Source organism: Eublepharis macularius, chromosome 1, assembly GCF_028583425.1.
Source record: "Eublepharis macularius isolate TG4126 chromosome 1, MPM_Emac_v1.0, whole genome shotgun sequence".
Taxonomy (NCBI): Eukaryota; Metazoa; Chordata; class Lepidosauria; order Squamata; family Eublepharidae; genus Eublepharis; species Eublepharis macularius.
The window spans coordinates 175,053,115-175,125,203 of record NC_072790.1 but is presented as its reverse complement, the minus strand read 5'-3'; positions in this window follow the sequence as shown (position 1 = coordinate 175,125,203).

Genomic DNA, 72,089 nt, shown 5'->3' with positions numbered 1-72,089 from the left:
AGAGTGCAAGATAATAACCATGGCACAAATGGCTCTCATGCCGGCTGAAAGGCTGGGAGCCGATAACTATTTTACGTGGGCAGTATGGATGGAACATTATCTAAAAAGGGAAGGGCTGTGGACTGCTGTAAGCAACCCTCCCGCTGCTCCCACGCCTGCAGATCAGACTAACATTGAAAAAGCCCTGGCCACCATCGTTTTGAGTGTGGATAAGACTCAGCTTGTCCATGTGATGGGAGCTGCTTCTGCCAAAGCTGCATGGGACTCTTTGAAAAGGCTACATGTGAGGCAAGGAGCAGGCTCACTCATTACTCTGACAAGAAGGCTTTACCGGTGCTATCTACAGCCGGGGGAGTCGATGTCTTTTCACTTGACTCGGATGGAGGGCTTTTTCCAACAGCTGGCTCAGAGAGGAAAAATCCTGCCTGAACAGGACAAAGTCTTCGCCCTGCTCAGCTCTCTGGATGCCAGGTTTGATAGCCTCATTACAGCCTTGGAGGCAAGAGACGTGGACAGTTTAACGATGGGCCTCGTCTCTGGGTTGCTGCTTGAGGAGGAATCAAGGCAGCAAGAAGCGAAAACTGCTACGACCTTCAAGAGCTCTGCAATCAACAAACAATGCGGAGGAGTGTCCCAGCACCTGCCGGAGAAAGCTTCCAGCGAGGAAACTGCACTGCGTGTCCGTCATTGCTTTGCCTGCGGTTCTACACAGCATCTAAAGAATGCCTGCCCATCCAGCCGGAGGAAGAAAAAGCAGCAGAAGTCAGCAGGAGTTGCAAGCAGTGGTGTGACCCAGCATACTCAAACAGCACTGGTGTCTGCTGGACCCTCTGTGTCTGGTGGGAGTATCTGGCTAGTCGATTCCGGCGCTACACAATCTTTTTGTTGTGAGCGTGACTTGTTGGTCACTGAAACAGAGCCCAGGCTCAGCCATGTCTCCCTTGCAGACGGCAAAGCTGCTTCAACGGTCTGTCAAGGGGAGATTTGTTTTCCTGCATTGAAGCACTCCCTGGAGGGGGTGCTTTGTGTCCCATCCCTGCAAAATAACTTACTCTCTGTGGCTGACCTTGACAAAGCAGGCTTTGCTGTTTGCTTTGCTAACGGAGAGTGTACAATTTCCAGGGACGGAGTGGAGCTGCTGTCTGGACCACGAACTAACAATGTTTACATGGTTAAGAACTCTCCTACCATTAGCCATGTGAGTAACCGCCCTTACCACGATGGGTGTATACACTTTCTCCATCGCAGGTTTGGGCATGCTTCTTTTGGGGCTTTGGAGAAAACTTTGGGACTGCTAGGGGTAAAGGTAAAGCCTTGCAATGCTTTCCTAGACTGCAATATCTGCAAGGAAGTAAAAAGCAAGGCAGCCCCAGTAGCCAAACACAGCCAGAGGCAGTCAGCCAAGCCTCTTCAGCTGGTTCATATGGATGTGGCTGGCCCCTTTCCTCAAAGTGTGTCTAAGAACCAATATGTGCTTGTAATAGTGGATGACTGTACAAGGTTTTGTTGGGTGTATCCCATGAAACATAAGTCAGAGGTTTTTAGTACACTCAAGTACTGGATGAGTTCAGAGACAGCTGGACACTGCTGTGGTATCAGTCCAGTCGGATAGGGGGGGTGAGTTCTGTTCAAACCAATTAAAAGCATGGTTGCAGAAGCAAGGGGTTGAACAGAGGCTTGCCAACACTATGTCTCCTCAGGAGAATGGTGTGGCTGAGAGGTGGATACAAACTCTCAAAACTAAAATGGAAGCCCTTTTGGCTGATAGCGGTCTGAAGAAACACTTCTGGGCTGAAGCCATAAAGGTTGCCAGCTATTTGGCCAACAGGACTTGGACTTCTTCCATACAGGACATTCCATACCATGCCCTGTATAAGAAGTACCCCAACATAAATCACCTCAGGGTCTTTGGGAGTAAAGCCTTTGTAAACGTCCCTTTGGGTAAGAGACGGACCCTGTCCAAAAAAGCCAGGGAGCTGGTTTTTCTTGGCTATCAGTCAGGTTCAAAAGCCTACAGGTTCCTGGGTGATAGAAATGAGATGATCTTCAGCCGGTCCGCAGGGTTTAAGGAAAATTCTCGCTGGGAGAGGCTAGGTGATAGCAACCACTCACAATTGCTATTGCCTCTGGCCCCTCCACAGCAGGAGGAGAACGTTATCACTCCAAAAACTCCCAGCCCGAAGAAACGGCATGCTTCTGTGAAGCAAGAGGAGGGTGAGTCGGCTGTCAGCCCATCTCCCCCTCCTGCAGAAACAAACAGTTCCTCTCCCTCCTCCAGCCCTGCTCAAATGCAGGCTGCGCCGAGGAGGTCACAGAGGGAAAACAAAGGCATGCCGCCAGACCGGCTGGGCTATTCACAGGCTGTAAATAATGTTTACACCTCTGAGCCGGAGGATTTTTGGCAGGTTCAACAACTGCCACCAAAAGAGCAAAAGGGCTGGAAGGCTGCCATGCATGAAGAATACCAGTCCCTCATTACCCATAAGGTTGTGTCACCAATGTGGCTACCCAAGGGTGAAAAGGTAATTGGGTGCCGGTGGATTTTCAAAAAGAAACCACTGGAGGATGGTTCTATAAAATACAAAGCAAGACTGGTCGCTAGGGGATTCTCACAGGTAAATCAGATACACTATGACCAAGTCTTTTCCCCAACAGTAAAAACCGAGACTTTCAGAACTGCATTGGCTGTAGCAGGTTTCAAAGGGTGGAAAGCTTTCCACTTTGATGTAAAAACTGCCTACCTCAATGCAGATCTTGAACAAAGTCTATACCTGGATCAAATTCCAGGTTTCCCCATGGGAGAAAAAGGTATGCATTTAAAACTGCACAAGGCTTTGTATGGGCTGAAACAGAGTGCCCGGCAATGGAACCAATGCCTGGATCAGGCACTAAAAGCTCTGGGTTTCAAGCAGAGCAACGCTGACTCATGTCTGTATACCTTACAAAGGGCAGGTAAATGGGTGCATTTACTGGTTTATGTAGATGATCTATGTCTCATAACAGAGCATGAGGAGCACCTAACATGGTTCCAGGGCAAGCTGCAGGAAAGGTTCCAACTAAAGTACCTGGGCCCCTTAAGACACTACCTAGGGGTGGAAGTGACCAGGCACTCAAATGGAACCTATGTTTTGTCCCAAGAGGGAAAAATCCTGCAGCTCCTGGACAAATTTGGCATGGCAGAAGCCAAGCCAGTTAACACTCCCATAATTACAAATAGCTGTGATGAAGAAGGTGAGCTTTTTCCTCACACAACATTATATCAATCACTGGTGGGATCTCTCCTATATCTGTCCTCCTGGGTTCGGCCTGATATCACGTACGCTGTAGACCGTCTTTGTCAGAAGAATGCCAGTCCTAGGCAATCTGACTGGGTGGCAGCCAAGCGAGTCTTGAGGTTTCTCAAGGGCACTAGCAACAGGAAACTAACTCTGGCAGCCAGCCATACAAACCTGTTCGCTTTTTCAGACTCCAGTTGGGGGGACAGGGAGCAAAGGAAATCCACCACTGGTATAGCCATTTATTTGGGTGGTGCCCTGGTTCAGTGGAAGGCAGTAAAACAAACGTTTATATCCCTAAGTTCCGCAGAAGCAGAATTTGGTGCTTTAAGTTCCTGTGTCACAGAAGTGGAGTGGTTTACTTCGCTATATCATGATTTTGGTATAGCCCAAAACAAGGTCATTATACACTGTGACAACACGGCTGCTATTCAGTTAGCTAGGGAGCAGAACTTTAAAAGTCGCTCCAAGCACATAGGGATCAGGTATCAAAACGTAAAAGCAGCTGTTGAAAAAGGGTTGGTGGACCTGCAATACAGCAACACTGAACAAAACATAGCTGACATGTTTACCAAAGGGTTGGATGTGATAAAACATAACATATTCACTGAACGGTTGTTTGATGGAGTAAATATGTAAGGTCAGCTGTGTATAATATATATAAATGATATGTGACATGTGGCAAGGAGTTTAGCAGGAGTGTCAGAATATAAACTCACTTGCACATGTGTAAAGGCTGTTGTGCCCTTTAACATAGAGCATAGGGTGAGTCAGCAATTTCTCTGACAGTTCACACCTGATCAATTAAGCTGGGATTGCGGCAAGATTGCATCAGCCGTGTGCTGGTTGGCTGACTCCAACTCACCCTATAGGCTAGTGGACACTTAAAAGTCCAGCCAAAGGTTTGTGCATTGCTGATCTGCTCAGCTTGGTGCCTGGTGCAAACCTTTGTCGCTCAGAACAATCTTGGATAACTCTGGTAACTGACCTAAGGACTGGACTCTGGTTTTTGCTCTCTCTGTATGTATGCTGAGCACTTTTGCACCTGTAATATATGGACTTGTATAATACACCATCTGCACTTTATCACAACGTCTTGGCTCCAGTGTTTTTGTTGTTGGGCAAGGTGGGTCACTTGGCAGCACTAATTACAGGCGGTTATTCCGTCAGCAAAGCCCCCCCCCCCAGCTTAAGCTGCAGAGTGGCAGCAGTGAGTGCCGCATTTGTACTCCTTTGTGCACTGTGCACTGTGCAGATGGCTTTTAAGAGTGCCTGTATAAGCAAAATATATGTCGTGATTTGGTTGTTATAGCAATTTGTTATCTGTTTCATGTTTAAGTACTTTCTATTGTTTATTGTTGTACTTTAAATTCTAAATTACAATAAAAATTAACTTTTTTTTTAAAAAAAGAGTGCCTGTAGAGGAATGTACAGATATTCTAGATTTCTGTTCCTTGAAGCTTCCACAATTTTTCTGTGTTCTACATCTAATTCCTCCTTCATTTCTGTCTAATGAAGAAAATTTCTAAAATGAATCCCACAACTAGCCTCAGCTCTCATTTCATTATCAATGTGCATTGTGCATGCACATGGTGAAGAAAGCATGATTGTATTCTTTTTGTGTGGTGTTTTACTGGTGTACACATATACTCCTGAGCAGGAACACTGGTAAAATTCTACATAAAAAGAGTTTTGACTGAATTCTGTTGTTTGGTTAACATTCCTGTCAGTTACATGCATTCTTGTATTATTTACTGCATCCAAGCCGCTCGGAGCAGGCATCCCTACACGACATGCTGGTAGCTGAAGTAGACTGCTTGTTATCACCAACCTGCACAAATTCAGGGGTGCTTAACTGATATAGCTCACCCCTTAATAAACAAGTTAACCTGCCCACATACTGGTGTCTCTTGTCTTTAATTTGTGGGTATCGCTACAAGTGAGGATTCCTTTTCTAACTTGGATCACAGTCCAAGTAAGATTCCAAAAAACAAAAGTTGTTCAACACCTATAATTAGGACCAACCAAAATATCACAAAACTGAATACATCTCTCAGAATGTGCAAGCTATCAGTTTCTCTAGAAGTCTTTGTCAGGCTGGATATTCAGTACAAAAAATATAAAAGGGGAAGAAATGAAAGTTGTCTTGGGCATTGTAACAAAGAATGGATTCTCTTGTTGTAGTCTTAAAATGGAATACTGGATGTGCTGTGCCAATATGGAATAGTGGCTAGAGTGTTGGACTAGGAATGGGTTCAGATCCTCACATCATGAAATTTTCTGAGTGACCTTTCACCAGCCACCTTCTTTCACGGTGGAACTAGACATGACAAGTAATGAGTAGAGATGGGCATGAACAGCAATACAAAAAAAAAAAGCCACGAACAGCCCAATCTGCTCTTTGCGAACAAGCTGTTCATAAAGCCCCATTCTAAATGAACAGGTGGTCGTTGCAAGCCTCGTTCATTGCTGTTTGTCAAGACAGACAGTCTGGCACCTGCAATCAATTCCCTTGGCAGCTTAGGCAGGGATTGTCTGAACTCTGTCTGAACTCCTGCTGAGGATTCCTTTTCTAACTTGGATCACAGTCTAAGTAAGATTCCAAAAAAACAAAAGTTGTTCAACACCTATAATTAGGATCAAACAAAATATCACAAAACTGAGTACATCTCTCAGAATGTGCAAGCTGAGAAACCCCAATCTAAGCCCAATTTAGCTTGATAGGCAGGTCTTCCTTTCAAGTGTCATGCTCCAAATTTGTTATAAGGGAACAAAGAGCAGGGGGGAGGGGGCTCCCAGCTCTGACTTAGTTTGCAGACAGTGGAGAGGGAGAGAGTTGCTGTTGGTATCTTGATAGAGAGAGTGCATTGGAGCTTGAATTTTCTGTGTGTGTGGTGGGATAGGGATCTACCCCTTCAAGTTCCAGGGCTGCTGCCAGGCTCTGAGGCCAAGCTATTATTAGCTATTATTATTATTATTGGTACCTTTCCTAGTGCCTGCTCAGGTCAGGTTTCTGGGAGTGGTGCAGTAGAGATCTTGACTTGGATGATGGCTGGAGGAAAGCCTGCTGGCCCCCATGAAGAGCCAACCACGATCATGTTCGTGAACAGGGCCATGTTCATAGTTGTTCGTGAGTCCCTGTTCATGGATGGCAACGAACAATGAACATCATGTTCGGTTTTTTTTCTGTTTGTGCCCATCTCTAGTAATGAGACTTCATCCGAGTGTATCTACTTATACATGTTTTCCCATTTGTTGTCTGTGTGCTCGCTCATGTAATCACACACCTCTCGATCCTGTGGATGGAATGGCATGAGTTTTATCCCAGTTTCTAGGAGGCTGGGGAATGGCATCTCTTGTTGCAGCTCATCTTTGCACACATGCATGGGAAGTGGAGAGCAGCTTTTTTGCCAGCCACTGCCACCTAGGCTCACTCCTCAAAGCACAGCCATGCAGGGTCCGTTTTGTGGGAGGGCAGCATGGTGGGTAGACCAGCCAAGCACCAGGGCTTACAGGTCCCCAACTGCTCACTCACTTATTAGTTTCCCCACTAACACAACCGTCAGTTGATGACATTTGAACTGCTAAAGTTGTTATTTCAAGCAGAGGCAATACAAACTTCACTGGCATAATTAGCAGGGAGGGCACGGAATTGCTTATTTAATTAATTTTTTTATTTATTTACTTCAAACTTGTTTATTCCACCCTCCCCACAAGCTTGATTTTTTTCTCTCTTGTGAAGATATGTGAAGAGAAAAGGCATATCTTCCCCTTGAAAGAGGCTAGAGATTTAATTTAAAAAAAATGGAAGTGGGAGATTAAGAAAACCTGGCATGCCTATTGTATAACTAATTTACATTGCTGATTTTTTTAAAAAATTGCAAACGCCCCAGTGAACACTGAGAGGGAACTGGGCAGGGATACTGCAGGGAATCTTGGCATGTGGAAGCCCCATTTCTGCTGTGCTTTATCTGCAACCATCCAGCATCAGAGAAACCACAGTGATGTCTGAATTTCGGGGAGGGGTGTCCCGGTCCCCCCCTTGGCAGCCCTCAGTTCTTTTGCTTCTGAGACCACTCACTAAGGCCCGTGGGGAGTGAACAAGGAATAACCGTAGCCTCCCCAGGCTTTCCCTCCGTCCAGTTGCTTGAATGATCACCCCTACACAGAGAGGTTCTTAACTATTCCAAGGTTTATTTCGACTGGCAAAATTGTACAATAAAGTATGGCTTTAACAGTTACAGTATAGTGGCACTAGGTCAAACTGCCTTTAAAGATTACAAACTTCGGGCAAGACAGGCAATGGTTACAGATATACAGTTACAGAATCTTAACCTATAAACCTTATGATAGACAGAGAGAGAACTAACTTAACAGAATACTGCACTTTAATAATACAAACCCTTACACAAAACTTACTACAACAGAAAACCTAAGTTCTTAATTCTTAACTTACACTTATATTTCACACTAAGACCTTAACACTTAAAGCCTAACACATTACCCTTATAGCTAGCTCAGAAATCCCCTAAAGGTACCTTAACTTACTTTCTGGAAAGTCCCCTGAACCAACATCGGTCTCTTGTGGGCTTTCCAGTGACCACCAGTTGGCAGACACAAATGCATGTGTCTTCCCAAGGAGTGGCAAGGACTAGCTGCTTGGTTAGACTTTTTATAGATTAGTCCTCAGTTTTCTGATTGGTTGGTGGCTCGGTCAATTGTCTACAGCCAAGCCTTACATTACAATTGTATCTGCTCCAATGCTCTTGATCAGGATTCCCACTTAAGAGATTTACAACAAGCATTTTTGGGACTACAGTACCCACCAAATGAAGTGAGGAAACAAATCGACAGGGCCAGACTAGTACCCAGAAACAGCCTGCTCCAGGACAAACCTAAAGGAACTAACAACAGAACACCACTGGTTGTCACCTATAGTTCCCAGCTCAAACCCATCCAACGTATCATCAGTGAGCTACAACCCATCCTGGAAAATGATACCTCTCTCTCAGAAGTCCTGGGTGGAAGACCTCTCCTTGCCTACAGACAGCCCCCCAACCTTAAGCGACTTCTCACAATCATGAATCGGCCAGCAGAGTCACCAGCACAGGTACCAGGCCCTGCAACAGACCCAGATGCCAGCTCTGCCCCTATATCTACCCAGGGAATACAATTACAGGACCCAATGGCATCAACTACACTGTCTCTGGCTCTTACAGCTGCTCATCCTCCAATCTGATATATGCCCTCATGTGCCAACAATGTCCTTCTGCTCTGTACATTGGACAAACCAGCCAACCTCTACGCAAAAGAATAAATGGACACAAATCTGACATTAGAAATGCAACATCCAGAAACCAGTGGGAGAACACTTCAATCTACCAGGACATTCCATCAAAAAAGGTCACTGTAGTTCAACAGAAACCTTTCAAAAACAAAATCCAACGGGAAGCTGCTGAATTGGAATTCATATGTAAATTTGACTCAGTTAGGCTGGGACTGAATAGGGACTATGAATGGTTATCTCATTATCAGAAGTAACTGATTTCTTTAACAGAAGCAAACTGATCTCCATATCAGAAGTAGCTGTTTGCATCTACTCCTCCCTCCCCTCTCCTCCTCTATATCTGACCAGTTTCTTCTTGCCCTCCATGCATCTGACGAAGAGAACTGTGATTCTCAGAAGCTTATGCTAAAATAAAGTTGGTTAGTCTTATAGGTGCTACTGGACTCTTTTTGATTTTGCTACTACAGACTAACATGGCTAACTCCTCTGCATCAAAGGCTGATTGGTTGATGGCACCTTAACATGGGTGTCACCATAGTTCTGCTGGTTCCTAATTGGTCAGTGCCTCTTCTGACCAGGTGACCCTTGTTAGCCAATAGGGTTGGTTCCAAGGCTCTTCAGGTGTGCATTGTCCTTGGGGCTTAAAATAGCCCTTGCTTGGAATCATTCCCGGTACTTAGTGGAATGCATTACTCAGCATTCTTTATGAAGCCTAAAAGTGACTGTCTTTCTCTGCTCGACTAGAAAGGGAGGGGGAAGAGTGAACTTTTACCCAGATACCATAGCTCAGGTCTTTTTCTATCAGTCTTATATGCCAGAACTGAATACCTTTCTCCAATTTAATACTCTTTTATAGATTATATCTAATTTATGCCAAAGGGCAGTCGCAGACTTCTGCCAGCTCTGACATAGTTTTAGTGCACAGAAACCCAAAGTAAGAGCTTTTGGAAGTTGCTTTTTAATCCATAGTTAGTTCTGTTATAGGTTTGGGTTCAGAACAATCCAAACTCTAAAATTCTGTCCACACACAGCACCCCATGCAGAAACCACCTTAGATTCATTTTCATTTGTCTTGTTGGCCTCAACACTTCTTGCTAACAGCCTGGCAATTGATCATAGGTTTTCTATGATTAATAATCATAGTGTGGACATTGCTGCCATGACTCATGGTTCCCATCCTATATTTTATTTTATTTTATTTATTTATTTATTCAATTTATATACCACCCATCCCCAGGGGCTCTGGGGATTCATCAGAGGGGATTGTATGTGGATATATCCATTTTCAAATTATATGGAAAAAAGAAGAAATCAACAGAGGCTAATGAAAGCAGCTGAAGTGTTTAAGAACAATTGAATAGTATTTATATCTTTCCTCCAAATTATTGGAGAAGCGACAGCCTGCTAAGAGTCTAGTTACTGTAAATACTGCTGAAAAAGTAGTTTAGTCCCCTTGTACTCTAGGGGGAGCTGTGGAACATTCCCTAGTATTTAGGGTTTATTAAAAGTTTTCTCTTTCACTCTCTGCTGTGTATGTTTGTGCTTGTGCTCTGAAGGCCTCTCTGTTGCATTAATGGCCTACAGCCATTATTGAAGGATCTGGTAAAATATTGGGAGAACAGAACCTATCCTAAACAAATACTAGCAAATACTAAATCAAACACATAGCATAGTTCCTTATCCTAAGTAAATACTAGAGGTGTATATGCGGAGAAAATGGGGAACAGAACAGAGGAGGAGTGTCTATTCTTCCTGGATATGAGGTCTTAGCAGAAAGAGGCAAAATGCCAGGTCTCTGTGTGGTGTGGTGTAGGTTGGAAAATAGGGGAGATAGATGAAGATGGAAGCAAAATATAGATCTTTTGTATTCCACATTGAAATCAGGAGAAAGGAAGAGAGATTCAGTGCATTGGGGGCCTGCTGCAGTCCACGTGAAAGCCCAGAGCAGAGTGCAGACTCAGTGATTTCAGCAAGAATTGACCAACTGTGAGGTTGGGGTAGCAGGAAGTCTCCAGAAACCCGCTACCAAAGTCAGAGGGCTGAGAGGTGGCTTTACCTTTAGTTGCATTGAGAAATTTCTCTGATGCCTTGGAATTGAATCCAGGATAGAAACTCTGAATCTTATTGGAAAGTTTGGATTTTAGGGGACTGGAAGGTAGAAAGAACTCCAAGTAGAGACATGCTTTAAAAGTATGGGGAAAGTATGGAAAAGTCATCCTGGAGTGATCAATTTATCTGACAGCTGGCCAGTTCAGACTTGTTGGACAAAGGCTGGGTTGGGGCTGGTCTTCCCTGGATCTGTGATTGAATTACCTCAGTGGTATACCTGATTGAAAAATTCTAGCAGTTGGCCAATGTCAAGGCAGATTCCTAGATGGTCCTAGAAGGTCAATTATTGCACAGCAAACCTTGATCTTTAAAGATGCTTGAATTTGTGATGCACCCTTAGGAAACCAACAAGTAGAACTTTTGTCAAGGAAGTGCCCGTGTCTTCTAGGGAAATCTGGCCACTTCCCTGTGAGTCAGCTTTTTTGTTGCCTGATCTCAGTGTCTCAGTTTTAATATCAAACATGGATTCCTTGAAGCAATTCCAGGCAGCATATGACCTTAGAAGTCATGAAGGTGACCAAAAACATGGCTCCCAATGCAGGGCTGCTTTCAGGGTACAACTGAGAACTACACACACTTGTTGCAGTCAGGAGCTACTACCTTCAAGTTAATCAGGATTGCTTAGTTCTGGGGCCTCTGAGAGTCATAGATAGTAAGGGCTGATTTCAGAGTACATTTTGGGATAACATTAACATAACAGAGTACATTTTGGGCAGTTTAAAGGGCCCTGCCACCTGCAGGTCCCTTTAAACTATCAGCTGGCAGGCGGGGGGGATCCCCCCTGCTGTCTGCCAGCTGATAGTTTAAAGGGACCTGCCACTTGCAAGGCAGGAGAGGGCCCTTTAAACTGTTAAATGCCCCTTCCCTGTAGGAGAACAGAATTATTTGGAGGTCAGTGAACAGGAATATGGAATAAGAACGTGAGAGGGGCGGTGATTATTCTTTCTTTGCATTGAGTACCAATTTTCATTGAAAATGACCAGGTTCAGTGACTGCTCTGTTTCTGAATTTCTGATTCTGCACTTTCAGCCACTCACTTACCCACTGATATGCATAGTTCCTTTAGCCAAGTCTTGAATCATGCCATAATATATGCCAGTGCTGTCCGGTGCTGCCTTAAAAATTAGTATGTAAAAGTTAAACATTCAAATAGTTTGTGCTTTGAGTGCCAGCTGCATATTTAATGGGTTTTCTGTAATTCAGAAGCTTCTTTAGCATTATAAATCCAGGAGGGTTAAATCTATTCTGAAGTCTAAGTGCTATGCCAATTGATTGATTTGTCTCTAGTTTAATCTCTCGATATGTCACTGCCTTTACAGTAACAGCTTATCCTCCAACACACTGGTGATATTCAGTGAATTCATCCCATTTCATGCAAAAAAAAATTAAAAACTGATGCTATTCCAAATTTTTCTCTCAACTGCCTTTGATTGGATACTTCATACATAGGAGATCATTACACACTATAACATGATCCCTTTGTCATCTAGGATCTGAACTGCTTTCTCAAGTTCAAAGCAGAAATGGGATGATGGGATGACTAGGTTTAAGGTACAATAATTGACTAGACAAGAGTTTCACCCAGGACAGGAGTATTAGAGAATAGGATCAGGCTAAGATTAGAAACCTGAATCTATAGAAGGTAATTAATATACATTAATTTATCATTGTGTTTTCCATTTATCCAAGTGCTTTGCAACTATCCTGCAATTTGTTGGCTGTCACCACTTGCAAGCAAATGGAAGACAACAATAATTAAATAAAACCACTTTGTGTGTAATAGTGGTCACCTATCATAGAGTTTGAGAGCGTTTTCTCCTGTTCTTTTGTTTACATCCTTAAGACTGGATGATACAGAAGAGCAATCTTGGTCCAGATGTCTCTGATGTGGAACATGTTGCAATGGATGATTCAACATGCCTTGGACATTCATTGGGAGGTGCTGCAGGCCTCTCTGTGTGCATGCGTTACTCTCTTGATATGTAAGCTGCTTCTCCTTGTCTAAGGTGGGAACGCCTCCTGACTCTTCTTCTCTCTGTGTTTCCTCTTCTTGACTCATGGTCTTCCAAAGGGGAGGGATATATTTTTCAGAGCTCTTGCCATGAAAGCTTCATCCAGCCTCAATGCAGCACAAGGTGGCCATGGTCCAGGGAAGTGATTCTTTAGACGAGAACTTTTTCTTTCTACTCAAGGACATTGCTGTGAATGGACTCTGTCTCAACAAACTGTCAGTTTTATCTTTTCAACAATTTGATTGTTGTTTGAGGATAAATGTTGAAGGAAAAGAAAGGCAAGTAGGAATATTATTACCTGTAAGCATTCTGTACCAGATATCTCTTTGAATGTAGGGAAATTCAAGGATTGTTAATCCTCTGGGGAGATGTAGAATTTACTAAAGCACAACCACTCCACTGCCCACCCAGCAGACATCCTGGCTGAAGTGTGATGAGATTCAGTCAATTGTTTGTGTTGAGAGGTTTTCTTGGCTTGCATTGCTCAGAGTGGATGTATCGTTTAGCTGTTTGCTTCATTCTGTGGTATCTGAATGCCTGGTTATGCTAGAACACTTCACCAGCCTTTGGAGTGTTGGGGCTAGGTTGGTAGTTTCATACACAGACATTTTCCTATTTCCTGTCAAGAGATAATAAGATGGGGGGACACTGATGATTCTCTAAGCTCTTCTGAAAAGCAGCAAGGTACAAATATGTTTGACAAATAAAAAGGTATCATATTTTTCTACTAAAGGATGACAAAGGCAATGAACAGGTGGGCTGTGGAGTGCAAAATGACATGGCTGGATCTTCCTGCATGATTCAGCATCAATGGCCAAGGCTTAATGATAGCAATCTCCATCTGAACACATAATGTGGCATTGTAATTGTAGCTAGAAAATCCAGTTTGCTATAATTTCCAGGATAACAAATGAGCAGCTTTAAGGGGAAAACAGATGCACTATGGTCTATCATATTCTTTGGAAACACTGTTTTTTTTAAAAAACCACTCAGCCTTAAAATAATGCATTAGGTCTGACATGAAAAGGGCAGAACGATGTAGAAGGTGTAATTTTTGTGGTGAGCAACAATGGCACAAACCAGACTGTCCTAAAATACCACAATAGAATTTTATCGGAAATGCATAGGACAAGATGGTGAAATGTCGTTTTGTGTTGATGCTGAAGCAAATCAAAGTTCCTAGATCTCTCTTTTCTTTTTACTACAAGAACAAGATAGGAAAAGTAGTCTTCAGTAAGAGCCAAGTTAGATGTGGGATATTGATAAATATCCCTTTACTGCTCTCAAATTTAAAAATGCAAAGCAGCCTTGGAAGGGTGTATGTAATCTTGAATAAAGAGTGGTGACAGGGAAATGTTAACCCTTTCCTTGCCACTCATGTTTTTAATTGAAATTACCCTCAACCTTGCAGTTTTTTCTCAGATGAGGAAAATATAATTACGGTGTTTTGAGTAGGAAAAAATGGTGGCATCCCCACCCCCATGCCACCACTCCTTGCTCAAAACTGACGTTTTCCTGACTGGGATTGCAATTTTTTTAAAGCTGGGAGAAAGTTACATACAGATCAGTTTAGGACGCTACTAAAATCTCATTGACATTAAGCCATGATCGTCATGTGCTAAGGTTCAGTTTGTTTTCAGTGCCACAACCCAACCCAAAAGTGTGTTGCAACGTGTCAAAAGTGGAAAGCACATGGCTTGTTGGAGCCCACCTACAATTAGAGATGGGCACGAACCGAAATACAAATCAAAGTTCATGATGAACTGGGCCGGTTCATGGTTCGCAAACTCGCAGTTCATCAGAGCCCATTTCTGACGAACCTCCACAAACTTTAGGCTGGTTCATTTTTTGGTTCGTCACTGCAGACAGCCTGGCACTGATCAATCAGTTTCCTAGGTAACAGGGGATGGACTTCCTGCAGACCTTCTGCTGACCTGGAAGTGGCCTTCTGCTGGCCCGGAAGTGACCTTCTGCTACCCAGAAGTGACGATTTGCTGACCTGGATGTGACGTTTTCATGAACCAAATGAACTGGTTTGAGAACTGGGGCAGGTTCATGAAAGTTTGTGGTTCGTGGTTCCTGAAATGTGACAAACCATGAACCGCACGGTTCGGTTTTTTTCCGGTTCATGCTTATCTCAACCTACAATTTCTGTTAATGGCAGCGAGCTACAGAACTTTCCTCCTGGTTCCATAGCTGAAGATTTAGAGAGCCTGGTGGCTGCTCTTTCCCCTAGTAGTCAGGCTTCCCTTGCCAGTTGTTTGAATTTTGCCTTTTGACATCAGCAGGTGACTGGCAGCCCCTCTGGGGACCCAGGCAGGCTTGCTGGAAGCTGCTACAGGCTCATGTTCCAGTTTAAAAATCCATTTCTTTCCCACACATACTGCAAGTGATAACAATATTTGGCTCTGTGAAACTTCACTTTTATTATCAATTTATATTTACTGTGGTATTCCATTCCAAAAAGTTCAAGTTGCCATGTTGCCTGAGAGTCTGGGAAGCAGCTACCAGTCAGAGTACATAGCATTAAACTCAGGGTGACTCAGGTAAGGCAGCTTTGTATGCTTTTGTGCTGATCAGCTCTATATTGGCAGGTTACATCCATTTCAGTAGCTCCAATCTTTCTTATGCCTTGCATCAGCTTTCTCCTGAAACCCAGTGACTCACTCTTTTTTTTTTTGGTTTAAGTCCTTCCATTTTATACTGTAATACACTGCTTGATTTAATGCTTCTCTGAACCAAATCCTGTGTAAACCACATAAAAGCTACCTTTATTATGAGTAATATGAGGGGAAGGTCACAAAGCTACATAAAGTGGGGAGAATGACATAAGATATTGACTATAACTGCCTCAAATTAATGACTGTTTGTTGATAGTGGGTCATAAATGGGGAACTGCAGACACTGTTCAGGGAGCTAGTCGGGGGGGCACAATTTTCACAATTTTCATCAGAAATCCCTCCAGCTATACCTAAACAATGAAATTTGCCTACGAGAATACAGTTTGGATGTGAAGAGCTGGAATAAGATTTATCTGTCAGGTTTTGCTGAACACAGTGAAAAGTTCAGGGCATAATGCACAACTCAGTTGTTGTTAACAAAATAGTAATAACTGGGGATTGGAAAACATCCCTTTGCCTGCCTCTACAAATATCTCACCTGCAGGTAAAGATACTCCCATGACACAACATATGTGTGTATGTATGGGACTTGGCACAAAGGAAGCGTTTGCTCCTTCATTGCCTTGCTGATTGGAATCTGTTAAATTTGTCATGTAATTCTCATGACTTGAATCATTTCTATGGCAAGACAAAAACACTGGAATCTCAAAAAATGAGTGATATGCACAGTTCATAGCATGAGTCATTAATCTCTGTGTGATAAATGAAGCTGAGCTGGTAAGCATTCAGGGTTGCAAGAGAACGGAGCTGTTTTTCACATTGGGTATTATTGTATGAGAGTGCTTATTTAATCTATCAGTCTATTACATATTTATCCCCCACTTCCTCCAAGAGGCTCAGAGTAGCTAGTACTTGTACATATTTTATCACCTTACCTCCACTTTATCCCAACAACAATCCTGTTATACAGAGAGAGACTGACTGCTCAAGATTAACCAGTGGCTGAGCAGACATTTGTACCCAGATCTTGTCAATTTGACACTATAAGCACTTTAAGCTACACTGGCTGTTCCAGTTTAGAAACAACCCATGCAAAGATACTCCCCATCTAGAAACAATATACATTGGAAGGTGTCATATAGAGTTTCTGAACTGACCACATGTGGCCACTAGAGTTAGGATAAGAAGAATCCCCCTATTCCTTTCCCTTATTGTTATGCATGTTCGCTCTCCACTGCATTCCATTAATCCTGAATCAGTTTAATGAAGAGAATTTCTAAAATGAACTCTGGAATTGGAACGTGCACAATTTGCTGCAGTTTTCAATTTCTGTGGTTCATTTGTATCTCTGCTTCACCCTGCTCTTGTGCATTTATAGAATAAAGCAGAAAAGCTTTGGATTTGGGAAGCGTTACAACTGAAAATGGTGCAGGGTATAGAGATGAAGCCCTTCCATGTTTTTATTTCTAACGTTTCCATTGGAAAAATAACAAAAAACCCATTCCCAAAGGCCTTCATTATATTTCCAATGGAAACATTAGAAATGTGGGCATTTTTAAGGGGGGGGGGGAAATGTTATATAGCACATTTTCTGTTAGAATGATTGATTAGTCAAGTGGTTTTTAAGGCAAGATTTTAAAATTGTCTTTATGCTGTCCTTTATGCTCTCAAAATGGTTTCTGATCACCATATAATATCTAGCTAATGCTTACATTACATTACTACTACATGTCTTGTACACTGCAGGAATGTACAATTCTCACGTCCTCTTACCTGTTTCACGTTCTTCCGTCTATTACAGAATATGAAATAAGATGATCTTTCATGGGGAATATGCATACCAAATCAAGTAGCACCTAACATGCTAACAACTTGTTGCAATTTGTGCAAAGCTTCAGTTCTCTGGAGTCCATAGAAAAGAAAAAGAAAGTTCAGAAGCTACTTGTAGTTCAGAATGCTGATTAAAGAGAGAAAATTGATGGTATTGTTTTAAAGTATTTTCCTATATTGAGTCGCCAAGGGCTGGCCCATGTGTGCTTAGATAAATCAACACAATGAGGCCAGACACAGCTATGGTTTAGTGTTCTCCAAATGCAAGGGAACTACAAGGGTTGCAGGACAATCTGTTTTTTTTAAAAAACAAACTAGTGGTAAGTCTCCCCCAATTAATAGCAACATCTGTGCATGGATAAGCATAAAAACTTTGCTGGAGCTCAAATAATGTTTTGAGTAACAACCCCAAAACACAAGGCAGTGGCAGGCATTAAAAGGAGTAGGTGAGAAGTAGGAGAGGAGAACTGGAACCAATGGAGACAAACTGGCAGAGAAGGAAGGTAAGCTGGTGCATATGGTGAGATGGAATGACCCATTGGTAGGCAGAGGTGAGCCAGCAGGGGAAAGAGGTGAGATGATATTGAACCTTATGAGAAGAGAAATTCAGCCAAGGAAATGGAATTGCCTTTCCTCCATAAATCCTTGCATGCCCCCTCATATAATATTTGTTGTTTAAACTTTATGTGGGTTTCATTTGGCTAATGTTGTGTACACTCACTATGGCTTGTATTTGGATTAATGTTTCTGTGGACACAAGGTCTTTCAGCCACAGAGCATGTTTTTCTTCTCTTCCCACTCCTGCACCAACTGAAAATTGTCCCCAATCCTCCTAGGAGAGAGAGTGGAGAGGGGGAAAGTAGAAGAATGTATACCAATCTATGTTGGGTATCTGCAGATGTCCATTATATTGCTGGAGAGTAGCGTCTGGCAGGAAAAGGGTGAGGAAGTCAAATTGGGCAATAAGGATCACACATAGAGTAAACAAGGGTTTGGGGAGGGGGCATTGATGACATACAGGGATGGATACATTTCCCATGTGTTACCAGAGGTTCTTTGCTGCATTTTTATATGGGCGATGAGGTTATGGGGATCCAAGGAGTCCATAACTGCTTTGTCCTCCCTGTCCACCTCCAAGGTTCCAGCCAAGACCCCAGGGCTGGCAAAGACCTTAGATGCAGAGAGGGGATGGGTTAACTGCACTCTGTTCCTTCTCCTCTCTTCCCAAGTCTCTTCTTCACAACCTGGAGCCTCCTCCCTGGCCTGATGTTTAGCCCCTTATATGAGCCAGGTTGTGGGCATGCCCAACAGCCCTCCCCCTGAACATCCTGAACCTGTTCCCCATTTGTCTGATAGTCTGGCTGGCTTTGCCCAGCCACTTCTGGCTGCTTCTTAAAGCAGGAATTATGTATCACTTGGCCAGATAGTGTCCAGACCTGGTGCAGTGGGAATAGCCATAAGAGGGGTTGGCAGCCCAGAGGTTGGGGCCAGGGCCACAGTCACCTGCTGTAGCCTTGATATGTCTGGGAGAAGGTCTAGTCTCAGCCTGGCTGTTTGCAGCAAAGCTTGCATAACCTTATTGTTGCAGTGAAGGTGTTCAGCTAAGTTATCCCTCTCTTGTGGCAGAAACTGTACATGTTTGGGTAGAGGTATAAAAATAGGAAAGAATCTTGTAGCATTATATACTGAAGGGAATTGCACACACTCATCACCCAAGGAAGACTTGAAAAATACTTCCTAGTGGCAAAACAGTATCAGTTCAACACTAATGATGGCAGAGATGTGATGTCTGGCCTCTCTTGGCGTATTTGGTGTGCAGGAAATGACAAACAGGACACAGAAATGTGGCACAGCTGAGGGCTAAGTGAGGGTGGAGGATTCCTATTGAATGGTAGCTATAGGCTCCCCATTAGGGTAACCTCCACTGAACTGGCAATAAAGCCAGTATGTTAATAAACTGTCCCCCCCTTTTCAATCTTTTGCAATTTAGAATTAGTTTTTTGTTCCTGATTGCATGTCCAAAAGATGGTGATTTTTTTTTTTTTACAAAAATGACTGAAGTGTTGGGTTTCTATGAAACTCCATGTCAGAAATAGTTATAAACTGGCAATGAGACTGAATCAGTCACCATTTGATTTTGCTGGTTACACCTTTAGGGAATTTGAGAGGGAAGTACAGATAAGACATGTCCAAAAGAATATCGAAATAACTGGAGAGCCACACAATAGCTGCTTTATGCCAGTGTTTGTCTTTCTATACTGATTTTCTTTATCATAGAAAAGGCTGAAATACCAACCTTTTCAGCACATACCAGTGTGGTGGAATTTTTGTGTGAGAGAGGGAGAGGGGAGCTGCTTCCAGGGAACCCCAAGTGTCAGCCTCCAGAGCCCCCCTTCTTGGTCAGGTCCTCCCCTCCCTTTGCCAGGCCAGCCGGTTAGCTATGGTGCTTTGTTCGTTCCGTGGATTTTCCTAGTTAGTCGACCACTTTGAGGGGAAGCCTCTGTCTCCTTCCCTTAAGGGTACTTAACACTTACACCATATGATGCTAAAAGAAATAGACTTTATTGCAGCAATTAAGAACACAAAGCAGGTTTTGGGACTTCCAGTTTGGGATTAATGGAGATCTGAAGTAGCCTAGGGAGCTGGGCTATCCAAGATACTGTTTTTGGGAAGCGAGGCACTCAAACGCCTGCTACCGTCCCCCCTTCAGGGAGAAGGGGGTCTTGAATGCTATGTGGCCCTGAGAGTGTGTGATGGGGGGGTTGGTGATGGGGGGTTCTGAATCAAGGATTCTCCCCACCACCTTGAGGTCCCCTCAGAGAAGGGTGAGCTACTAACTCTGCAGTACCTCTAGAGTCATTGAATTGGCATAAGATCATCAGAAACCAAGCCTCAGTACCAGATTTGACCAACTAGAAATGGAGGAAACAGCACAGACAACGCAAGAAAGCAGCATAAGGTAAAGATTGCTATTGGACTTTTGAACAGAAAAAGCAGAAAAAAGACCAGATATTAAAGTAATAAAAAGACTTAATTAAATAGAGGAAACAATAAGGAACAATATTTGAGTAAGAAATCCCTAATTCAGCAAGCTTTTAAGGACAAAAAGAGTGATACAAAGGATTGTTTACGCATACTTGCAGTTTGAAGAGAGATAACTGGCATGAGAGAGAAGGAGGGAGCTGGGAAATAGTGTTGAAACATCGCAAGAGGAGATGAGATTGGGAGAGGAGGAGACAACGTGTGCCTAGAGAGGACAAGAATAAGCCGGAAGCAGGCAGAACAGCGAGAAGAAAGAAGACCCGGAAGCAAAATAAAGTAAGCATCACGAGAAATTGGGACTAAAGGAACAGGAAATACACCATTGTAGCTGAGGGAAGAAGCGATTCCAGTTACCATAGAGAAATTGTGCCTGACATTTTGTATCCAAATTGAAAAATTTTTCTTCTTTTATCGAGACCAGCAAAGTGAGTAATATTAAGGGGAAAACAATAAAAAAGCAAAATGGATTTAAGAAAGAGAGCAGACACATGGGAGGGCACTAAGCCAAGTCCAAGTATGACAAAAAAATTAGATAAAGAGTGGCAAGCCTCAGTAGACGCAGTGATGGAAGGACTGGAGAACAAAGTTACAGAAGGTTATAAAGAACTGAACCAATCAATACAAAAGATGCATGAAACATTGGTAAAAGATTTGAAAGATGTAATTAAAACGGAGGTGGCAGAATTGGCTAAGAATATGGGGGGAATTAGAAATGAACTACAAGCAACAAACAATAAGGTGCAAGAAGTGGAACAGAAGACTAATGATTTATGTATTGTCAAAGGCTTTCACGGCCGGAGAACGATGGTTGTTGTGGGTTTTCCGGGCTGTATTGCCGTGGTCTTGGCATGCCAAGACCACAGCAATACAGCCCGGAAAACCCACAACAACTAATGATTTAGCTACAAATGTGAAGATGGAAAATCAAGTGATGCAGGAGAGGATGGCAGCGATGGAATGTAAGGCAACGGAAAGACAACTAAGATTTAGGGGCGTTCCAGAATCGATGGCGCAAAATGTACAAGACCAAATGACGGATATCTTAGTAGAATTTCTGAATAAAAAACCAGAAGAAATTACTGCAAATTTGGATCTAGTATACAGGGTCAACTCTGCATATGCACAACAAAAGAACCTACCAAGAGACATTATTGTGCAGTTAATAACAAAAAGAATGAGAGAAGAGATTATCCAAAGACATTTTGTGAATCCCCTATCACTGGAGGGAAGTAGGATCAAGATAATGAAAGAGGTACCTAGAAGAATTCTCCAAGAGAGTAAAAAATATAGAGAATTGACCCAGAAGTTGAGAGAGAAAGACATTAGATACAGATGGGAAATACCAGAAGGGTTGAGCTTCTACTTTAATGGTTTGAGAGTCATAATTAAATCAAGACAGGAAATGGAGGAGTTTCTCTCTGAGAATGTAAATGACTTTTCTAGATCGGTAAGAAAATAGAATGATGGAGTATAAATTAATATCATGGAATGTAAATGGACTAAATTCACCACAGAAGAGAAGAACTATTTTTCATTGGCTAAAAAAAAATATTGTAGTATAATTTGTCTACAAGAAACACATAATTAAAGATCAAGATGTCAAGTTCTTAAAAAATAGACAACTAGGAAGAGAATTTATTGCATTGGCAAAACAAAAGAAAAGAGGAGTAGTGATGTATATTAAAGGAGATTTGAATTCAAAAGTAGTATTTCGAGATCAAAATGGAAGATATCTTGCTGTGGAAATTAATGTGTGTGATAAGAAGACTTTAATAATAGGTATATATGCACCCAATGGAGCTAAAGACTAATTCTATAGGGAATTAATAGACAAATTAGATCAAGATGTATATGAACGGATTGTAATGATGGGAGACTTCAATGGGGCTGTAGATTTGCAATTGGATAGAAAAATAAGAAGAGGAAAACAGAAATCGGGGAAGCTACCAAAATCATTTTTTGAACTAGTAGAACAAGAAAAACTGGAGGGTATTTGGAGAAAAGAAAATCCTAAAGGCAAAGATTATACATACTACTCGGCGAGACATCAATCATTTTCAAGAATTGATATGATTTGGACAACCAAAGAATTGACATTATGGACAAAAAAGTGGAAATAATGCCAAGAGCGAGCTCGGACCACAATCCATTGCTTTGGAAAGCTGCAATGGGACAGAAGAAATTAAGATGGAGAATAAATAAAGACCTACTGCATAATCAAGAAAATATGGAATATTTACAGAAAGAAAAAAAATATTTTTTTCAAATTAACAAAAATAATGAAGTCTCAACCCGGATGGTATGGGATACATACAAAGCAGTAATAAGGGGAATATTAATTACTTTAAACAACAGAGATAAAAAAGGAAGCAGGAGAAAGCTCAAGAAATTCAAGAGAAATTACATAAAAAAGAGCAAGAATTAAAAAAGAAACCAGGGAAAAAATCAATAGTACAAGAAATTAAACTATTGCAAGAGCAAGTAAGAGCAATGGAAAATAAAGAATTAGAATGGAAATTGAGGACATTGCAACAAAAATCATTTGAAGGAGCGAATAAGCCTGTAAGGTATCTAGCCTGGCAACTAAAGAAAAAGAGAGAAAAGAAAATAATTAGTAGAATAATTGAAGAAGGGGAAGAAATTAAAGAACACTACAGAATTAAACGAGTGTTTTATAAGTACTATGCAAAATTATTTCAAAGGAAAGCAATACCACAAGAGAACATAGATTAATATTTTCAGAGAATACATTTACCAGCCATATCAACTAGCATGAAAGAGAAGCTGAATGCTCCAATAACAGATGAAGAAATTGAACAAGCTATAGATGCGGCAAAGACTGGTAAGGCACCTGGACTGGATGGGATTACAGCGAAGTTTTATAAAGCAATGAAGAAAGACCTAGTTCCAGCCTTAAGAGTTTTAATGAATAATATACTGAAAGGAGAGGGTCTTCCAGATACGTGGGATAAGGCAAATATTACCTTGATACCAAAAGAGTTACAGGAACTGACTGATGTTAAAAACTACAGACCAATTTCGCTAATAAACAATGACTATAAAATATTGGCAAGAATACTAGCAGATAGACTTAAAATATGGTTAATGGATTTTGTAGGAGATGATCAGGCGGGGGTTTTACCGAACAGACAATTAAAAGACAATCTGAGGGTGGTTATAAATGCCATTGAATATTATGACAAGCGCCCAGACAAAAAAAGTCGGCTTTTTTTTTTGCAGATGCAGAGAAAGCCTTTCACAACTTGAATTGGGATTTTATGTTTGCATCGATGGAAAAGATGGATCTAGGTAAAGAGTTTATAGACGCTGTAAAAACAATCTATAAGAACCAAAGAGCAGCAATCTGTGTTAATGATGACCTGAGGAGAAATTTGAAATAAGGAAAGGAACAAGACAAGGTTGTCCACTGTCGCCGTTGTTATTTGTAATGGTCTTAGAAATACTATTAAGGCAGATAAGAGAAGATGAGAATGTAAAAGGGATTAAATTAAAGGGGTCTTCATACAAGCTAAGAGCATTTGCAGATGATGTTATGTTTATAGTTGAAGACCCAGTACAAATTCTGCCAAGATTGTTAGCAAAGATCAAAGAGTTTGGAGATTTAGCAGGCTTTTATATAAATAAAAAGAAGTCAAAAATAATAACAAAAATATGCTGAAGAAGAAGCAACAAGAATTGATGGAAGTAACAGATTGCGAAGTGGTACAAAAAACAAAGTATTTGGGAATAGAGCTGACAGTTAAAAATATTGATTTGTTTAAAAACAACTATGAAAGGCTCTGGACTCAAATTGAAAAAGATATGATAAAATGGAGCAAATTGAATTTATCATGGTTAGGTCGGATTGCTACAATTAAAATGAATGTGCTGCCTAGAGTTATGTTTTTGATGCAAACAATACCAATTGTTAAGGACAAAAAACAGTTTGAAAAATGGCAGAGGAAAATATCAGAATTCGTGCGGGCAGGAAAGAAACCTAGAGTCAAAATGAAAGTGCTCTATGACGGAAGAGAAAGAGGTGGCATGCCATTACCGGATTTTCGACTGTACCATGAAGCAATATGTTTGGTATGGCTAAAAGAATGGGTATCCTTATCTAATCATAAGTTGTTAAATTTGGAAGCCTATAACAAACTTTTTGGATGGCATGCACACTTATGGTATGATAAGTATAAAATGGATGCAATGTTCCAGCACCATTACTTTAGAAGAAATTTACTGTCAACTTGGTTAAAATACAAAAAATTTATAGAGCAAGAGAAACCAATGTGGATTGTCCCTGCAGAAGTAATCAACCCGAATTTGGAATATAAAGGAGATGAATGGCTTACTTATAAAGAATTATTAAAAACCGAAAACAATGAGTTGAAACTTAAATCGAATGAAGAATTACCATTTAAATATGGTTGGCTGCAATATCGACAAATTAAAAACTTATTTGAATCAGATCAAAGGAAGGCAGGCTTCAGAAATAAAAATTCAGAATTAGAAGAACTTTTATTGGGGGATAATAATAAAATAATTTCTAAAATGTATAAATTATTGTTAAAATGGTATACTGAAGATGAGACGATTAAGGTTCAAATGGTAAAATGGGCAATAAATTGTAATAATGAGATTATAATGGATGCATGGGAACAGTTGTGGAAAAATACTTTAAAAATTTCAACTTGTACCAGTATCAAAGAGAATGGCTATAAAATGATATATAGATGGTATTTAACACCGAAAAAGTTAGCCATTGCCAATAAGCAGCTATCCAATAAGTGTTGGAAATGTAAAGAGCATGAAGGTTCTCTATTTCATATGTGGTGGACTTGTGATAAGGCTAGAGACTTCTGGTCTAAAATATGTACTGAAATGTCTTTAATACTCCAAAATAATGTGGTTTAGAATCCAGAAATGTTATTGTTATCCTTGCATTTAGAGGACATTGATAGAAGGGATAGAGTAATACTGTACTATATGATAACGGCGGCAAGAACTTTGTATGCACAATACTGGAAGAAAGAAGAAATACCGAAAACTGAAGAGTGGATACAAAGAGTGTTATATATGGCGGAAATGGACAAATTAACAAGGAAACTGAGAGAGCAAGATCCAAAGGAATTTTTTGAGGATTGGGGGAATTGAAAAAATACTTAGAAAAAAGATGGGATATTAAAGGACAATTATGGTCTTTTGAGTGTTATTAAGTAAGATAAGATATAATGTAAATCTTTACCATTAAGTTTAAAATGACAACTAAGAGATAGTATTTGTAACAAGAAAAGGGGGGTTGTAGTGCTGTTGGAAGTCAATAGAGGAAAGGGGGTGGGGAGGGGGTGGGGAGCATATACTATATCTATAGGGGATAATTAGTAAGTAAGATGTAATAATATTATATATGTTATGTTGACCATCCAATAAAATTTTTTAAAAAAAGAACACAAAGCAGGTTTCTACAACTGGGACAAACTTAGGAATACAACTTACAATTTACAATTTAACTTCTATGCTCCTAAATTAGAATACAGTAGAACATCCATATTCTAAGTCAGAATACAGCTTAAAACTTACACTAATGGATACAGGCAATCTTACACTTTAAAACTTAACTAAAGCAAGTCAGATGAAATATAAGTGTTCCCTGGACTGAGTCTTAAACCAAGCAGAGAGGTTCCCTAAGAGAGATCCTCCCTAACTACTTGGCTAGCACATCAGCCTGCTTTGTAAAGGCTTGTAGCCTTATTTTATAGTAGTCCAATGGGCTATGTGTCATCACTCCTGGAGTGATCCCATTGGCTAGTGGACCCGATTCCAGGGCTACAGAAAGTACCTGTTTTCTTATCTGGCTTCCCTGCAGGGCAGAGCGTTCTCAGGAATTCTTTTAGTGTAGTCAGCAGAAAGCACAGTGGCTTCTGGCTGAGAAGATGCTTGCTTATTTTTACTGGCAAGAGCAAAGGACCTTGCTTTTTACAGAGTGTTAAATGTGTTGCATTCCTTAGCTAACTGCTTTGTGGAGGAGATAGAGGAATCGAAAGTTAAGAGGAGAGAAAGGAGGGGGTGAAGAGGAGTAGAGGGGGAAAAAAACCCTCCGCTTTTGGAGTTTTAAAAAGCTTTCACTCATAAGTTTGGATGGAAAGCTGCTAATGGCCTGGGTCTTTCAGAGCCAAACCCCAAAATTCCCACAACAATCTGCAACAGCATATGACCAAGATCAAGAAAGTTACCTCTGGCAAGATCAGGAAGGTAGCATCTTCAGGAGAATGAAATAAAAAAGAATGTCAGAAGGAAAATTTGACCAACAGGAAGGTCATTTCCAGAAAGGTAAAACCTCTAGCAGGGTAACATTTAAAAGGTCAAAAAAGTTGGAGGAACATAGAAGTAATATTTTCGGTGGAGTAGTACCAAGGGTGTTTGTAAATAAGTATTTTGCATGACACAACTGACATGACAGAGACGATGTATTATTTACTATACTTTGTTTGCTCCTCTTTGTATTAAAATGGAGTCAGTGTCCAGTCTAACCATTTAGTGTCTATTTGAGCCCAGTACCTTCTTATTAAAATTCTTTTTCCAAACACAGGGGAGTTAAAAAAAAAGTTAGGTCTAACAACATATTTCCAAATAGCAAAACAAATGTCGACCATAAAAAGGAAGAAGTTGATAGGATTGAGTATTAAATCCAATTAAAGGGTGTTATAAAATAAAATTATAACAAGCAAATATAGCTAGGGCTAGAAATATTACCATATGAAGTAAACCAGACTCTGCACACCGAATAAAAATATTATACTGCTGATACTCAAGAAAGCATAATGAGATGAACACAAAATAGAGACAAAGGGCCAAAACAAAAAGCAAGCATAGAATCACTACCATACATGGTCCATTCTACAACCATGTAGAACACGAAGAATTTCTCACTATCTGTTATCCCTTTTCAAAGGGGTTACTTGACATGGTATAGAACAAACTCCACTGTTCTAGCTCTCTGCTTGTTATAAAACACAATGTGCACTTGCTATACAATGTTATTTAAAAAAAATAAAAGTCTGGTACCTTGGTGGAACATTGGGCCAGAGCTGTCTGGTCAGGGGAAGAGCCTCTAGTTAGTCTAGTAGTGGGCACAGAGCTCTGCAGTTCTAAGGTGTTTAGGGATTGAAAACCGCAGTTGTGGAGGCAGGCAGAGTCAGTACAAAAGCCATCTATTCACATAAAATACGCAATTCTAAAAAAATTCTGAAAACTGCAGAAGGGGAAAAATATAGACCTGCCTCTTACTTTTCTGGCAAGTTGCCCAAATGCAAACAAATAAACAAAACAAACTTTTGATTTTCCTGGTTGATTTGCAAGCTAACATGGCTGTGGTTTTTGTCCTGGGGTGGGCGGGGAGAGATCTTTGCACTAGTTTCCCTCTGTCCTATCGTCCTTGTAAATTGAGCTCAGCAAACATTTTTATTAATGAAGGTGCTGCCTTCATTAATAAAATCAAAAGTGTCTTTGCCCAGAAACGCAGGAGCACGATAGCACTAAAACTGTTTATTTTCAAATAGACATAAGTGAAAATGAGCTGTGGCATAAGTATTAGATTTTTTTAAAATGTTAGGCAAAAAGCGTTTGTTGTTGTGAATGCAAGACAAGAAAATAAAGACTGGTATGATTGGCAATGGGCACAAAACTGGAAGACATGAAAAGAAACAAATGAAATATTTACAGGGAGTATACTCCATGGAAGAAACCAGAGTAGGATTCTGAGTAGACCTACTTAGGATTACATTACATTATCATCTACCTTATTTATACTGCTGATTTTATTGATTATTGTTTTATTGCTGGAAAATGTATTGATGTGATTTTATCATTCATTTTGTTTTAAACTAATTATACTGTATATTGTTTTATTTTTGTTAGCCATCTTGGACAAGGTATTTGCAGTGTAATCCTAAGAAGATTCCTATTGCAGTCTACTCAGAGGGGTTTACTTCGGATCAAGTGTTGGAGAAACAGCAATCTGCTGGCAAAGGGGCCAAGCGCAATAAGATTGAAAGTGCTTGAACAGTTGTTAAGGACCTACCCCAAATGGGCTGATGTGTTGTTCTTGTTGAGGGGCTTTCAGTTTGGTTTTGGGACCCCCCTTTCAAGACCCAAGGATGCTGTTTATGTTGGCTAACCTTCGTTCTGCAGCCGGCATGAAGGATGTAATTTGCACTAAGATTGCTAAGGAACGTGCTGAGGGCGGGGTATTAGGGCTGTTTTCTTCCCCTCTAGTGCCATATTTATGGATCTCTCCCTTAGGGGTCGTTCCTAAAAAAGCAGCTGGCAAGTTCCAGCTCATTTACCACTTTCATATCCAGAGGCGGGGGGTGTTTAGTGAACGATGCCATTCCTGAGCACCAGTGCTCGGTGCATCACACCTCCTTTGACCAGGCTGTTAAAGTGATGTGGAGGTGTTGCAAAATGCGATATTGATTCGGCATTTCACCCCCTTCTGGTTCATCCCAAGGACTTTGAACTGCTAGGCTTTTCATCTGAAGGCCAGTTTTACATGGATACTGCCGTCCCAGTGAGGTGCTCCATTTCTTATGCTGCCTTTGAGCATTTCAGCTCCTTCCTCGAGTGGGCCTTGTGTCAGCAGTAGCCGATTCGGGTATAGCGATTCGGATATCGATTCGGCTTGATTCGGGGGTTCGGGTAAGCTTTTCAATGGGAAAAAGCCTCCCCCAGGCTTCTCTGAAGCCTGGGGGAGGCATTTTCCTACAGAATCAAGCCAAAATTGGTGGGGGCTTTCCTCTAACTCCCCTCTAACAACCTCCCACGTTTCAGACCGATTGGACATTGGGGGGCCATGTTATGGCTCCCCAAACCAGGTCCCCATATCCTCGCCTAAAAAAGGGCATAGCTTTACGTTGCTGCTGCTAATCTCCTATTTTGTGCTTGCTGCTGATGATCTCCATTATTTCCTATGGGGAAAAAATGAAGAGGCAGGCTTCCTTTACCCCCCAACCCTCAGGGGCACTTCTCCCACCTTTCCTCCCACCCCCACCAAGGTTCAGCCTGCTCCCACTTGGGGGGGGGGCATTTCATGGCCTCCCCAAGTAGGTGACCTTTTCTCTACAACCTACAGCTGGGGGAGGCTTGTCTTGCCAGAGGTGGCATTTTGCATGCAAAATGCCCCCCAACCCTCAGGGGCCCTTCTCCCACCTTTCACCAAGGCTCAGCCAGCTCCCACTTGGGGGGGGGCATTTCATGGCCTCCCAAAGTAGGTGCTCTCAGCCCCCAAATCCCCCCTCTACAGCCCCACACATACCCAATACCCTCCCAGCTGCCACACAGACCCAAATTCCCACATTAGCCCCTCACAGACCCAAATCCACCCCCAGTAGCCCCACACCCATAACCCCAGGAACAGGCTGGCCAGCCCTCTCCCTTTGTTCTCTATGGTGGGAACTTCTAAACTCTCTTTCCCTGGGCAATTCTGCACAGCCCAGGGGTGCCACAATGGTGGGCACACTTCTGAGTGCCAGCTTGTCCCTGTGAAAGAGCACCTGAACCACAGACACCCTCCCTCAAATTCCCCCACCACCTACAGAGATGGCTGGCCAGCCAGCCCCATTGTTCCCTATGATGGGAACCAACTGCATAACAAAAAATAAAACACGAACAACACAAAATAAAGTTTTTTAAAAAATTATTTTCTCCCTTTCAAAGTACAAGTAGGCAAAACATTATGACACATTACACCAGCAGTCCCCCACAGAAAAATTAACACAACTCGCTTAACATCAAAGAATCACAAAAACACAATTCCTGTCAAAAACACTTTATTTCTTGAACAGCTTTAGGTTACACAGCAGGGGGGCACACCAAAGGGCATGGCAGCAGTATCTTACACAAAAATAACACAACTCACTTCACATTAAAGAATCACCCCAAAAATTGCTGTCAAAAGCACTTTATTTCTTTAACTGCTTTAGGTTACACAGTAGGAAGGCACAACAGGGCATGAAAACAGTGTACTACACAAAGATAACACAACTCACTTCACATCAGAGAATCACCCAAACACAATTGCTGTCAAAAACGGTGAAGTGTGTTGTATTATTTTGTGTAGTACACTACTATCATGCCCTGTTGTGCCCTCCTACTGTGTAACCTAAAGCAGTTAAAGAAATAAAGTGTTTTTGACAGGAATTGTGTTTTTGTGATTCTCTGATGTTAAGTGAGAGTTGTGTTATTTTTCTGTGTGGGGGACTGCTGGTGTAATGTGTCATAATGCTTTGCCTACTTGTACTTTGAAAGGGAGAAAATATTTTTTTAAAAACTTTATTTTGTGTTGTTCGTGTTTTATTCTTTGTTGTGCAGTTGGTTCCCATCACAGGGAACAATGGGGCTGGCTGGCCAGCCTTCTCTGTAGGTGGTGGGGGTGTCAGGGGGTGGATGTCTGTGTGTCAGGTCAGGTCCAGTTTCCCAGGGACAAGTTGGCACTCAGAAGTTTGCCCACCATTGTGGCACCCCTGGGCTGTGCGGAATTGCCCTGGGAAAGAGAGTTTAGAAGTTCCCAGCATAGGGAACAAAGGGAGAGGGCTGGCCAGCCCATTCCTGGGGTTATGGGTGTAGGGCTACTGGGGGTGGATTTGGGTCTGTGAGGGGCTAATGTGGGGATTTGGGTCTGTGTGTGGCAGTTGGGGGAGAATTGGGTTTGTGTGGGGCTGTAAGGGGTGGACTTTGGGGGCTGAGAGCACCTACTTTGGGAGGCCATGAAATGCCCCCCCCAAGTGGGAGCTGGCTGAGCCTTGGTGAGGGGTGGGAGTAGAGGTGGGAGAAGGGCCCCTGAGGGTTGGAGGGCATTTTGCATGCAAAATACCACCCCTGGCAAGACAAGCCTCCCCCAGCTGTAAGTAGTAGAGAAAAGGTCACCTACTTGGGGAGGCCATGAAATGCCCCCCCAAGTGGGAGCAGGCTGAGCCTTGGTGGGGGTGGGAGGAAAGGTGGGAGAAGGGCCTCTGAGGGTTGGGAGAAGGGCCCCTGGCAAAGGAAGCCTGCCTCTTCATTTTTTCCCCATAGGAAATAATGGAGATCATCAGCAGCAAGCACAAAATAGGAGATTAGCAGCAGCAAAGTAAAGCTATGCCCTTTTTTAGGCGAGGATAGGGAGACCTGGTTTGGGGGGCCATAACAAAGTTCAATCGGTCTGAAACTTGGGGGGTTGTTAGAGGGGAGTTAGAGGAAAGCCCCCACCAATTTTGGCTTGATTCTGTAGGAAAATGCCTCCCCCAGGCTTCAGAGAAGCCTGGGGGAGGCTTTTTCCCATTGAAAAGCAAGCCAAATGCTGCCCCGAATCGCCCCAAATTGATTCGGGGAATGCCAGGTCAGGTTCCCCGAATCGATTCGGGTTTCCCTGAATCACCCCGAATCAGGGTGATTCGGGGTTTTTTCGGGTTTAATTAACCCGAACTGCACACCCCCTAGTCAGCTGTATTACTGCCGTGACATGGCCTACTATTTGGATGATTTTCTTTTTGTAGATCTGGTGGGTTCAGGCCAACGTGCCAGACTCCAGGAAGGCTTTGTCAGCCTTGCAGGTGAATTAGGATTACCTTTAGCATGTGAAAAGATAGAAGGCCCAAGCAAGTTTTAACATTTTGGGGTATTGAGTGGCCAATAAACTAAATGACTTTAAGGCCCAACTGAACAGCTTTAAAAGAAAGTGCAAAGTTTCCTTGCTCAAGCTCCAGCAAATAGTGGCTCATCTGAACTTTTCCTGCAGTGTGGTTGTACCTGGCAGGGTGTTTCTACAATGCTTATCTGATGCCATGGGTATCCTGAGGGTCTCCCACCACAGACTTTGGATTGGAACAGGTATGGCGGAGGATCTTGAGGCTTGGGAGGAGTTTCTGAACTTCTTCAACAGGGTTTCTTTTTGGAGGGATGACCTGCTGCTGGAAGGGGAGCTTCAGGTCTTCTCTGATGCTTCTGGGTCTACTAGTTTTGGGGTATTTTTTCAGGGGCATTGGTGTGCTGAATGGGGTCTCAATAGAGACCTGACACTCCTGGATTTTTTTCCCAATCCTGGTTGCAGTTTATTTGTGGGGAAGCGAACTTGCTAATCACTCAGTCCACTTTTGGTGTGACAATCAGGCAATGGTTCATGTAGTTAACCCCCTCACATCAAAATTACCCAGGGTTATGAAACTGGTCTGTTCCTTCCCACTTAGGTGCCTTCAGTTCAACATTTTGTTTATGGTCAGGCATGTCCCTGTCCTGGCAATGGAGTGGCAGACACACTGTGTCTTGCCGGCAAATGGACTGGTTTCATCAGTTTGCCCCCGAGGCCGACTTGCTGCCAGCTCAGATGCCCAGGGAACTTTGGCAGATTGGAAATCAAAGGCATTCAGGGCTATTAAGTTAACCACTGCCACCAGCACCTAGAGGGCCTATGATCAGGCTGTCCATCAGTTCTCAGGGTTCAAGCATGAGGTACGTCTCTCTCATTTAAGGCCAATCCCTGTGGAGCACCTAATGCAGTTCTGCTTGGAGCAGAAAGGTAAGGATTTAACAGTCAAGTACATTAGGAGCCAGCTGGCAGCCATATCCTTCACCTGTAAGGCTCATGGCTTGGCCGATTCCACAGGGAACTTCCACATTAAGATAATGCTGGAAGGTTTGGCTGGAGCCCCAAGGGATGAGAGGCAGCCCATCTCTCCAGACAGTCTTCATGGGCTAAAAACAGTGTTGGCCTCAGTTTGCCATTCCAAATTTGAGAAGACACGGTTCCATGATCCGTATTGCCTTTTTTGGAGCATTTAGGGGTAGCAAGCTCATACCCCAATCCCTTAAGGGTGGATCTGGCCGGGTTTTGATAGCACAGGGCATCAAATTTGTCAGGAACCAGGTTGCCATCCGGCTTTCCAAAATGGACCAGAAGCAAAAGGGGGCAGACATTATGCTGGGCCCTTGTTCTGAACACAACCTGTGCCTGATCCTTGCCCTCAAAAGGTATGTCAAGGCCCAAGGTGATGAGGAGATGATACTTTTTCATCATAGCAATGCCGCCTCATCACCAAATATCAGTTCTGGAAGTCACTCAAAGGGTAGTGTCTGAACTGGGACTGTAGGTGTTAAATTTGGTACCCATCCTTTCCACATTAGGCCAGTATCCACAGCTGCTGCCATGGGCTACATGGGATCGGTCACACAAAGGGTGGGTCGGTGGCATTCCTTGGTCTACCAATCTTACACGTGCCCTTTGAAACTGTTGTGTAAACCCAACTGATCATGTTTTCTTCCTAGGTGCTGTGTTTTACTCTGGGAGGCTGAGGATACTCATCTGTGGCCACAGCATGGTGTTCCTGGTGGCCCCCCAGGCCAGGAGGACACCAATCAGGTCCCAGCTGGGTCTGAGCCAACGGGCAAGTGGCAAGACCAAACAGGCTTGAGATGGTGTGGGCTGTTGCCTCTTTTGTTTGAGGGAAGTAGCTGTCCTCCACCTCACATCCTGGTTGTATACTTGGGAGGTAATGACCTTGGTCTGGTGAAGGACAGGGCCATGACTTTGCAAGTTCAGGCAGACTTGCAATTGATAGGCAAGCGTTGGCCTGGAATTCTGATCTTCTGGTCTGCAATGCTTCTGCATTATGTGGGACCCAATGGGAATTGAGAGGGCCAGGAAGAAGGCCAATAGAGCCCTCTTTAAGGCATCAGTGGATGGGCTAGGGATTTATTTGCCCCATCTGCAAATCAAGGTGGAATTTGTTGAATTCTACAGTGGGGATGGAGTTCACCTATCAGTGAAGGGGAACAACTTCTTTCTGAATAATCTACAATAAGGGCTCAGGTTGGCTTTAAGCCACCTGTGGGGTGCGAAAGCCTAAGCAGAGGCTTGACCTTGGTGGTAGCAGGTTATGTTGGGGAAAGTGAGTGGGCCAGTGAGCACCCTTGGCATATCCCCATTGGTAGGGAATTGGGGTCTGTCAGGAGCAGCTGGCTGCTTCACAGCCCAGTTGCAATGACAGACTGCCTGGTGGGGAATCCTTGGACAAGCTGGCCCTCCCCCAGCTTCATGGCTTTAAGGGGGGGAACCACTTCACCTGTCCGGCCAGGTCCCAGCCATGTGCATGGATAGCTCACACCTGGGACAGTGGTGCTCACCCAGACATGTCAAGGCAGAGGTCCAGGGGTGACCCCAGGGCTTGACCTGTACTACTAGTTAGGCCCTTGCTGTGTTGGCAGTTATGTTGTTGTAATTTAATAAAGCAGCCCTTTAGTTCCCAATTCTTGTTTCTGTCTTTTTATTCCAACTAGGGGAGCAAAATGTTGGTTCCACTTCAAAAACAGAACCTAAAAGATTCCAACATTTAGGGAGATATTTGGTTAAGGAGAATTTTAAAAGCATCCCTTCTATCTGCCTGCTTGCCCTTTGATTCATCTCTCACCATCTCCTGCCTGCTTTATGGACTATTTGTGGCAAGGTTTCACCAACAGAGACACAACACAACATAAGAGATGAACTGGTCTTTGGTTCTGACATATCTTTCAACTGTCTTATTGCTATTCAACTAATTCTGTTCCTAAACCCACTTTAAATTAACTCTGCCTCTTCCATATACATATTGCACTTTATGAATACATATAAGCTCACTAGCTTGGCTTGTCAATGCAGTATAACTTTTTCCAGCATTCTACTCAATGAGACTTATTGAATAAAAACAATGTGCTTTTCATTAACACATGCAATGAAGTATGAGGATACTTGCACACACATTGTTTCATCCATTGTTGTCTCTCATAGCCAAAGGAAAGAGTGGGGTAGAAGCTAGATCACCCCCCCCTTCGAACTTAATTATCTTAATTTTTCTGAATTTTAAATCAGAGAACGAAAAATAAAGAATAACGGGGCTTTAACATGGCAATTGGTACCTATTGCTCAATCTTAAATATTGTTTGGACCCTGATAAGGAAATAGACAGGGGTTATGCTGCAGTAGAATAACTGATTTTACCAAGCATGCCAATAGCTCACAATCTTCTTTGTACCCTACTTACTTGTGGAGGAAAGAGGCAGCACACAGATAGCCAGATATAAAGAAAGCTACCCTTCCTACATTGTCTAAAGAGAGGATGTAGTAGGGAGCTCTTGAGCAATATTGAGGTTCCAGTGAATACATAGAGCTTCATGTGAGTATAGGCATCTCTAGTTCTTATCAGGCTATCTCTTCCTTCACTATCTGAGATTGCTTGCGTAGCATCATGCAGAATTGTGTATATTTGTTTCATCTATATATGCAGCCTACCTCCAGTACTGGAAGCAGGGCCCCTGTTGTTCATATGAAGCCTTGGCCAGCTCAAGGATTCTATACTGTCCTAATCAGAATCCTACTCAAGTCTATTAAATGGGGCTTACTCCCAGGAAAGTGTTGTTAGGATGGCACTGCTTGTCACCTGAATGTACAGTTTTTACATACCCATACATTATTTTGAACCTCAGAGTTCGTAGAAAATTATTCAGTTTCCTTGGATAAAGTTTTCTTTCCTTTTAAATGTATTTAATCTTATGACATGGATCAGAATTACTGTTCTTTAACGTGCTTTGAACATTTGTTGGAAAACTGGTCCATACTTGCTTTAGATAAAGAAATGCCTAAATGACCTCATTCTTAGTCCTGATTAAAGATTATATCAATCAAAGATTTAGCACAGCTTGTATTGTTCTGTCAATACAAATAAAATAAATAAGTTTTGTGCAAAACATAAAGCTATCTTTTTTCTGCTATGAAATAAATAAACAATATTCGTGGCAATGTGCTTGCAACATGGGGCAGCCCCCCTCCCAGACCATGGCAAATTCTTGGACCCTCCTCAGGATTCTAGAGCCACACTACAGAATGTTGAATGCTAAAAATGAACAAGGACTGCTTTAGACTTCAGTGCGGGGCATTGACTTTAAAACACACACACATGAATTTAGAACATTGAAAGCGATAAATGCATCTGTACACAGCTTGAAGTATAAATAAGATATCAAAAGCAAAGCAAGGGACTCAGCATGATTTCAGCAGCATGTTGCTCTAGTCAACAACACCCCAAACAAGCTCTAACAGAGAAACCCACTGCTTAAAGTTAATCCAATTGATTTAATAAGCACCTCCGCTGACTGACATGACATTGAATTGCCTACCAGCATAGACCCACTGATTAACTCCTTCTCATCTAATATATCCATGCTTTAGCATATTTATTTAAGATATATTTTATTTAAGCATATTTTTGTAAGAGAAAGTAAAATTGCTTTTGTTTGGTGTGATTGTTTTTTATTTTGAATGCTTTTCATTTGTGGTACTCTTCTGCCTGAGCTTGAGCACATCCATGTGATAATTATTTCAAGGTTAAGAGGTGCTCATGCGATACTCAAGTGAGCACTTGTGTTGGATCTCCTCGTGTCCACACGGAGTGGTTGTTCAACAGCTTAATGCAGGCTGTACCCACACAATTTCCTCCATCATTGCAATAGTTTATTAAGAGAACAGATACCAGAGACACCCCCAGTACACTGAGTTGTCCACTGTACTGCCAATCAGAATACTAGGCACCTAGCACACTACAGTACCCTTAAAGCTTCACAAGAGGAGCAGTAGCGCAGTGATAGAGAAGTTCCCACTTTCAATCCCTGGCATCGCCAGTTAAAAGGACTATGCAGTAGGTCATGTGGATGACCTCTTCCTGAGACCTTGAGAACTACTACTATATCAATATGGATCTTGATAGACAATTGGTCTAAGGCAATTTCATGCATTTATAATCCTTGAAAAAACATATTGAAATGCCTTGTACTGTTGTGGGTTTTTTGAGTAAGATTCTTGTAATATGTTATTGTTTCTCTCACTCATTTTCATATTTGTTTGTTTAATAGACCACCTTCCATGCTGAGTATCAACGTGTACTACAAAATTTAAAACAATGCAACAGGAACAACATAAGTGTAATAATATGAAAATACAAAAAAGAAAGCTGTGCATGTCTAGCACTGTATGCTTCAGTGGTGGCATGGAAGCCATTTTCCCATGGTGCCATCCCACCCAGTTTTGAGGAGTATGTGAATGTCAGAACCACATGAGTGGAACCAGTTACAGTGGTCCTTGCCAACATTACACAGTTAGCCCCCTCCCAGTCAGTCAATGCTGTGGAGAGAAAAACACAATGAAATTGACCTCCCATACATATTGCTTCCAATATTCACTCAACACCTGTGTGGAAATCACAGTAACAAGAGAGGGGGAAGATAGTTGACATAGGGGCTTTAGCAATAGGAGCAATGGGACCTGTCCTGCCATAGTATCATATAGCAAGGAATGGATAATTCCTAGGAGCCTCTCTTTGTTCCATAAGTTAATGCTTGTGTTCTGCCAGTAGAAACAGCACTATAGTGGCACCAAGTGGCAGAAAAGAAGCACTACATTATCACAAAATCCAGAAAATTCCATGTAGTTCTGTTAAGAGAAAATAGATTAAAAATGTGTACAGCATAACCTCTTAACATGGCTGCAGCCCGAGAAAGCAGTTTTCTATTTTTCACAGTGACTGACGGAACATAATGGGCAGCTATCCATAATGGGTGGAATCCAGGCAAGCAAAATGGTATGGAATGTGGCAAAGGTGGGAATTTGTAGAAATTGCAAACCTTCCCATATGAGCAGAAATGCATTCTTCCAATGTTGGAAAGAGATAGCTGAATACCATCCATATATCTCCACCTGCCCATATAATTTTATTTGCTGTTACCATAACAAAATAGTACAAATATGACATTGAAGCATATAAAGTAATAAGTGTTACATATTAGGGGTGTGCACTGGAAAAAAATTCAGTCGATTCGGTTTGGTAATACCAAACTAGAAAAACAATTTGGCAGCTCATTCTTCAGTTCAGACCAGTAATATAGAGCAAAGTTGGCAAATTTTTATTTATTTATCTTCAATTTCTATTCTGCCTTCCCCCGCATCTGGCCTTTATGTCCTACGGGAAACTCAATTTGGAAATTTCTGGTGGCCAGTGGGGGGGTCATTATTTTGACCAAATTTGCAGGGAACCTATTCCTAACTATCCTCATGTTTCATAAATATTGGCCCTGGGGGGAATTTTATGCCCCACCCAAAGAAGGTGCCCCCAGCTATCTCCAATCTCTATTATTCTCTATTGGGAAAACTATGGGGGCTATCCAAAAGGCTGGGGGTGGCATTTTGAAAGCAAAATCCACAAAATTAGCAGCTGACCTACTCCTAACTGTCTTCTAATGACCATCAAGTTTCATGAAGATTGGCCAACAGGGAGCCATTTTATGCCCCCCCCCCAAGAAGGTTCCCCCAGCCACCTCCAATCTCTATTATTCCCTATGGGGAGAACCTACAACCAGCTTATTTTAAAAACATTGGTTGTTGGGGGTTTTCCGGGCTGTATTGCCGTGGTCTTGGCATTGTAGTTCCTGACGTTTCGCCAGCAGCTGTGGCTGGCATCTTCAGAGGTGTAGCACCAAAAGACAGAGATCTCTCAGTGTCACAGTGTGGAAAAGATGTAGGTCATTTGTATCAATGACCTACATCTTTTCCACACTGTGACACTGAGAGATCTCTGTCTTTTGGTGCTACACCTCTGAAGATGCCAGCCACAGCTGCTGGCGAAACGTCAGGAACTACAATGCCAAGACCACGGCAATACAGCCCGGAAAACCCACAACAACCATCGTTCTCCAGCCGTGAAAGCTTTCGACAATATCTTAAAAACACTTTTTTAAAAATGTCACACTTCACAACTCTCTCAGGATACCCAAAAAGTACACCCAAACCCGACTGGGTTAAGTTAACAAACTGAACCAAACCCCGCAACAAACACCTCTCCCAGATGAAGAACAACCAACAATAACTGAACACCTGATGAAACCAAACTTCTATGGGCCAAGCTACAAATAACGAATGACACAGGTTGTGTACTTGTCAGCTTCCCTCAAGTTTTGATGGGAAATGTAGGCATCCTGGTCTTGCAGCTTGGCTCTCCGACTGCTGTCCAATGGACTTTTCAACTGTCACTCGTAAATTGAAATGTTGTACTCCACCCTGAGCCCGCCTGGTGGAGAGGGTGGACTAAAAATATAAATAAACAAACAAACAAACATTCCACCAAGCTGCCTACATTTCCCTTCAAAACTTGAGGGAAGCTGGCAAGTGTACAACCTGTGTCATTCGTCACTTGCAGTTTGGCCCTATGCCAACAGAAAACAAAACTCAGCAAAAACACTAACCAATCATCTGTAAAGAAAGCTCAACAAGAGGAAAACAGCCCCCTCAGAAGAACAAGCTGCAAACTGAACAGTAAATATAATCAGCTTCAATAGCCAGAAATCAAATCCCCGCCTACACTAAAGCCCAACCAAAGACCCCCCCCCAGCAAAAAAGCAGTTTTAAAAAGCAAACCAAAAAAACACCCCCTTTTCTTCCCCCCATCCCTCCCAGATACCAGACCAACCCCCTCCCCCCAAAGAAAAAAAAACCCACTGAGTCTACAAATCTCAAACCAGGTAGCAGCCAGTCAGGAATCCACTCCACTCAATGGGCAGCAGGATCCAATCGCAGTTCAAAGCAGGCCAGGAGAGAAAGCCAACACCCAGCAGCAGCAGGTAGGCAGCATCTCTCAATTTTCAGGCCAAAACAAAATGGAAGCTGACTGAGGCAAGCCTCCTAATACAACTCCTTGCAGCAGTTTAAAAAAGGCAGTCTCACTCTTGATATTCCCATTGGCCAGAGAAGGAGAGCTGCTGCAAGGACTGGCTGCTCACACTCCTCCTCCCTTCCTCCTCTCCTTTCTGACTCACTCCCCCTCCCTTCTCCCACCTCCTATCTGATAAAAAAGGCAGGAAGCAGTGTTTCTTTGTTGTTGTTTTTAGCAAAGGAAGAGCAAGGACAGCACTGCCATACTTACCAAAGTCTACTGAATTTATTTGGTAATACATTTGTTTAGAATTTATATATATAAATTCAGTAATACTGAATTTACTGAAAGGTAAAATTCAATATCTTTGCCAAACCTGAATTACGCATCCCTATTACATATTGTGTCATCACTATGGTTACAAATAGGACTGAGCTAAAAGATCACCCAAAACAAAATTCAGGCTATATGGTAGGCTATATCAAAAATAAAAATAAAGAAAAAATGCCCTCCACACATCTTTTTTTATTCTTCCTTGGATTTTGCTCTGCCTGCATCTCCTATGTGCTATCTAGTGTGAAAAAAAATTCTAGCAATGTTTTACTTTTTAAATGTCTGGTGACGTGTGAGGGCCTGCAATGCTGGAGCATGGTGAAAAGAGGGAGCAAAAGAGAGGGCCTACTTGCTATGTACACCTGATGGGTGAAGAATAGAGGGTCCACATTTGCAACAAAGCTAGGAAGTAAAGTGGCATATTTTGGTTTAGAGTGAGTGCTCCAAGTAGGGTTGGGTGCCATTCAATGGATGAAAACCATCCTGGGATGGACCAGCATCTCACTAGTATTGCGAAATATCACAAAGAACATCTTCCTTACTCCTTAGTCTGAGGTTTTGGCGATTGTGAGATTTCTGTGTCAGAGATATACTTAGTCTGTGTTTTTTTTAGCTGTGCCTGCCCAGACTAAAGCTGTTTGAAGAGCTGGGAAAAACTAGAAGTGTGGCATTTTTATTGTATACCTTACAATGGAACAGTCAGTTTCCTTCTCTCATACTTATGTATGTTGGTTTAGTCTCAAGGGGTGAAATCCCTACTGGGTTTTGTTTATTAATTATAATTGTAGACTGCATGAGCTCCATCCCCATTTCTGCTGTGTGCACCTAATCTGAGTTACTAACCTGTTCCTGATTTGCAAGGGAAAAGGAACATCACAAGCTCTCGGAGGCAGCTTTCTCTTTTTTAGCAGTTAAAGCCCTAAACAGCTTTCTCCTCAAGAGTTTGCTTCTTTACTTCTTGTCTGGCTCTCCCAGTTCCATAGATATCTGTGGCCTAAGCAAGGCTAGAAAATGGAAATTGGCTCTGCTGGGCTTGCCTTGTCCCTGGAGTAGGAGCATGCACCCCTCAAAAAATCCAGGTAAATTTCACTATCACCAATTTTCCCTTTATAATTTTTGTAAAAAGAAAAAGTGGCAACATTTGTATATAATGTTACACTGAAATCCACAATTCCTCCTGCAGGACTTGGGAGGGGCCTCCAAAAGGTGCTGGTACTCCCTACACACACAAAAAGGCCTGACAATTCAGAATCACAAAAGAATATTGTGTGTGACCTAAGTAACAATGAGTGAACACTCACATACTTGGCCCAAACTGCTCTCATTTTTGTGAGCTTTCCTGTCAGGCATTCAATGCTTTACGGGAATTGGCAAGTGTTCAAAATAATATTCACAAAATGTGCAGACACAGAGACAGTGGTTCCTGCCACTAGTTTACTAACCCTCAAACTACAAACCTTACATGGGGGAGGGAACACAATGTACTATGTAAGATGACTGTTTAAGCAAAAGATATGCTCCAACTGGATTTATCTTTCTTGTAAATTTCTCTTCCCAATCTTTCCCCACATATCTTCCTACTGAGGTGCAGGGGAACTGGAGTTTTTGCATCCTCCAGAAATTAATTGGAAGGGTAAGAAAAACAAATTTCTATCATCCTCAACAATCTAGTAACTTCTGAGCATGCACCAGTTGACAACATGATGATAAATGCTACAAACTACAGTCAGAAAAGTATACTTCAAGCACTGCTTATTTTAAACTGAACAAGTCAGCTTGTGGTACTTGACTGGAAGAAAATGGGCACAGTAAGCAGGATGTTCTATTTCTGAGTGTGTTATTTGAGAGGACTACAACATCATTAGCATACACTCTCAGCTCCATCAGGACAATGATGAAGCTAGCCAGTATTTTCAACTGATTGGAGGCTGTAAAACATGGCTCCAGAATTCTTTACAATGGTCCAGAATTGTCATAGCAGACAAATCAATTTGGAAACACTTCCCTGAAAATACAAAGTCCAGAAACTGCTCGTCTAGCATATTAAAATCTAATGCTTAGTTTTGATGATGGAGTTTGATGATAGTGTTCCCTATTCATTAAATAAATTGATTTTTAAAAACTTGAATTATGCATTGTCAATGTATAGGCAGAGGGGAATAAGTGATAGTAGTCAAGAAGACTGGGATATGACTGAAAGTGCATAATTCAATTCAATTCAATAAGTCAATTATTTCCAGGTTTTTATTGCTCATAAGGATGGAATCGACATAGCAATTACTAGTTGTGATTTTGTTTAAAATGTTGTTTCCATTATTTTAATCAGAATGGAAGGGGGGCCATTTGCAGTGGAATTCTCAAATTATGACTACATATGAGGTATTTTGGAACAGGGGATTTTCTGCCATTTAGTCAGTGTAAGATCTTAGAAGGAGGACAAGGTATAAATATAAGAAAGCAGCTATCTACATTGTATCAGCAGTGAATTGTAAAGCCAGATCCAACTTACTATATTCTAGGCTCCATGCAAGGTGCATGATCTTTAATGTCCAGGTCTAAATGATTGCTTTAAAGTACCTGTCAGATTGAAACAAGTGCACAGACTGGCTTAAATAACCCCTTGATCCTTTCTTTTGTGTGTGTAGATTGAAGTGACATGGTAATTATTTAGTACAGATAGAGTGTGCTACATTAAATTGCCCTAATGGTTCAAATTCATAATGGAGAGAATTTGTAGGACAGTCATCCAACTGATTAAAACAAAGGACTCTTTTTAACACTTTTGTGTCTTTAGAATGTCTTCTAACAACAAATGCTTAACCAAAGGATAGACATTGCAAGCAGAAAGAGCTTTCACCAGTCATCGGAGCTTTTTATGGCATAAAACATTAGATATGTTTGTGGCAAAGACACTGTTCACAGGATTTTTTTTTTTTGTATTCATTGAAAAACCCTAGACCAAAGACTGAACTAGGAGAGTTTCAGTGCGATCATCCACTCAAAGTCCATTAATTTCAATTGACTTAGATTGGAGTAACTCTGCATAGGACTGCACTGTTAGAAGCCCCACCTCACACTAGAAGCCACACTGTGAACTGTCCATCTGATACAAGGTGAGGAACAGCCACATTTCCAGACCTGAAGATGAGTCGAAGCTTCATTCCTGAGACATTGCCACCCTACTAACCCCTATTGACTCAACAAGGGCTGGGGCTGGTAGTGAATAAATGTTTTAAAAATTGAGTTCACCATTTTAAGATTTGTACACTTCCCCAAAAAAGGTGCTTCAAAGTTCTGCCTGGATTACAGAATCTGAATTATCTTTTTTCTGAAATGAAATAAGGCATTAAAAATCCTCCTTTGTTTTTAAATAATTCAGGTGTGTTTGTGCACACTGGTGAAACACTGCAAAAAAAGAATCTTGAGGAAGGCATAGGACTGTCAAGATAATTACTGTCTACTAGAGATGGGCACGAACTGGAAAAAAAACAGAACCATATGGTTCGCAAACTGGTTTGTTTGGTTCGTGAAAATGTCACATCCAGGTCAGAAAACCATCACTTCTGGGTCAGCAGAATGTCACTTCTGGGCCAGCAGAAATTCACTTCCAGGTCAGCAGAAGGTCTGCAGGAAGTCTATCCCCTGTTGCCTAGGAAACTGCTTGATTGGCACTAGGCTGTCTGCAGCGACGAACCAAAAAATGAACCAAAAGAACCAGCTTAAAAGTTTGTGGTGGTTCTTAAGAAATGGGATCTGATGAACGGTGGTTCACGAACCACGAACCATCCTGGTTTGCGCTTAATTTTGGTTCATATTTCGGTTCGTGCCCATCTCTACTGTCTACTTTGATTGGCAGCAGCTCTCCAGGGTTTCAGGCACAGGTCTTTCACATCACCTATTACCTGAGCCTTTTAACTGGAAATGATAAGGATTGAACCTGGGACTGCTTGCAGAGCAGGTGCTCTAACACTGCCTACCTGGCCTCTATGGGCGCACCGTCCCTGACCAGAGGGGATCCTGGCTATCACCTTCTCTAACTGACCTAAAAGAAACAAAACCCTAACCAAAATGCTGTATGTTTAAAAGTTAGTGTTCCAGACTGAGATCATGGAGGCCCCAATTGTATTCCCTACTTGGCCATGAAGTTTGGTGGGTTACCTTGGGGAAGTGGCCTCAGGTGCGAGGGCCCTGGAGAGGTGCCAAAGGGTGTGTCGGGGGCAGAGACGTGCACTGCGGAGCTGGTGTGGCTGGCTCGCAGCTGCTACAGCCAGCCAGCCCTGTGCCACTGCCGTCACCACACACCCCCAGCCAGGCGCAGCAGCCACGAGCCACTGCCGGGGCGGCATGCAGAGTGCAGAGCAGCCTCCACCCGCCACCCCAGCCATCCACCAGCGAATGCCCCGGCTTGCACCGCAATGACATCATTGCATGATGACATCATCGCGCAGTCCGTGGCATGCGCGTGCTGCACACGCACAGGAGGGGGGTTGCTGCAGGCGCCAGAGACCCTGGTGCCGGCAGTGCCTCTGGTGCTGCAGCATTCTCTAGGCTTCAGCTTAGGGTTGCCAGCTTTGAGTTGGGAAATTCCTGGAGACTTGGAGGGTAGAACCTGGAGAGGGTGGGGTTTGGGGAAGGGAGCGGCCTTGGCAGAGTATAATACCAAAGAATCCACCTTCCAAAGCTGCCATTTTCTCCAGGGGAACCAATCTCTGCTGGCTGGAAATCAGTAGTAATTCCAGAAGATCTCCAGCTGCCACCTGGAGGATGGCAACCCCACTTCAGCTCCCCTGGGCGAGGCAGCCTTAGTGTAGGCAGAAGATGTCTGAGGGAAGAGTTTCATTCATTTATCCCTTTTCTGGCTCTTCTCCTGGCATTTCTTAGCTTTCTGAGAGTATCCACCTACCCATCTCCTCCTTGGCTGCCTGAAGTCCCTTTTAAGAGCTCCACCCTGTAATGAAGTGAGCCCAGAGCCTCTCCCCTCCCCACTGCAGTGAGAAACATCACCTGGGAAACTCTCTGGGAGGGACAGCCCTGCCCTTGCTAATGAGGAAATCTCTATCCCACTCTAGCAAGTAGACCCAGCAGGCCTCATCAGAGGTGATCATGCCACCCATATCCCTCCCCTTGTCAGCTGGGTAGGATCAGTTTCTTGGGGGGAAAGACATTGCCAGGCATCTCTGCTGGCTCCATGCTCATCCCACATTCCACGTTGCCTTGGGGATCCCTCTAATATGGAGTGGATCCTTGTCACTTGGCTGCCTGGGACAAGGCATGTGTCATGGCCCAGTCTGAGAGTGAGGTCTCCTCTGGAGGAGAGGAGCCTCGTGTAGCCAGCCAGGACTCCTCAGGAGAAGAGGAGCCCTGTGTAGCCAGCCCTAGCCCCGATTCAGCAGAAGCCAGCAATCAGGAGCAACAGCTGCTGGCTGATCAGAGCTTACAGCCAGCAGCTGAGGCACCAGCACCCTCTAGCTCCAATACTACAGAGGAAGCTCAGCCAGGGACTTCTACAGGTGCAGCGCAGCCAAGAGCCTCCACCCCCCCCCCCCAGGTTCACCCATGCCCAAGGAACGCCGCAGGCAGCGCCAGAGACTGGAACTGCAGGAGAGACGGCGCAGTGCTCGCCTCTTGAGCCAACGCCAGCTGCTGGAGAGTGACGATGAGTAGTGGCAGGATAGAGCCCCAGGAGCTGGCTGAAAACCACGCCTGGCTATAAGAGCCAGTCGGGGGGGGGGGACTGCTGGGTGTGGAAGCAACGTGTCTACTGCCTGCAACCATGCCGTGTTCTGTGAACCTTGCCTGTGCCTGCTTTTGGACCTGACACTATTGGTGACTGACCTTGGACTGTGCCTGACCTCACTCTTGGACTCTGGACTCACTCCTGGCTTTATCTCGTGCTCTGACCACTGGTTTGACTTGGCTTTTACTCTTGGAACTCCCCTTTGACTTTGGCCTTAAGGTTTGGACTTGAACCACCCTGTTTGGGCTGGCCCAGCCTGTGACAGATTGCTTCCACCCAAAACTCCCTGGCATGGACATGGCAACACCCACCCCAGGGAGCCTGGCAATGCTGCAGGACCAGGTACTACAACTAACCAAAGCACTGGTGACTTTGCAGCAGCAGATTGCTACTCTTCTTGCTGCCCCTGCTGCACCTCTGCCTGCAAAATGCCCAGTGAAGCCTCCTGACAGTTTTGAGGGCAATGTGGAGAAATTCCCAGCGTTTCTCGCCCAGTGCCAGCTATATATTGAACTCCGGGCTAGAGACTTCCCCACAGATAAAGTCAAAGTTGGCTTCATCCTCAGCCTGTTAAAGGGGCAGGCAGCAAGATGGGCCACACCCTTGTTACTGGCCAAATCCCCTTTGCTGGGGGATTTTCCAAGCTTTGTGGCTCACATTACCGCCGCCTTTGCAAACCCACTGAAAGCTGTGAAAGCAAACCAGAGAATACGTGCCCTCACCCAGGGAGATGGGACTGTGGCCCAATATACCACTGAATTCCAGCTACTGGCTCAGGACTTGGACTGGAACGAAGCAGCCTTAGTTGACCAGTACCTGGAAGGACTGTCTGACGCAGTATTGGATGAAGTGGCCCGACCTGAACGACCAGGAGGGCTGCAAGCACTCATTCTCCTATGCCTCCGTATTGATGGACGACTGGAGAGCCGGCGGCAAGCACGTGCGCTACGCCATCCACCCCCGCCCCAGACCTCGCCTGAGAGGACAGCGGAACCCACACCGTTGAACATGCCTTCTACTCACCTGCCTCCAGAGGAAAAGGCGAGGCGTCATGCCCACAACCTCTTCTGGTACTGTGGTGGGGTGGGACATTTTGCCGATGGTTGCCCTGCCAAAAGAAGGACCCGAGCTATAGTCCAGGAGCAGACTCCCACTAAACAACTTGTGGGAACGGCCAATGCCTCCAGTGTTCCTCCTGAACCCTTCCTGGTACCAGTAAAGCTGTGCCTGCCTGATGGTCGATGGCTATTTGTGTACGCCATGATAGACTCAGGGGCATCCCGCTGCTTCTTGGACGCCAAGTTTGCCGCACAGCACCGAATTCCCTTGTGGGCAAAGAAGACCCCCACCGTAGTTGAGGCCATTGATGGGCGGCCACTACGTTCTGGGCCCGTGGTCGAGGAGACCCAGGACCTCCTCTTGCAGATCCAGCAGCACCGTGAGCAGCTCTGCTTTGACGTGGTAGGCATCCCTCAATTCCCGCTGGTCTTGGGACTTTCCTGGCTTTGTTCCAAACCCTGGCCTGAAGCCAGAAAATCAATCTCTTCCCAGAATCCCTGGAGCTTGGAAGCTACTAGTTTGGTGTAGTGGTTAAGAGCGCAGGACTCTAATCTGGAGAGCCGGGTTTGATTCCCCACTCCTCCACTTGAAGCCAGCTGGGTGACCTTGGGCTAGTCACAGCTCTCTGGAGCTCTATCAGCCCCACCCACCTCACAGGGTATTTGTTGTGGGGATAATAATGACATATTTGTAAACTGCTCTGAGTGAGCATTAAGTTGTCCTGAAGGGCGGTATATAAATCAAATGTTGTTGTTGTTGTTGTTGTTACCATCCACTCTCGTACCTTGCTCAAGAAAGGAAGGTTGGAGACTGGCTGGAAGTTCTCCAACATAGTAGGGCTCAGGGAAGGCTTTTTCAAATAGATTTATTACTACCTCCTTGAGCACAGGGGACAGTGTTAAACCAACAGAGAAAGGGAGCACTCACTTTCCTGTCCAACACTGCTCCATTTCCCAATCAGAGATTTTATACCAAATACATATGGCTATCTGATTTTTAAATACCCTGTGATTGTTAAGCATGCACAATTTGACAAACCAAGTCCAATCAAATGCTCCAGAGCCCATTCACACAGTGGACTCTGTGCTTTTTGTTGTGTGAAAGTCTTAATTCTTTTTCCTGCTCAGCTTTCATTGCTGAGTAACACAGTTGTCTTTCACTTGTTTTTTTTTTTTATGTCAACTACTTTTCCCTACAGTCTAGACATAACTATATGGTGACATTTTAGGAAATAAAGAATGAACATAAAAATGGAACTCAAAAGATTCATGGTCTCAGGTATATGATAAACTTCAGGCCTTCTGGAACTCAGCAGACTTATTGGTCTTATTTACTCCATGAAGGGAATTTTGGTTATATATTATGTGCATCCTTTTTGATATTTTATAATCTGTATTACAGAATAATCTATAGTACAGAATATTCCTTGTATGGTTTTTAAAAAGAATCAGAATTTAAAATAAAAGCATGGCCGTTTCCACACAGCTTACCTCTCTTCGTAATGTCCCGACAGATCACGCAAAAAACGCGGAAGAGCGTGTTTTCTTGCATGAGATTTGCGCGACGTTACATGACATAGTGCAAATCTCGTGCGAGAAAACGCGATCTTCTGCGTTTTTTGCACGATCTACCGGGACATTACGAAGAGAGGTAAGCCGTGTGGAAACGGCCCATGTCATATTTAAATGAGATTTATGTGTGGCTTTTTCTAGATTGGAGTTCTGTTCCCTGAAGTACTAGTTTTGTGTGAAGAGTGGAGATCTGCAAAGTTTGGATCATGGCCATTTACTCTGATCTAGTATGCCTGAATACAGAAAATGCCATTCACTTGCAAAGTGTTCTTTGTTCATTTTAAAGGACAATTCAGATCTGTGTACACAGTTCTGCTCTCTCCTTTAAAATGACTGGGGCATGTATATGGTGTGCTGGATAGTGTCAACTCTGTGTAAAATGAAAAAAGTGGAAATAAACTTCTTAGGCAAATACATTCCAGCCAGTATTTTAAGTAATATTTCAATTAGCAATTGATCCACTGTCAGGTAAGTCTTAAGGGAGAAAGGGCTGGCAACTCCTTTCTCATCACACTATTCATCATGAGCTACACTTAGGAATGCCACAAATACTGCAGCAAACAGGTGTGGTAAGTGAACTTTCTATGTTCAACAGCTGTGATCCTGCCTCATTGCTGGGCAAGTCAAATAGCTACCAAACATCTTAGCAGCTGTGCAATAACTATAGTAGTGGGTTTTTGCTTCCCTATGGAGGAATATCATTTCCTTGTCATGCAGACACTTCTGCATTGGCACAGTAGGTGAAATCTATTCTCCACAAGTGTCATGGATGGTCATATCTAGTAATTAAATACAATAGGAGGGGACTTATTCCTCCCAAAACAATGTATAAAAATGTGGATGTGTGAAATAACCAATAGCAAAGATGTAAATGAACACCATAAGCATTAAAAAAACATACAGTGCTTATTGATAATCACTCACACTGGTTTGTTCACTGTTTATTTATCTATGATTGATTGCTGGGGGCATGTAGGAGAAGGAAGGAAATATTTATATTTGTATTGTTTGGGATGACTCCGGTCAGGCCTGATTCAGATATAGCCATGCACTTAAAAAGACCTAAACATCTAGTTAGCTTTGTTATATCAAATCATTTAACTCCTGGCAAGAGTTATACTACAAATAATGGTTTATGTTTGTTACCTGGTATAGTACACATGTGATACTATTATAGAATCTCTGCTTCCATTCTAAGCCTTTATTGTTTAAAACATCATTATTCATCATTCTAAATATTAGCTCAATCTACAGTAAATCATACCATCCACTATAACTACATAGACAATTAAAGGACACCAAGAAAGCATCTTACCCCAAAATACAGGTCACAAGCAAGAAGCCCCTTCTAAAAAGATGCTCGCAATCAATTCAGCTTCTCATATTTATAGGGTTTCAAAATCATCTCCTAACAATAACCCACTATCCTGCTTCAAAAGGGTTCACATTCTCAGCTAATTGATTATCTTATAACTTCAAACACCAGACAATGTTATCTATATTTGAAACATTTTCTCAAAGTATTTAAAATTGTTTGTTCATTTTGGCTACCTTTTATCTTAACAAAGTCTATGTAAAAAAAGTGATTACAAGTTTCTCAGACATATGAATATTATTTATTTATTTATGTATTTATTTTATTGGATTTCTATTCCACCTTCCCCACAAATGGCCTTCAGTCAATACACTCATCCTTGAATACTATCCCCACTTCTGTGAAGCTGGACATTCCAGTCACTCTCAGATGCTCTCTGCACCTGGGCCTCAATGTACTTTATCTATTGATATAGGTTAGATGGCTGTTCTAATCTACACAAGGCCATACAACTGTGTTACTCTTCTGTTTCTTGCCCTTCTCCAAGGTGATTCTGTTTTAGACCTCTAGACCCCTTCATGGCATATCTAGCTATAGGGCTGGGCTAGCCCTATTTTTGTGTGCAAAGACATTTTCTGTGATTCTCTTGCTCAAATCCAGTAACGTTTCTCCTATATTTCTAGCTATATCCATAACAGTATGTATGTATTTTATTTAGAATATTTGTATGCCACCTCTTCAGAGTTCTGTTGAAGGTGGCTTACAATTAAAAAACACAAAAACAACTCATTAGACATAAGTGGTATAAAAATTGCCCATAAACAAAAGAAGACAATTAAAAAGCTGATGAGATAAATCCCCTAATTAAAAGCCTGAGTTAAAAAAATATTTTAGTTTGGCACCTAAAAGGAAATAAAATGGGCAGCAGGCAAGCCTCAAGGAGGTGGGCATTCCAAAGGCGAGGTGCCACCAAGAAATTGACCCATCTCTAGTTGCCACTCTCCTCACCTCCAAAGGCAGGGGCACAGAGAGCAGGGCTTGGGAGCCAGATCTTAACTGGATGGCTGGACAGTATGGGAAGAGATGATCCTTCATGTCTCATCTGGCTTTGTTAAGAACTTGCATGCATGAAACACTGCTGACTGCAGTGCACTATACTGTACTGCTGAATTACATGACAACCCAATAGACTTGAACTGGTTGCAAACAGCCAAATGGGAGGGGCCATGGCTCAGTGGTAAAGCATCTACTTGGCATGCAGAAGGCCTCAAGTTCAATCCTCAGCATCTCCAGTTATGGATCTGGTCATAGGTGATATGAAAGAGCCACTACCAGTCTGAGTGGACAATACTGACTGTTGGACCAAGGGTTTGATTTAGTTTAAGGCAGGGTATCGACAAAAAACTGTCTTCCTGCTCATGACTGGCAAACCGAAAATGATCCAAAATGGTGTTCAAATACCCCTAACAAAGCTTTGTTTAGAAAAAAAAATCCTGGCAAGTAGTCTGAGGGAAAAAATAATTTGATTCATTACAAGGATTTACATTACTTTTGCTACTAAAAAAGGAAAAGAGGAGCTTTTTCTTCTGGAAATGTAATGGAACACATCAAAAGTGACAATAAAATTGAATGTAAGCTTTAATGAAGCCCAAATCTAGCATGTTCCCAAGATCCTCTTAAAATTGACAGGCTTAGAAAGCGTTGTGAAATCAGACTTAACATATGGACCATTGTGCTTCTGCAATAGTAAGCAGAAGGTTTTTTCTTCTTTTTGTTTCCTATTGTAGATTCTGGTTTCTCCAGCAACTAAGACTTCAAAATTACTGAAATATGTAATGTCATGATGTCTAAACCAACATACATATCCACACAAACTAGAAAAATCTATCAAACTTTATAAAAGCCTTGGAAGACTTCAATCATAGGCTGCCATTCTAAAGAGACTTCCCTGAGAATAAGCACTATTGAATAACATAGTCAGGGGGGAGGCGTGGCAATCCTTATCCGAGAGGCTTTCTCCTTCAAGCCACTCCCCATCCCCGAGATCGCTGGAATTGATTGTGTGGGACTCGTGTGGAATGCCGAAGAAAGTTTGGCCATCTGTCTGGTGTACTGCCCGCCCAGCGCACCAGCAGACACTCTGCCGCACCTACTAGAGGTGGTTGCGGGGTGGAGCTTGGAGTACCCCAGAATGATAGTGTTGGGGGACTTCAATGTCCACGCCGATGATGCCATCTCAGTGCAGGCCGTGGACCTGATATCGGCCATGACAACACTGGGACTTTCTCAATTTGTTTCAGCTCCCACACTTAAAGCAGGCCACACACTAGATTTAATCTTCGGGGTGGGGGTCGGATGTGGTTCTGTATAAGATAGAGTTTGTGCCATGGTCAGACCACGCAGTCTTGAAGGCTTGGCTGGGGATGCCACACCCTCCCTGCAAGGGTGGGGAGCTGTTTCATGCTCACCCATGGAAACTCATGGATCCGATTGGTTTCCAGAATGCTCTGTGGGAACCGATGCTCTAGGGCAGTTCGTTGGATGAGCTGGTGAAGGACTGGCACAGCTGGTTCTCCAAAGCCATCAACGAGATTGCACCCCATCACCCTCTTCATCCCTGCAGCTGCTGAGCCCCTTGATATATAGAGGAGCTTTGGCGGAAGAAGCGGGAACTGAGATGGTTGGAGTGCGTGTGGCAGCGATCCCGTGACAAAGGGGAAGAACGTCTTATGTTGCTTATGAAATCCTATGAGGTGGCAGTGAAAGCTGCAAAGAAGAAATTCTACACATCCATTGCATCAGCTAGCTCATGCCTAGCCAAATTATTTAATGTGGTATGTTCACTGGTCTCCTTATCCGATGGAGACCATCAAAATTTGAATTTGGCCATTAGCTGTGAGACTTTTGCAAGCTTTTTTGCTGACAATGTCCTGTCTCTACGCCACAATTTGCCGGCCACCGTTGATATGGTATGTGAACTAGAGGCCCCTTGGCTGTCTTCAGGGTTGTTATTCGATCGCTTCAGCCCTCTCTCAGGGGAGGAGGTGGACAGGATTCTGCAAGTGGTGAGGCCTACCACTTGTTTCCTGGACCCATGTCCATCGTGGCTGGTGAAAGCCAGTGTCGATGGACTACGGGATTCTTTGAAGGCTATCATTAACAAATCCTTGGGCGTTGGGGGTTTTCCTAAGGTGCTTAAGGAGGCAGTGGTGAGGCCCCTTTTAAAGAAGCCATCTTTGGAGCCCGCCACTCAGTTACCGCCCAGTCTTGAATCTTTCTCTGTGGGCAGCGGAGAAACAGCTGCAGAGCTTCCTGAAGGAGACCTTGGCCCTGGATCCCTTCCAGTCCAGCTTCTGTCCAGGCCATGGGGCTGAGACATTGCTGGTCACCCTCATGGACGATCTTTGCAGACACCTGGATCGAGGTGGATTGGCGCTGCTGATTTTACTAGATCTCTCAGCAGCATTCGATACAGCCAATTATGAACTTTGTCCCACTGCCTCGCCAACACGGGAATACAGGGGATGGCACTATAGTGGCTTGTCTTCTTTCTCCATGGTCAGGGACAAAGGGTGGCGATTGGGGAGGAGTTGTCATCCTGCCACCCACTAGTATGTGGTGTACCACAGGAGGCAATACTCTCTCCACTATTGTTCAACATCTATATGCATCCCCTCGCCCAGCTGGTGCGAAGTTTCGGGCTTGGGTGTCATCAGTACGCTGATGACACCCAGCTATATGTACTGATGGATGGCCAGCCTGGATTGGCCCCAGACGCCTTGGAGCATGTTTTTGAAGCCGTGGCTGGATGGCTGTGGCAGAGTCGGCTGAAGTTAAACCCCTCAAAGAAGAAGATCCTGTACTTGAGTCGCGGGAAAATGGACTTGGGACTCCAGCTCCCTATACTTGATGGGGCAGTGCTTACACTGCCCCCAAGAGTTAGGAGCCTAGGGGTGATTCCAGATACCTCCTTGAAAATGGAGTCCCAGATCATGGCAGTTGCCAGGTCATCATTTTTCCATCTTCAACAGACCAGCCAACTCGCCCCCTACCTCTTGACTTGTGACTTAACTCCAGTGGTCCAAGCAATGGTCACCTCTAGGTTAGACTACTGTAACGTGCTCTATGCAGGGCTTCCCCTGAACCTGATCTGGCGGTTACAATTGGTCCAAAATGCAACAGCACAGGTCATCACTGGAGTGCCTTGCACTGCACATATAACACCAGTATTGCTCCAGCTGCATTGGTTACCAGTACAGTACTGAATCAGATTCAAGGTTTTGGTACTAACCTATAAAGCCCTATGTGGACTGGGACTGGCATATCTACAGGACTGTCTCTCCCCGTATAAGCCCTGGCGGATGCTTCGATCCAATGATAAACAGCTGCTACTGGTCCCGGGCCCCAGGGAGGCCCATTTAGCATTGACCAGAGCCAGGGCCTGCACTTGAGTGATGGAGAAGCTTGGCAGCAAGAACACTGAGCATCAAAAGGAAGGATTTGGATTTGCCCCTCATTGTGGAACAAAACTACAAAACAAGGAAACATGAAACCAACAGGCAACAGCAGAATGCAAAGGTAATAAGTTCTGGGCATTATAGAAAAAGAAAAAAATGAACCTGAAGCACAATTGTTTTTAATGTGGCTGCATGGCACTGGTTGGTGCTGTCTACTACTTGGGAGCACACAACTGCCCCGCCCAACAACAGTTGCCTTCTATGGGTCCATTCTTCTTGTGTGTGTTATTGTGCTTGAGGAAAAACTCAGTTGATTAATAGGTTAGACTAGGAGGGGAACTAATGGTTGATCTGTTAAGCATGAAAACAGCTACCCCGGAGCCTTGTTTCCCCACACATCCCCTTAAAAAAATAGCATGCATCTGCTTGCCTTCTTCCGCACATGCAACAAGTAGAAACTCATGTAAACAAACCCCACGAAATGGATCAGAACTGAGCCAGCACTGGCTCACTCAGAACAAGAGTTTTGCCATCTTCTAGGCATGCAGTAAGGGTTACTGGGTGTGTGTGTGGGGGGGGGGGACTGTGAATTTCCTGCATTGTGCCAGGTGTTGGACTAGATGACCCTAGAGGTACCTTCCAACCCTATGATTCTTAATTCTATTATTCTAACTAGTAATGGAACAGAATTATTCTGCAGCCCCCAAAACTGAAACTGAAACAGAAATGTTCTTGTTACTCACCCCTAGTACTGACCTCAATTTACCAATAATGTCACTTAGTAGCCTTATTCACATGTTACAGTGAATGCATGTATGATATCATAGTCTCCATTTTGTTTTCCTATCTTGTGACTGTGTGCATGAACAATGTCTACACTGAATGTTTTCAGAGCTGGAACCTCCAGGGGATGACATAGTCTATCAAAAGGATAGACAAAATTAGGAGAGCTAGGGTACGTTTGTAGGACTCCCCCTCACAGCACAGAACTACGGAAATTTGTAAAGGAAATCAGCCACAGATGCCATTGCAGAGAGAAACAAGAAAGATTCTCCTGCCACAGTCCCCCCTCTCACTATGCAGATACTGCAGCACAAGACTCTACAGCATAGCCAGTGCACTGAGTTCTCTCTTCCTTCCTCAAACCTCAAAGGCTGGCTGACTATCTGTTTATCACACATACGGAATAGTTCAATGTTCGTTCTGTCTGAATATACACTCTCATTTGTATGGGGGTAAGCTGCTCTTTCTGAGGAGCCCAAGAGAAAGCATTGATTTCTCAAGGTATCCATGCTCAGTGCTAGCATCTACAAGGAACACAGATATGAATATACAATGCAAATACATTCCTTTACTACTCTCAGGAAAATAGGATACCTTGCCAACTTGAAAGGCTTTCTCCATCTCATGATACCATTGGTGTTAAAGGTGTTAGACAGAGGAACTCTAAACACCCTTTCTGCAGATATCAGACTCCGTGAAGCTTTCGTATCAGGGGTGGTTGTAAATCAACCTACCCTATCTTCCCATTTTCCTGTTGCATATTTACATTGGGGTTCAAACCAATCAGGGTCCAAATTAAACATTCAGACCCAAGTGGCACTGAACCGTGTACAAGTTTTCCTTGGGAGAACTACGTCCAACAATGGATTGTTTTGGGGATACCTTTAAGGCCATTCTCCAAAGGATGTTTTCACCCAACGTGGATTATTTCTCAATTTGAATCTTTATCTTTATCTCTCACTTTACCCCACATGTCTCCTTGAAAACTTTGTCTCTTTCTTGTTTCTTTGCAACCTTTCCCGGTGTACTTCTTGCCTTGTTCATTACTAAGCAACCAAAATTAAGCATGAACCAGGCTGGTTCATGGTTTGCGAACCGTGGTTGATCAGATCCCATTTCTGACGAACCGCCATGAACTTTAGGCTGGTTTGTTTGGTTCATTTTTTGGTTTGTGACTGCAGACAGCCTGGTGCCAATCAATCAGTTTCCTAAGCAACAGGGGATGGACTTCCTGCAGACCTTCTGCTGACCCAGAAGTGGCCTTCTGCTGACCTGGAAGTGATGATTTTCTGACCTAGAAGTGACATTTTCACGGACCAAACAAACCAGCTCATGAACCAGGGGCAGGTTCGTGATGTTGTAAATTGCAATGTCTGGTTTACTGCAGCAGCAAGAAGGGAGAAGTGCCTTCTATGCAGGGGGCAGCAAGGATCACTTAGGACAGTTAGAGCAGCATCTCTCTTGTTTCCTGGGGGTCATTTCCTTGTCTTGTCTCCTATTGGGCTAAACAGGGCAATATCCTGCTTCTTCTCTCTCCTGTCTTATTCAATCTTCTACAAGATGTAGTCAGATAGCAAGGACCCTATCTCTATCTCTCCACTTCAGTCTCAAGTATGTATTTCTTAAATAAACTTTTTAGCCTCTTTAATCAGCACAGCATAACTTTTCTGCTCTGTTTGCACTCTGCTAACACATGAAAGTTTGTTGTTCATGAAATTTGATGAACCATGAACTGCATGGTTTGGGTTTTTTCCCGTTTGTGCCCATCTCTAATTATCATCACTGGGATTGTTTCACTGAAGGATCATGAATGCAAGCATACCATCATCTTTTCAAGTCAGGTCGTATAGTTTTATTCCTGTTTCTACATTTATATACACTTAGACACAAAGATACACACATCAATCCACAAGTATCTAGGCTCAATCCTTTGGTGTACATAGAAATTATCCTGCTGTGTTTCATGGAATGTGTTCAAATTAATGTCCCAGTCTTCGCTTACATTTTCTTCATCATATTTTTTTACTCTTTGCATTAGTAATTGTGCCTTTGATGTTGTATGTATTGCTGACTCAGCCTCATGTAAGACCTTAGCAACTGGCAAAGGTGATTACAACTGTCTCAGTAAATGAGACGCTGTATTTTTGACTTTCATCACTGTTGTTCAGTGATAGTGTGGATTGTAGTTACTATGTTCATTGGTGTTCCTGCTTATGTCTATTTTGAGCTAGTAAACATTTTCTTGATTAAGCTTCAGAATCTGTCTATGCGATTACTTTGAACTTGGACAGAACTAGTTAATTCCCCACAATACTGAGTGTAATTGTTTTATAATAATATTTAATTTTGATTTATATTGAATTAGAGATCTCTGTATTTTGAGTGGTGTTTCCCCCAATAACGAGGAATAGTCTCTGCCCACTGTACCTTGGTATTCATGGGGGGGGGGGGAATTCTCTGCTTAGAGCCTGATAGAGTTGCGTTGCATTTCCACTTTGGATGTGTTCTGAGGGATGCCTCTAGAAGAAAACCAGGGCAGCCATTTGGGTAACACATATACATCCTGCAAGTACATGAATAAAACTATTGTAAGACAGAGCCAACAGATGTTCAATTTACAAATAAAACTGGGGACCAGTATCTGGATAAATGTGGGGCTTCAATCATACATTCAGCTCTACATGTATTGAATGTAACCAATGAGAATTACTCAATGCATGTATGAAGAAAAATCATGTGTACTGTACATGGATTGTACATGTGTTCACTATAACTTATGAACAGAGCTAGTACAATGCTGCTTCAAAACTACCATGTCTTGTCACATTCCTACTGAATCATCTTCCAAGGCTTTTAGGTCCTGGTGTTCTCTATTGATCTCCACACCATCTGCCACTATCTCTGGATGTCTATGTGAACAATCTTACATTTCATGGTTAGTCAGAAGAAAGTTCCACTATATTCAATGGAGTGTATGCCTAAGTAAATAAGCCAGGATTGTAGCCATGGTCTACCTCCCTTTATATTGACCGAAATTTGGATCATTCTGTTTGACTCTTGTCTGCATAGATTTTCTTTCATATGATTTTTCTCCTGTACTGTCTACCTAATGAACCACCCACTCAGCCACTTTTTCTTTTGCCATCTGTTGATAATCTGATATTTCTTTGAACATGAGAGCCAGTATAGTGTAGTGGTTAGAGTGTCAGATTAAGATCTGGGAGACCCAGGTTCAAATCCACTCTCTGCCATGTTAATATGCTGGGTAACCTTGGGCCAGTCACAAACTCTTAGCCTAACCTACAGCATGCTGGGACGATAAAATGGAGGGGAGGAAAATTATGTAAAGTGCTTTGGGTCCCATTGGTGAGAAAGGCAGGGTATCAATGATGTAATTTTTTTTTTAAAAAAAAATTCTTTTGAACTACACTCTATCTCCATCCTACTTCCTCACATTGTAGCTGTGATCTAGACTTTCAGGTCTTTGCTGCCAGTTCCTGACCTCTTTCTTTGATTCCTGTAATGCAAATCCAAATGCTGCTAGTTCCTCCTTTTGAGCACCCATTTATCTCTGTTGCTTATCTCTGATATTCTCTCCCTGGCTTCTTTGACACATCAATCAATTCAAAATATCTTGGCTAAAACATGCCCCTGCCCTGGTGTCCTGGTTATACCACTCCTCTCCTTAAATTTCAGCATCATGTCCTGTTGCCCTCTGCTTCAACTTCAGTCTTCTAGTCTTACTTTTAAAGCTCTCAATAAATAAATATTTGGCAATGTCAAAGTGCACACTTAGCCACTCTTGAAGCAGATACCTTATAAATCTATAAGCAGCATCTTATTACATATACAAAAGGAAACATCAGCAGATGCTCTTTTAAGTGGAAAAAGAAAGGCATCTATCCTTTTATATCTTAATCCAGAAAAGCAGCAGGTAAAGAAATTCCATAATCTTACTGCAAATTTTATTAAGATAAATCCTAAGGAGAGTTACTCAAGTCTAAGCCCACAATAGGCTTAGATCAGAGTAATTCCACTTAGAATTTCACTGTAAATATCTATTCTTAACAGTTCCAGTGAGTCTTTGTCTACTAAAACAACTAGATTAGCATACTCAAGTTTATTCCTCAATTGTTTCTCAGGGAATTGTTTTTGCAGGGGCTGCTACACTGAATGAACTTTGTATAATTCCTTAGTTGTCAAAATCTCAGATTTGTGATTAGCCTTTGTCCTCAGTTTGATGTAGTGGTTAAGAGTGGCAGGACTCTAATCTGAAGAACCAGGTTTGATTTCCCACTCCTCCACCTGAAGCCAGTTGGATGACCTTGGGTCAGTCACGGCTCTTTCAGAGCCCTCTCAGCCCCACCCACATCACAGGGTAATTGTTGTGGGAATAATAATAACATACTTTGTAAACCACTCTGAGTGGGTGTTAAGTTGTCCTGAAGGGTGGTGTATAAATTGAATGTTATTCAGCCCACTCTGCCAGCAGTGTAGCTGCTTAAGGCCAGGGGCCACCTTTTGCCTCCCCACAGGAAGAAGAGCTGACAGACAACTTCCCAGCCATGCAGGGATTAAGGAGGGCGTGGAGCCAAGCATCTTATAAGGCGGCTCTGCCCCTGCTCCCCTGCAGTTGCTTTGAACTCGGCCTACCCAACCGCCCTGCAGTAGTACAGGCTTAGCCAGTCACTGTTTGTCAGGGCCAGGTAGGAATTTTTTCTCTTTTCTCCATTTTGGCTTCGGAGAGGGAAGTTTTTTGCCTACCTTGCATTTCTTGCATGGGTTGTGGTAATTGGCTTAGAGTTGCACTGTAATTGGATGTCCCCTGGCAGGATTAGGAGGGGGAGAAATGAGCGGGCCGGTGAGCACCCTTGCACATCCCCATTTGGGGGGGAATTGGGGTCTGTCAGGATTCTTGGTACTGCTTGATGGCTGCCAGCTGAAAGGGCAGACTGCTATATGGCAGATCAGACAGGTCAGGGTGGAGGTCTAAGGGTGACTGCAGGGCCTGACCTGTACCACTAGTTAGGCCCTTGCCATGTATATATGTTCAATGATATGTTGTTGCCAAATAAATATGGCCCATTCGTTCCCAACACTTGTGTGTGTCTCTTCTTTCTGTCTGGGGTGGCAATTATGTTATTATTAACTTGTTGAACTTGTTTGGCAATCATGTATTTAAAGGGGGACCATCTCTGCTGTTATACTAGATTTCAATAAATACCCCCCTCCCGTATTGTGGCAATGAAACTGTAAATGAATGAAGCAATTTGCTTAGCTCTAACACTTATATTTAAGAACATGTTTTTGAGACATCTCTCAAAATAAACAGAATTATGATCTAAACCAATGAAACCAACTGAATACAAGACTCATATAATCCAGTAATGCCATTCTGCAACAGTAAAAGCATTGAATCTATCATTCAAACTTTAAGGGTTTTTTAAAATGAAAGTCACCCATCGTGACCTGGTACAGCAATTGAATTTCTGAATGTTCTGATATGTAATTTGTATGCAGTAGCATCTAGAATTATTATACTCAATATATCCATGTTATCCAATGAAATAATTTGAAATAGGATTTTTTTAAAAAGATGCATAGTAGGTACTGAACTGTTAGTCACCTTCATATCTTCATGGGAAAGAAAGGAAGTATGTGTGTCACCCTGTTGTATAGTGCCCTGAAATTTGTTTCTAATCAAAACACATTGATCAATACACATATATTAATTAATCCTTGGTTTTGAATAGTAATCTGAAGCTTTACATTTCCTTTGGGTTTTAGCGATGTGGAGAGAAGGATAAAAATTCCTTTTAAAAAAAGAAAAGAAATATCTGACAATTTCAGAGTTCAATATGAGAAAGTAAATTCTATGCTTTTGGAGTTCATTTTTATGAGTTCTTGTTTGATTCTTCCAGGAACTCCATTTTCTTCAAAGAGATTTTTTTTAAATGGAAGGCAGGATTGACTGATTAAAGTTTGTTCAGTCACAGTATTCTATTGGTGCAAAATTGATGGTTAAATTCCATCTGTAGCAAGTTTTCCTCAAAATCTGGACAGAAAATGAGCAATCCCTTCAAATACTGAAAGGGTGTAATCTCAGCCATGATTGACAAAAGCACATTTACAAAGTGTTTGCTTTTAAAACATAAAGCTACGAAAGATGCCAGAGAATCCTATAAAGCCAGGTTTTGTAACTACTACCATTATGTCTGCTGAAGCTTGTCCAGCTAAATTATTTAGGATGTGCATAGTTTAATTCCCACCAAATAGGCACAAGCTGCTTATGAATAACTGAACTGCTCAATGAAAAATCCATTTGCAGTTTGTGACTGGAGAGCAGAACGAACATAAGCTGAACTGGTAGGTGTTGGAGCATCCCAAATTGCTGGGCACTGTGGAATTAACTGAAGTACTCACATTATTTATTCCTAACTTCTGTAATCCTACATACCTACATTTACCTAGCCACAATTCTAGCATGTTACTGTTCACAAAAAGATCTTGTGTAAGCTATTCATCTTGTATTGAATGTGTACTGAAAACAAAGATGCAAAGTGTCAGTCACCTAATTTTATCCAGCTTCTTATCAAGGCAATTTTATTGTCTCTCATGTAAACTGTAGGATATTGACTAGCAGATCCTATCTGCTGCCATCTTAAATGATTCAGGAAGGAGGTTTCTGTCCTTTTCTTTAAAGGGTTTGTATCTAGAAGTAAACTTATATATACTGTGCCTCTTAACTGATGCCAGGATAAGTAAAAGGCTGTTTTTCCAACCCATGTTTCCCATTGCCCTATTATTATTGCAAAAAAAACCCCACTGCTGATAAGAGACACACTTTTCAAAGGTGAATCCATAGCATAACTCCTTACCTGTAATATGCCCTATTGTCACCTGTTTTATCAGAAGCCTGTTGTGTCCATGGTGTTTTTAGCTCAATACATTGAGCGTTCTGCCTCCATTATATAAATTCCTTTCACTACCTTTGGCACCCTCTTCTAATTTATAAAAGCAGCCAAATGAACTCTAAAAAAATCTTATTTTCCTCCCAATTGCCTTTCTAGCTCTTCCGAATGGCTTCTGTGTCAGGAATTTGAAATAATATTATTAGAAGGAAGACTCTTTGACAAGAACATGGAATCCAATCGATTTAATATGGAAAGAGAGCCAGAGGAAAGAACTGTATAGATTCTTTCAGAGAGGTCACAAGTGCAATGTATATATATGTGTGTGTATATATATATATATATATATAGCAAATCATCTTCATGCATGCATTTGCGCTGCTTGGTAATACAGTATTTTTCCCCCTTGAGAAGTCTCTAGACATTGGTACGTTGTAACAACATTCAGGGGAATGACAGACATCATTTCAAATGTCACAGGCTTGTTAGCATTTGCCAAATTTCCCCTCACACTCCACTTGCACGGTACCCTTGCATTAAATGATATTTTGACTGGTTGTCATTGACCTCAATCTAATTCTAATTATTTCCCAGCGAGGGGTTGTTGTTAACCTGACTAATGAAAAGAGTGCATAGAAGCAATATTGCAGAATGAGTTGAAATATTAGTTATCTGTTTTATCTTTAACAGTGTTCATTGAGCAGTTTAACATGAGCATGTGAGAAAGCCTGTGGAGGAAATTAGTTTTGCACTTTCATTTCCCAACCTTAAGGAAGAGATTTCAATCGGTAATCTGGCAAATTTCAGTTCAAGTTATGTGCTCATTTATTGAATATTACCAGTATCATAGAATCACTTTGGAACAGAACTTTGGAAACTAGTTTCTATGGGCTTACATGTTTTTGTATGCATGTGAACATACACATATTTGTGTGTACATGGATCAAGGATTAAACCAGACAAGGTGTTGAAAGGTTATCTGGCCCTGCCATGTTTTTAGAATAGCCATATCCGCTGAGAGAGACTCCAGTTAAGAACCTAGCTAATAGTGTATCTGTAGGCGGTTTAAACCTTGTCTACTAAGTGGTTTCATTGTACCCCTCAAAGGATATTTTTACCTCTGTAGAGGGGGGAAAGGCCCCCTCTTTCTGCCTTTTCCTCTTTCTAGAACTAATAACATTGAGAGGGGCTAATTTCAATCAGTAAAACCATGCAAGGGAAAAGGTCTGCCCAGCATAGGGTTGCCAGGTCCCCTTGTACTCCTGGAGGGAGGGGGGAGCCCTGGCACCTACCTTTTGGGTATCTTCTTCATGCATGTGCCAAGTGCGTGTTCCCAGGCCTGCACAATGACATCACTTCCTGGAAGTGACATCATCACTCAGGTCGTGGCCACCTCGGGAGCACTCCTGTGCTCTACAGGGGGCAGATTTGGGCCTGATTCAGCGCATATCAGGCTGAATTAGGCCTGGATTGGGCCTGAATCAGCCTGGAACAAGCTGCTATGGCACAGAAGAGCACTCCCCCACTTGGCAGCAGCCTGATCTAGGCCATTTTGGGCCTGAAACAGCCCGGATCAGGCCTGAATTGGCCTGGAATGGGCTGCTGTGGCGCGGGGGAGTACTCCCTGCCCAGGAGCATCATGATCCAGGCCGTTTGGGGCCAGAATTGGGCCTGAAACTGGCTGCTGCCATGCAGGGGAGTACTCCCCATGCTGCAGCAGCCCAATCTGGGCTGATTCAAGCCCAAGGGAGTGCACCACGCTGCCCAGGAGCACACTTGTGAGCCCTGTGCCTTCCCCGCCAGTAAGCAGGGGCAGGGTGGAGGGTGAGAGTGGAGGATCCCCCACCTCCAGCAGGGGAATGGAAACCCTAGCCCAGCAACATGGCCCCAATACATGTGTGGGCCTGGCCAGCTTTTATTTCCATTGTAAAAATGCTGAGGAGATCCATTCACAGATATTGTTTGGCCAAGACTTTGTTCTTCATCTGATTTCCATGAGCTCAGATGAAGTAGCAAGGAAAGGACCTTGCGTCCCTGCAGCTGAGGAAACATTTAATGTAAGCAAATTAGGTAAAGACATACAACTCCATATGCCATTGCTTTATATAACAGTCACAAGCGCTTGCTACTTGTTATGTTTAAGTTTGCATGTATTGGGTTTGATCTAGTACAAAATTTCTGCTTGCACTACAGCTCTTGTGGTATTTTGCTAACATAGATGTTTATTTGCTTTGCTGATATACGTATGCACTTTTATACATTGATAAAATATTACAAAAACACGATATTGAGGTTTTCAAATATGTGATTGCATCAAAGGTCTTTTGGTGCAGTGTTCTGCAGACGTTAACAGACATACTAGTGTGTACTAATAAAATATTGCATTTGATTTGATCAAACATATGATGGTGCAGTGTTTATTACTATATGGGAGAACACGTGAGCTTAAGTAGAACACTGCACCAAAACATTCGTAATGAAGTCATAAGAAGGTCAGAATTCTGTTTGTTGTGTTTAATCAATGCACACATGCCACATCAACATAACAGAGAAGTTAAACTGACAAAATTGAAATCTGATGCAAACTGCACATGCTCCAATTCTAGAATTAATTTTAGAAACCAGAATTAGGGGGCAGTAGAATAAAGCACAAACAGAACTTCCAGAACAATAAATAATGGAAGCAGGACACCTGTTTTCCCTACTCTATTGCTTATGGATTGATGAGTCCCCTTGTCTCTCTTACTGCTTTGCCATGCTGAGAGGGAAGAATGAAGGAGAAATAAATCTCTCAGAGCTCAGAGGGTCTATTTTACCTACCCACCCACCCACCCACCCTGTCCTTCATTTCTTCAAAATTGTGTTTCTTTAACTGTACGGAGCAAGGCAGAGGAAATCTTGGGGCAGGGGAGTGTTGTGATTCTCAGCAGCCCTTTTCATCCAATCTCTTGTCTTGCTGTCATTCAGTCAAGATCCATGTGGGCTTCATTCTGTGTGGGCTTTTTTCTGTGTGGGCTTTTTTTCCCATGTGGGCTTTTTTCCATGTGAATTGCAGAGCTTTTGGGATATATGCTTTTGGGTGCTGCCACAAACTGTTTAATTTGCACACATGGAAAAATGGCCACATATTGTGCATATCTAGGCAGAACTATAGGTGAAAATAGTGATTGATGACCTGCGATTGCTGGATTGGAAGGGCTACCAGATCTCCGAATAACCCAGGGGGAAAGAGGAAGATCAGAATGGTGTGGATGAGATAAACTTGGGAAATCTTGGAAGACATCTTTTGTCTTAAATCTTTGATCTGGGGTGTGGGGCTGCTAGTCAGTCTTGCCTCATGACTTACATTCCAGTAATTTTCCATTCCAGCTGGATTGGGAACCATTCTGCCTGGCCAGGCAGCATGTCTTGTGCTCAGGACACGTGAGGAGAAGGGGTTTATGATATTACCATATTCATAAACTGCCCTTTCATTGAGAGAGTTTAACTACTAACACTGGGTGTCTGTAGGGGAACACTAATAGGCCACTGATAGGTATGTGATAACCCTGTACTGTTATTCACTACATGAGTAAAATGGGCAAAGACTTCTTTGAGAATTACTTGCTAGTAACCTTTTGTCTCTTACTTGGTAGAAACTAATGTCATGTTGTTCTAATACTTTGCTATGTATAATGAATTATAATGGAATGTTTGTAATTTCTATGGTAATAGTCTGCTTAAAGGTAACTGAATATAATAGCTGAAATTAAGGAAATTAATTAGTAAAGTAAGGTGAAAGCATGTTTCTGTGTTGTACAGTTTTTAAAGAGAGGACTGCTGCATCAGAAAACAAATAATTAATGTATTCTGTAAATATTGCACTATGGGCCTTTGAAGTGAGAAACCAATATTGACTCATGACTAGAGATGGGCACGAACTGCATTACGAAACCCATGAAAATGGCAATCGTGCGATCGTGACCAGGCAGTTTGTTATTGGCCATGGCTAAAGAACCAGTGGTCAGTAAAAGCCTGGTTCGGTGTGTTTGGCCATGGTTCGGGAAGCCAGACACTCAGGTGCCAGCAATCAATTCCCCTGGCAATGGAGCCGGGGGAATGCCTGAACTCTGTCTGTGCTCCTTCTGTCGCCCTGGAAACCCAAATGGAAGCCCAGCTTACCTTGATTGGCAGGTCTTCCTTCCAACCACGGAGCTGCAAAGCGGTTACAAGTTGGGAGAAGACACCCAGGGGAGGGAGGGGGAAGGGGGTGTCCTGTAGCCATGGGCACTCCAACCTCATCCCTGCAAACCCTGATAGGCAGCTCTGACGGCCAAACACAGACCTCCTGCATTGCTCAATGGGACCTGTGCTTATAAATAGCCGTGGGCTCCCAGGCTGGGTTTCACTTTCAGCGAGCAGTGGAGTGGGACAGAGCACTTGCTAGCCATTTGCTAGCCTTTGGGGAGAGAGACTAATTCAGCTTGGCTTTGGTGGATAGCAATCTATCTCCTCTGGTTCCAGGGCTGCTGCCTGGCTCTGGGGCCAAGCTCAGAGAGCACCTCAGCTGAGGGCTCACTTTGATTATTGATCAGTGCCTGATTGGGTCAGGTCTGTGGGACTGGTGGGCTAGGGCTCTAGTCCCTCCTTCCCTCTGGTGCCAGGACTGCTGCCAGGCCCTGGAGCCAAGCTCGGTGGGCAGCTGGGCTGAGGGCTCACCAAATGATTCTTATTATTATCATAATCCTAATCATTTTAATTATGATTCTTATTATTACTATTATTATTCTTAGCCTCTGTGCCTGTTCTGCCCAGGCATCTTGGTGTGCTGGGCTATGGCTGTAGCCCCAGCCTCTGGTTCCAGTGCTGCTGCCAGGCCCTGGGGCCAAGCTCAGTGGGCACCTCAGCTGAGGGCTCACACAGTATTATTAGTGCCTGATCTATTCAGATCTGTGGGAGTGGTGGGCTAGGGCTCTAGTCCCTCCATCCCTCTGGTGCCAGGGCTGCTACCAGGCCCTGGGGCCAAGCTTAGTGGGCACCTCAGCTGAGGGCTCACACGGTGTTATTAGTGCCTGATCTGTTCAGATCTGTGGGAGTGGTGGGCTAGGGCTCTAGTCCCTCCCTCCCTCCCTCTGATGTCAGGGCTGCTACCAGGCCCTGGGGCCAAGCTCAGTGGGCACCTCAGCTGAGGGCTCACACAGTGTTGTTAGTGCCTGATCAGGTCTGTGGGAGTGGTGGGCTATGGCTCTAGTCCCTCTCTCCCTCTGGTGCCAGGGCTGCTGCCAGGCACTGGGGCCAAGCTCAGTGGGCACCGTGGTGGAGGGTACACAGGGTCATCTCCTTTCCTGTCCTTCTTAAATCTAGTTTGGTGACACAATGAGTCTTCCTCTTGTGTTGGCTGTCAAGGGTGGTTGTGGGGTGAAATGCGATGGCAGTCCTCCTTGTTCAGTTGTGGAAAGCAGTATTGGATGTGGCTCGGGGGCCGCAGGGAGTTCTCCCGCTCCCCCCAATTCACCTATGTGGGCTGTGGAGGCCCAAGAGGTCTTTGCACAGGGGGGAGAGAATCTCAACATTTTGGGGAGGGGTGGGTGGGTGATGGATCCCTGGAGGAATGGTATGTATGTTACAAAAGATCTGTCATGGACCAACCTGGCCCAGTGGAGCAGAGAGACTCAGAGGACTCCTCTGAGGAAGAGGCAGCTGGTGAACCTGACCCAGATCCACAGCCAGTGGCAGAGGCACTGCAGGAGGAGGCAGGCTCTGAAGGCTCAGTTACTGATCCACAGCCAGGTCCCAGCACATCGGTTCCTCAGCTTCCCAGCCCTGGGCTGGCAACAGAAAGCCAGGTGCAGGCCAGCTCTCCCCCTTCATCACCAGAGCCTCGGGAGCGCTGCCAAAGGAGGGCTAGAAGAGACCTCCAAGCCAGAAGGCGCAGTGCCAGGCTAGCAGCACAGCACCGGCCCAGCATCATTAGTGATGATGAGTGCTCGCAGCAGCAGGACTGAGATAGCTGGCAGGTGCTGAGCACTGTGAGGCTTAAAAGCAGCCGAAGAGGGAGTGGCTGCGTGGAAGCGACGAGTCCGCTCACTACTGACCTTGCTGCTGTGTTTGGAATTGATTCTCTTGTCCCTGACCTTGGCCTGTTCCTGTGGATGTGTTTTTGGAATCCCCCTTTGGACTTGAAGCCGTGAGTGTGCCCAGTTGGTGCCTGAACCTTGGAACTGGGTGCTGCCCTGCTCAGACAACTTGGGAGTTTTCCCTTGCATGCTGCCAGTGTGAGTCTGTAACGGGACAAGATCCCTCCTATCCTCATCCCAAAGTCTCAGTGGTGTCCCCTCCAGAAGTCCACCCCTCACCCCGTCGTCTATGTCCAGCCCCGCAGCACAGCCTGTATCCATTCGTCCTCCTTCCCCTGGGACAGTTAGTGGTTGACATTACAATGCCTCTGTATGGAGGCACTTTGGGGCCCTTCCTGATGACCCCCATGTGGTGTGGTGCCATGCCTGTGATGTCCTGGTGCAAAGGGGCAAAACCCCAAAGCAACTGTCTTCGACAGCCCTGACTCAGCACCTGAAGAGGCACCACCTGAGCCTGTCTCCCTCCTCACCCAGTGAAACATCCATTGGGAGGAGAAAGGGGGCCACCCGCTCTTGTGAGCGGGGGTCAGTGGGAGGATCACTTTGCCCTGAGGGTGATGCAGGTGAGAGCAGAGCACTCCAGCAGGCTGCGCTGGTGGAGGTTGTCCCCTTGGGGTCTGGAACAGCGATGCTTACAACCTCGAGGCTGATGGCTCAGGAGGCGGCTGCCGCCACACTGTTCCTCAGTGGGACCCTTGGGTGAGGACCTGCGGTGGCTGGGGGATCAGCCCCCCGGTCCGAGTGACACATCCTCTCCCTCCCATGCTGGGAATACCAGCGCACTCCTCTTTGGCCTGGCGGTTGTGGGGGGATCTTCCCACTTACCCCCCACATTACAGGTCCTCTCCCTCCCATCCTTTCTGGCAAGGTGAGTGATGCTGCTGAAGGCAGCCTCCTTTGGGCACTTGTGCAGCAGCTCAGGAACTGTTTCACATATAGTTAAGCCCCACGGTGCCCCCATCCATCGCAAATGCAGAACCCTCTGAGCAGGGGGGAATGGGTTGCTCGAATGATGTCCTTCCTGCAAAGGCAGGAAGGTGGCTGATATCAGCTGCTACTGCTGCTGTCACATTTCCGTTTCCCCCTCAGGAACCACTCTGACCCATCCAAACAATGCCTCCTGTCCTGCCCATCCCCTACTTTCTGCAAAGGCAGGACGGCGGATCAGGTCAGCCCCTGCTTCACGAGGGACTATCCTGTTACTGCTCCCTCCTTGGTTACACAGCTCGGTTGCACTCACGCAGCCAATTGTATTGTGTACGGATACAGTCGGTTGACAATGTGATGGCTCCCCTGTCAACGGGACTGACGGGACTTCTTTCAGCTGGGTGGGAATGTGTCCCACAACTTCTGTCCTTTCCATCAAGGCAGGAAGGTGGGTACTGTTGGCTGCCACCGTATTACTCATCAGTGGGACCCTCAGTTGAGGACCCGCGGCTGCTGGGGAATCTTCCCCCTCCTCCTCCTCATGTTGGATAGAACAAGACAGAGAGGCAGATAGAAAGATGTATTGAAAAACAACAACAAAACCATTGGGAAAAGATGGACACACAAGCCTACATATGGATGATGATAGAGAAAGGAAAATAGAAAACAGCATAGTTATTGAAAGAGAAAAAAAGACAGCTAGAGATGGAAAGAAATAATAAAGGACAGATATACACGTAGAAAGAGATAGATTCAGATAAATAGTGGTGGAATCGCATAGGAAGAGACAGAGAGAGATAGAAAGTTGCAAATAGACAGTGAGAGGGAGAAGCAGAGAAACAGATAGAAAGGGGCACACAGATATCAACTGTTCTAGAAGTAGAAATAGAATGCAAATGCATCAAGGAGATATAGAATCAAACAGAACACGCCACATCCATGGAGAAAAGGATTGAATATCAAAAACAAAGAAAGAGACAAACTGTCCAGAATGTATCAGAATAGAGAAAAAGACACTAGAATGTATGCACAAACATTCGAGAATGAATGTTAACAGTCAGAGAATGGTATATGGTTGGAGAAATGTATGTAGAGACAGATAGAGATTCCTGGCCCATCCGCACCAGAAATACCGGCACGCTCCTCTTTGGCCTGTAGGTTGGGGGGGGGATCTTCCCACTTACCCCCCATATGACAGGTCCTCTCCCTCCCATCCTTTCCGGCAAGGCAGGAAGGTGTGTACTGTTGCCTGCTGCTGCCACACTGTTCCTCAGTGGGACCCTCGGGTGAGAACCCTCAGATGCGGAGGGATATTCCCCTCCCCCTCCTCATGATGACAGGTCCTTTCCTTCCCATCTCTTCCAGCAAGGCAGGAAGGTGTGAGCTGCTGCCTGCTGCCGCCGCACTGTTCCTCAGTGGGACCCTCGGGTGAGGACCCGCGGTTGCTGAGGGATCTTCCCCCTCCCCCTCCTCATGATGACAGGTCCTCTCCCTCTCATCCTTTCTGACAAGGCAGGAAGGTGGGTACTGTTGGCTGCTTTCAAAATTTTCCTTAGTGGGACCCCTAGTTGACCCTCAGTTGCTGGGGGATGAGGCCCCTGTCCGAATGTCATGTCATCTCCCACCCACGCGGGGAATACCAGCTCACTCCTGTTTGGCCTGGTGAGCAGGCACATGGGGGGTGCTGCCGTTGAGCGACCAGGCCCCCCACCCCCTGAGGGGAGGTGGCTCACCGCTGCCTCCCCGTGCCTACCAGGCCCGGCGGCCACCGCTGGTACACACCTTCTGGCCCTCGCTGGGAATACCAGCGCTCTCCTTTTTGGCCTGGCGAGTGGGCACATGAGGGGTGCTGCCAGCGAGTGGCCAGACCCTCTGCCCCCTGAGGGGAGGCAGCTTGCTGCCGCCTCCCTGTGCCCACCAGGCCTGGTGGCCAGCCCCTATACACACATTCCTGTCTTCACAGGGAATACCAGCGCGCTCTGCTTTGGCCTGGCGGGTGGGCACATGGGGGGTGCCGCTGGTGAGCGGCCAGACCCCCCGCCCCCTGAGGGGAGGTGGCTCGCTGCTGCCTCCCCGTGCCTGCCAGGCCCGGCGGCCACCCCCAGTACATACCTTCCGGCCTGTGCCGGGAATACCAGCTGGTACACACCTTCTGTGCCACCGCTGGTACACACCTTCTGGCCCTCGCTGGGAATACCAGCGCTCTCCTTTTTGGCCTGGCGAGTGGGCACATGAGGGGTGCTGCCGGCGAGTGGCCAGACCCTCTGCCCCCTGAGGGGAGGCAGCTTGCTGCCGCCTCCCTGTGCCCACCAGGCCTGGTGGCCAGCCCCTATACACACATTCCTGCATTCACAGGGAATACCAGCGCGCTCTGCTTTGGCCTGGCGGGTGGGCACATGGGGGGTGCCGCTGGTGAGCGGCCAGACCCCCCGCCCCCTGAGGGGAGGTGGCTCGCTGCTGCCTCCCCATGCCTGCCAGGCCCGGCGGCCACCCCCAGTACATACCTTCCGGCCTGTGCCGGGAATACCAGCGGGTACACACCTTCTGTGCCACCGCTGGTACACACCTTCTGGCCCTCGCTGGAAATACCAGCGCTCTCCTTTTTGGCCTGGCGAGTGGGCACATGAGGGGTGCTGCCGGCGAGTGGCCAGACCCCCTGCCCCCTGAGGGGAGGCAGCTTGCTGCCGCCTCCCTGTGCCCACCAGGCCTGGTGGCCAGCCGCTATACACACATTCCTGCCTTCGCAGGGAATACCAGCGTGCTCTGCTTTGGCCTGGCGGGTGGGCACATGGGGGGTGCCGCTGGTGAGTGGCCAGACCCCCCGCCCCCTGAGGGGAGGTGGCTTGCTGCTGCCTCCCCGTGCCTGCCAGGCCCAGCGGCCACCCCCAGTACATACCTTCCGGCCTGTGCCGGGAATACCAGCACACTCCTCTTTGGCCTGGTGGGCGGGCACATAGGGGGTGCCGCCAGCGAGCGGCCAGACCCCCGCCCCCTGAGGGGAGGC